This window comes from Apium graveolens, chromosome 9 (assembly GCF_009905375.1).
Source record: "Apium graveolens cultivar Ventura chromosome 9, ASM990537v1, whole genome shotgun sequence".
NCBI classification, from domain to species: Eukaryota; Viridiplantae; Streptophyta; class Magnoliopsida; order Apiales; family Apiaceae; genus Apium; species Apium graveolens.
The window spans coordinates 108,418,876-108,490,964 of record NC_133655.1 but is presented as its reverse complement, the minus strand read 5'-3'; the positions used below and the strand labels follow the sequence as shown (position 1 = coordinate 108,490,964).

Genomic DNA, 72,089 nt, shown 5'->3' with positions numbered 1-72,089 from the left:
TTGTGGTTCTACCACCAAACTCTGCCTAGTTTGATAACCCTTCTCCTAAGCACTTGTTCCTTTTCGATCTATAACCCTTTCTGGTTGCTCCATATAGGTTACATCTGGTTGCATGCCTATGCGCTCATGTGCCCCTATTTTTCTGGCATCCAAATTATACTTCCTTAACATTGATACGTGGAACACGTTATGAACTTGCTACAGGTTCGGGGGTAGGTCTAGCTCATATGCTAACTTCCCAATACGTCTTAATATCTCCAAGGGTCCAACACTTCGTGGGCTTAGCTTTCCTTTCTTTCCGAACCACATCCATCTTTTCCAAGGGAATACCTATAACATCACTAGGTCCCCTACTTCCTATTCCTTGTCCTTTCGTGTCAATTCAACATACTTCTCATGTCCATCTTGGGCTACTACCAGCCGTCTTCTGATTAGATCTATTATATCCCTGGTCCTTTGGACCACTGCTGGTCCGAGCATCTTGCGCTCTGTAACTTCATCCTAACATAAGGGAGATCAACATTGTCTTCCCTCAAGGATCTCATAAGGCGACATCTCGATAATGACATATGATCTATTGTCATAAGAAAACTCAATCCGCGTTAAGTGATCATTCTAAATTCTTTCAAATCTATTGCACAGACTCTCATCATAGCTTCTAGCATTATAGCTTTTGCTTCTCAATACTCCTTCTATTCTGGTTCGTAAGCGTTACTATCTTCCGTACAGAATACTATTCTAGATATACCTTTACTCGCTAGAGTTTTATAACCTTTTAATAACCACGTCAACCTTAGTATCACGAATGTGTTTCCATTCCGAATACGACCATAACTTTACTACTCCTTTTTCAGCTGTTTCTATTTTCCAAAGTTTGATCAATCATATAGAAGTAAAGGAATTTGTTGAGAGATCACTATGATCATGAACACTTGTTACATTGCATAGTTAGTACAGAAGGTGGCCAGCCTTTAGTACTTGAGAAGCAATTAAATAATAGATGGTATCCTACTAGGCTACTATCACACAGATAAATAGTCATTCGGCAATACCGCCCCTTCTGGAAGGGTTGTTCTTCTCAGTTTACATGAAATGAAAAGGAGAGAAAAGAACGAATTGAAGAGAATTGTATATATATATATAAAATATACTGCCACAAAATATCTGGCTTGGAATCTACCTCTGAACTATAGAGGTCTGTCATAGGAGAACAAAACATATACGCATATATATCAACATCAAGTATTATAGCATCGTATTTCACGTGTCTGAATATTTGCTATTCCGTCCATCATTCTATGGACCCATGCTCTTGCTCAAGCTTATAAACAATCACCTTTGAAACTCCCTCGACATCGAAAATCGAATCTGGGGTCTCATTCTAGACATCATCGTTAATAGAATCCTATGCTTGCACCGCAACCTTCCTCGTATAGTAATACGACTCTCTATTGATAAGAAGGAATAAGTATTCAATAGGTAGATAATCTACTTAATTAGTCTATCAATGATAACTTATACACCACCACGACCCGATTAGTGGTACTCAATCTCAACATCCATTCCAATACAACTCTCACGGTTGTAATCGACTCATTACTCGCAGAATCATTGCTGCATTACTATGGTCCATCGCTGACCTACTGTAGTCATTCATTTTTGATGAAATCTTAATAGCTAACCATACGGAGTCCATACATGTCGTATCAAATTCTTTTAAAGAGGCAACATAATCACCATTCCATGATTCATGAAGAACACCCCTGAACTTGGCGTACATATGACATGAAGTAGATAAATTTGCAGAAGAGTTTCAATCAAAGCAATGATAGCATGTTAATACCATTATTAACCATATGTCTTTATTGGGAGACATGAATCTCAAAGGTTATCTCAAGATAGTACCTTCTAAGATAGATAGCCCGCTCATGGCGATTACACAAATTAATCCTTTACCAAACTACTATTACAATTGGGTATTGCACAGTCATCAAAAGGAATGTCAATCTTCCAAACCATAAAATACAACCTTTACGGCTTCAACCATCATCACTGTATTCCTCTGGAACGAGCGCCGATAATTATCCTCTTACACTTAAAGTGTTGGCCACCTCTTTGGCCTTTCCAGATAGTAAAATTTCCTTACAATCAATGTCATTTTAACCACCTCCCACTAAATTTTCTACCTCATTTCAATCACTGCTTATATGAAAATGCTTCTCTTAAGTCCTGGTGAGAAAAAAAATATCACCATTTTTTCCATAAGTCATTGCCTTAGTCTTTAGATGTGAACATTGTCACGACTGACTCTCGATCATACTTAGGACGTCTCTTATCTTGGGTCCTTCTCGTTTTCACCAATCTCGACCTTCATTGGGTCGATCTATACTTTCTTATGGTTCAACACGTGCCCACCTGGCATTATTATAATTATGTCATATTTCCTTATCAAAATTTATATTCTTGAGAACTTTGAATATTACCTTTTTCCTTGTAAAACCTCTAAGGTTATCCTTAAATTCTTCATCCGGTACTCCCTAGGTACAGGGCGTATCAAGATACCATTTACTACTACTAGAACTATTGTCTATATAGTTCTGAAAACTTTCTCCACTGATCTTTAGAGGTTGTTGTTACCTTAATCCTTTTTAATTCATACTGCCAAAACTCATGTTGTCCCTATTAAGGGCAAAATGCCAACCTTTATGCATTCCCCTAGGATTCATTTTAAGTTACCGATGTTCTATCCTTAATTCCACCTTTAAAAAGGTACATGCATCCTTCCATGGATAAATCAAGTCATATATCCCTGATAAGGGTGTCTTATTCAATCATTCCCACCTCGATAGTATATGCCTAATTTCACAATAACATCTGTATTCAGAATGAGGTCAATCAATATGGCCTTCAAAAGATAACAACGGTTATCCGCTTTTCTTGCCTAATTTGGTAATAATAACAAGGATGTTCTGGAAGATATTGGTCGTGTTCAACGTCAACTGCTTCTTAATAATTCCTCATTTACTTTTGTTGTTTATCTCAACAGTCATCTCAATGTTGGGATATCCTTCATACCCGGCGTCTCCCTTTTTGGGTATCATGCCACCGGTCTTACACTTCACATTCTTGAAGGTCACTTCCTTCATCCAATTTTCCTAATTTCTTACTTCCTTGTCTCCTCAGTCTATCCGCGTCTCATTATTTATCCTTCGAACTATCTCAAGATTTCCTCGAATCCTCCCAACTTACAGGGGATAAAATATATGTATCTCTTATGCCTTCAACCATCAATTTTAACTCATGGTGAATCACCCTCATCCTGACGAATACATACTTTTCTATTTCTATTGCTACGAGTCTTTAGGGTTTCCTCATACCCAACTCCCTTATCATTCCTCAAACTCTATTGTCTTTATTTTCCTTTCCACTTCAGTTTCTTTTTATTTTATTTTCTATTACAATCATTTCATGAACCACTACTCGTTGATTTCAAACATCATGTCGTTCTGGGATTCTTGTCATCAGAACGAATCTTGACAAATTTTACAACTTAGCTTCATAATTCATCATACTCGTCTGCCTTTGTTCTGGCTCTAAAGCTTTTACATTATCTCTATAACCTTGGGAAGTACTTTCTTGAAAACAATTGGCTGAACTTTAATCAGTTTACTATAATCTCTTGCTCCGTGCCTTCCTTGGCCTTTCACCAGCGGGTGGCCTCTCTCTTAGGAGGGTAAGTGACAAAAATAGTCTTTTGTGACTCGTCAATCATTTAGAATCTCAAATGATTCCTATATTTCCTTTAGCCAGGCTCTCGCCTCTACTGGGTTTGCTTGTTCCTTGGAACTCTGAGAGCTTAGCGACTTAAAGGTCCTGAAAGAATTTCTCACCTCATTGTTTCCTCAGGGTGATGGTTGGGGATAATAGTCTAAGTTATGTCTAGAAAGGTCCATGAATTATCGTATAGGAGTACTGTCTCGGGTCTCCTTTCCTTACTCGACTTTTGTTTCCTTAATCTGGACGTTCCCTCCACCTCCCCATAATCGGGGTCATCCTACATGTTTTAAATCCTCATTTTCCACTTCATTATGTAATGGGTTCCTTCTATCTTGATGGTGACCTCCCTGACTATCACGTTCAGGGTTTGCTCTAAATCTTATTCCTCAAACTAGCTTTCATCTAAGATCTCATCTTTAAGCTCTTGAACATTTGGAACCCAAATTCTGTACGAACACCTCATTATTCCCTTATCATCTTTCTCGGTATTAATCTCTTCTCTGGTCATTGGTTCTCTGCCTCTATTCATCACTTTTTCTTGGCACAATATGATCTTCTCCAATAATTCGGGATATATTGCAATCTCAAACAGCTTTTCGGTACCGGCTCTGGTTACCTTCACTTCTATTTCCATTTTCTCAAAATCTCTTATCAACTCTCCCAAAGACATTTTCATCTTGAGTCTCTCTTTTATACTAAGGGCATTAGCCACCATTTTGGCTTTCCCTGGATGATAAAGAATCTCATAATCGTAATCCTTGATTAGCTCTAACCACCTCCTCTGGCGCATGTTGAGCTCTTTCTGCGTGGAAAAATACTTGAGCTCTTATGGTTTGTGTAAATCTCGCACTCCTATCTATACAAGTAGTGCCTTCAATCTTTAGGGCAAAACTATTGCCGTGAGCCCAAGATCATGGGTGGGGATATCGAATTTTATATTCCCTTAATTGTCTTGACGCGTACGCGATTACCTTGTTGTGCTGTATAAGAAGCACCCTAATTCCTTATGCGAAGCGTCACTACACATCACAAAATCTCCTTTTCCATCCGGCAACGCCATCATAGGGGCCGTCACCAATCTTTGCTTCAGTTCTTGAAAGTTTTTCTCGTATTTCTCTGTCTATTCGAACTTCTCAGTCTTATGAGTAAGCGCGTTAAAGGGGCTACTATCATTACGAACTTGAACGAACCTCCGGTAGTAACCGGCCAATCCTACCTCTGGTAGTCGCCCTAACCATAGTCATCAATTCCTCAGTGGTCCTTTATTCATTCTTGTCAGGATCCTCCACGGGATTCTTCTCAGCAATAATCCCTTCTAGGACAACATCCTCAACTGCTACATCCTCAATATGAACATCATCCGGTCCTGCGTTAGGACGCTCTATCGGATCCACAATCTGATCTCCAATAAGTAATAAAACATCATCACGTTGTTGCTCCTCAACCTCAGGGTTCGGAGTCCCGCTACCATATACGATAACGAACTACGCTTCTATCACGATATTTATAAGGGTTCCCATAAGGGTTTTAACTGTCAGTACTACGTTAGGTAGTCTGACTATGAACTTGGCAAGAGTTCTCATTATCTTAGTGAACTTATTATTTTAACGTCACATCATCTCTGAGGTTTATAACACTTAGCTCTGATACCATTTCTGTAACACCCCCAAATCCGGGGTCGGGGATCCGGGTTGTCACGAGTTCCATTTCCCTTAATAACACCCAAACTTAATAAACAATCAACTACTCTGTACTGTGACCCCACAATAAACACACACACCACAAGTTATAGTCTCAGAGATGAATATCCAAAAATAACACGAGTCATTTTATTCCACAATTATATGCCATTACACCTTAAAAGGGTTTCTGAATAAATTTACATTTCTTTGCCATTATTACAATTCATAAAGATACATAAGTCTGGTACATCAAAAGTTGAAAGCCTAGCCTATTGGTAGTTCCTACCTCAGCTACAACGACATCAACGCCTATAGGAAACTGCGGAAGATTTCCTATCCGCTCGCGAATTGAGAGCTTGGTCATGTTCATCTTGTCTATCTGATGTTGTGTGATGAAAGAAGAAAGCAAGGGTGAGCAACAAGCCCACCGAAATAATATATATAATAATTAACGATATATGAGCATCCTCATAGTACTCAAGAAAGTCTTAGTTAAGAAGAAATAAACCAAGTTGATATCTTAACGCGACCAAGTCGTAAAATATTCAGTATATATGTATATATACTTTTCAAAATCTTGGAAGTCCTCTTCCATGCATAATATACACAGAGTTCCAGTTGATAACTGTATAAAAATATCGTTGCAAGGTGATCTCATATATCTAACCTTGTCTCAATGTTTTTGTGAAAATCTTTGTCATGCATAAGATAATCATTAACCAGATATAAGTTGAAAAGATGAAGTTACAAGATACTCCAATATACTTATATCTTTTCCGAATATGACTTGAACTACCACCATTCAAGTTATAATTAGTTCATCCCATAGATGAAGCTACATGACAAAACTTGTATAGAATTAATCTTTGAAATGTCATCAAAATGAAATGAAGTTACGAGATACTTCATTTGATGAAAACGTCATTTTGAAAACTTGACCCTGCCAACACTTAACAATCGCCCAGCCGTAGCCTTTCTATCGAAGTGCTCTGGGTAGTGTTGCAGAAATATCCAATTGGATGATGAACTCATTACGGGAGTTTTCCGTTCCAGGAAGACCACTCACGATGATCAGTCGCAGTAGTGCAACCCCACCATTTTCTACATGTAGAGGAGAACCTGTCGGATTTACTTGTCAACCGAACACTAGACTCCTAAGGAATGGACCGTCTTAGCGGAACTTCCAGGCCATTTGGGCCAATATAATAAGGCTGGGCCGGCGCCACTCGACCGCTTACGCCACTCCTAGTTCAGACGAAATCCATGACTCTGAAACTTAAAGCTTGTCCCCCCTTTCCCCAAGTAGAAACTTGTTGATACGGCTCCACCAAGAAGTCGTATCTAGATGGAAAGGAAAACTCACCGATATTTCCCAGGCGGTGCCTGTTAATGGATTAACTTGTTCTAAGAATTTTACTTCCCGAGTGTTGGGTAAGTAATCAAAAACTCTTTTATCCAAATAGCAACCTTGTTGCGAATATAAAACACACCACAGAGCCAGATCCCTCAGGTTTTGAGCGAGTATTTAAATCCCCTTCGAAAGGAGGATCTTAAATATAAAAGTGAGTTTTGGGATCCGCCCTAACTTTTAAAATCATTTTGAAGACTCGAAAATATTTTAAAGAATGTTTAGAGTAACGCTGATTTAATAAAATAAATCAGTCCCGATATATTAGAAAATATCTGAATATTATTATTTAAATAATATTCCCATAAAAAATAATCCTTATAAAAATAATTGAAGTAGAAGTTTTAAAACTTATACTTAAATGACCAAAGATATACTTATACGAAAGTACTATCTTTATTTGTATAATCAAAAGTAAGTTTGATTATCGACACATTATTCTTTAATAAAATAAAGAATATTAATTAGTAAATAATCGGAGTCATAAGTCCTCGAATGAATATTCAAATAATATTCATTAAATAGAATAAACGGAGTCATAAGTCCTCGAATGAATATTAAAATAATATTCATTAAATAGAATAAACGGAGTCATAAGTCCTCGAATGAATATTCAAATAATATTCATTAATAAAAATAAAGTTATCGAATAAACCTTATTCGATTAATAGTTTTGAAAACTATATCTATATATATAAAAATATATATATATAATATACTCGGGAACATCGACTCCCGGTTTTAGAAAATGTTCACCTTTGGGTCCCCTGTACTAAGGGTATACACAACTACTGCTTATCTCTAGCATAGGTATTATGCAACTATAAGCATTGAAATCAACAGATAGATAACCAGATTACGAAACAGACATGCATATATATACCATATCAGCATGCTCCAATATATCGCAAGATTTGCTAATTAACCATCATGCATCTATCACAAGATAATGCATATACATATGTATACATCACAACAACAATATAACGGGTAGAAAACTTGCCTGAGCGACTGGGGGTGGTAAAAGTCCTGGGATGAGTCTGGTAACCTATAAACCACATATAAGTTGGAATTAAACCAAAGTCGCTTAAGAATCTATACTTTAACCAATTAGACTCTAACGCTCGCTTTGCGCTTAATGATTCTCTTAAGTCGCTCGAGTACCCTCGGCTCCACCATTTTTAATAAATTAACCATTAAGAGTTTTAAGGCGATTCTTTTGCGAGTTCCTTACCAACTGCCTAGTACACTGCACATAAATGTTTCATACTCCAATTAGTCATTTAAGGTCTTTAACCAATGTTTCAAAGTAAGGCGAGGGGTAATGGTTCGTTCGCGATACGCCGTTACTTAAAACGGTCGTTTCTCCTAAACCGTACATCGGATTCAAACGAACCACATATCAAAACGAAGCTCGTAACATGAACTATCTAATCATGGCAGTGGTCAAAACCTAACAGTGAGTTCTCGGATCCTGAGGTTAAGTACAAAACAGTCTAAAGTAAATCGGATATTACGACGGCTATGTTTACGCGATTACCAACTTTTATCCTACTCCAAATCAACCACCAATCAACCACAATTCAACCATTAAACCAAAATCCATACATACAATGCTACAACAGCCCCAACAACTCAATATTTCCAATTTAAACTACTTCCCAATCATGAACTAAAAGTTTACTTAGGTTCATTAACTAATTACCAAGATTTACCATTCCAAAAACATCACAAAACCAACCAATCTCTAAATACACAATAACCATGCCTCTCATGAACCATACCAAACATACTAACTCTAATTTATACAAAAGTAGGGCTAGGGTATGAGATTATACCTTCCTTGGTGAGTAAAAGTAACTAGGGAGCTTGGAATCACCCTTGAAAATCCTTACCAAAGCTATATCAAAACAAAAACACAAGATCAAAATTTCAAGTTCTTGAAAAACACTATTCACCAAGAACTTTGATGAATTGATTAGCTATGATAATCATGGAATCTTGAGCTTAAACTTATGGCTCATCTAAGTTATGAATTATAGAATCTAAAGAAACAAACCTCTTGAATTATGAAGGTGTGTAGCTTAAGTTTTGAAAAAATTCCCTTGCTTTCCATGGAAAAGCCGAGAGCTTTCTTGAAGAAAAAAGGAAGTCAAGTTGTGTTTTTGTGATTTGTTTTGCTTGCCTTGGTTGGTTGCTTTGTTTTGATTAATTACTTTTAACCATGGTGAATTTTGTGTGGTTTAGAATCAACCAACACTTCCTTCCCTTCTTTTCATGCTCATGTCATTATCCCACACTTGTCCTCTTCTTGTTGGTGAGATGACATCACCCTCCACTTACTCTTTGATTAACTCCTAATCACTTGGCTAATGATCGTTGATCTGTTATACGGTTCGCTTAACTTTCGTTCTCGTTTATCGCTTGAGGGATCATACCCGGGATCTTATTACTTGGGTTCCCTTAACCTTTCTCAATACATTATATTCCTTTTATGATCCTCTCTTATAATCCTCGAATTTAAATCCTTTTAATCATGTTACCTTATACTCAATTCTTTCGGTATCTGGTGGATTTTCGGGAAAAATCAAAGTGTTTGGATTTGGATTCTGACGATCTTTACATACACTTATATACCACATAGAGTGCTAATAATATCTCAGAAGATCAAAAAAAGAACCCCTACATAGTGTGGTATGAAAAGTTTTCTTATTCAGCATAATCAGCAAAACACTATTCATAAGGGTTTTAAAAATTCCAAAAATTGGGGTTATTACAAGTTTAATCACGGCACCGGTCATAACTGCACCTGATTGGAATGAGCCTTTTGAGATGATGACGCAAGTGACTATGCAGTTGGAGCAGTTCTTGGGCAGAGGAAGAACAACATATTTCATGTGGTCTACTATGCTAGTAAGACCCTAAATGGTGCCCAACTGAATTATACTACTACGGAGAAAGAGCTTTTGGCTATTGTCTATGGTTTTGAGAAATTTCGATCTTAACTACTTGGGACTAAGGTGACAGTTTTCACTGATCACGCCGCAATTTGATATCTCGTCTCAAAAAAGGACTCGAAGCCTAGATTAATTAGATGGGTTCTTTTGCTCCAAGAATTTGAACTAGAGATCAAGGACGGAAAAGGAACTGAAAATCAAGTTGTTGATTATCTTTTGCGTTTAGAAAATCCTAATGTTACTTCATTGGATAAGACATTGATAAATGAGTCTTTTCCCGACGAACAATTATTTGGAGTGCAAGAAGAAGAACCGTGGTTTGCAGACATTGTGAACTACCTTGTGAATAATATCATGCCTCCCAACTTATCTTATGCTCAAAGGAAGAAGTTTCTATATGAGGTGAAGTGGTATATGTGGGATGAGTCGTTTCTCTTTCGCCTAGGAGCTGACCAAATCATCAGGAGATGTATTCCTTACAATGAAACCGGGGGGATCTTGCGAGATTTCCACTCAATGACTTATGGAGGATATTATGATGGAGAAAAGACAGCAACTCGTGTTCTAAAGATGCTAATCAGTTTGTTTTGAAACGTGATCGATGTCAACCTGTCGGTAATATGTCTAAGAGGGATGAGATGCCTCTTAATGTGCTTCTCGAGGTTGAGGTCTTCGATGTTTAGGGAATTGACTTCATGGGGCCATTTGTCTCATCTTGTAACAATCAATATATCTTGTTGGCGGTTGATTACGTGTCGAAATGGGTTGAAGTTAAGGCATTGCCAATGAACGATGGGAAAGTGGTGCTTAATTTTCTTCACAAGCAGATATTCACAAGGTTTGGAACTCCAAGAGTCATAATCAGTGATGAGGGGTCGCATTTTTGCAATCGCAAGTTCATTGTTATGATGAAAAGGTATAATGTGAATCATCGTATTGCTACGGCTTATCATCCTCAGATGAATGGTCAGGCTGAGGTATCTAACAGAGAGATCAAGCGCATTTTGGAGAAAATGGTGTGTCCATCAAGGAAGGATTGATCTTTGAAGCTTGATGAAGCTGTTTGGGCGTATAGAACAATAAGACTCCATTGGGAATGTCTCCATTTCAGTTAGTATATGGGAAGGGGTGTCATTTACCTGTGAAGCTCGAGCATAAGGCATATTGGGCTTTAAAGAAGTTGAATCTGGACTTGGATGCGACTGGGAAGAAGAAGATGCTTCAATTGAATGAACTTGACGAGTTTCGACTTCAAGCTTATGAGAACAATAAAATGTATAAGGAGAAAGTCAAGAGGTGGCACGATAGGGGTCTAGTACTCAAGTCATTTGTGTCAAGGCAACAAGTTCTTTTATTCAACTCTCGTCTCTGTTTTTTCCTAGAAAATTGAAGTCAAGATGGTCAGGGCCGTTTATTGTCAAAACTGTGTTTCCACATGGAGCGGTGGAAATTTTTGAAAATGATCCGGCCTAAGCATTCAAGGTAAATCGTCAGAGGTTAAAGCATTATTATGGTCACACGGCAAACCGCGATGTGGTTAGTGCCGTTTTATCGTCCATTTGATCTCGAGATTCTACGTCGAGCTAGCGATATAAAAGAAGCACTTCTTGGGAGGCAACCCAAGTATGTTGTACATTAGTAGATAGAAGAAGCAAGAAGAAAAGAGAAAAACACAAAAAAATCAAAAAAAAAGAAAAAATTCAGGGCTAACTACAGAAGCTGGGCGAGCCCCGCGCCGTTTTTCCAGTAACCAAGCACGCCCGCGTTGTTCTAGCGCGCGCCCGCACCGGTTTTCCAGAGAGTGAGCGCGCCTGCGCTGTCCCAGTGGGCGGCCGCGCCGGGTCTTGTTTGAAAAAAATTATTTCAGCAGTTTATTAAGGTAAAATCGGGACTTTTATTCCAAAATCAATTCCAACCCGATTTTTACTCTTCCACATCCCATAATTCCTTCTCCTAATCAATTTTATTATTCCCACGATTCCCATAATCAATTCCCACTTCTATTCCTTATAGAATTCACACCTCTCCACCTATAAATACATACACTTACACACAACTTCTCCACCAATTCACAAACTGTCAAAAACAAATTCTCTCTAAACATCACCGATTCTTCATCTGCGGGTGGTGTGAGGCCCAGGTTTTCTAATCCTGAGGCTGAGGAGGAGTACATGAGGCTTCTCTCGAAGCCTATTGCTAAGGAGCGAGGTTTTCTGCCATCAGGGAAGGATGGTGAACTGTTAGAGATTATTCTCGAGATGGGATGGGTACCTTTCTGTGAGGCTCCCACTGCTGTGCCCATAAGTGTTGTGCGGGAGTTCTATGCAAATGCCAAGGCGGAGAAGAATGGGTTTACGGTGGTGAGAGGGAGGACTGTAGAGTACAGTGCTGATGATAAGGACACGTGGAACGATAAGACTCTGGAGGACATTGATTTGAATCTTATCGTTGTTACTCTCTGTATGCCTAAGACTCATTGGAAGTTCAAGCGGGGCACTACTGATTACTCCACATTCCCGGCGTCATGTATGAACAGGTTTGTACGGTCTTGGAACTCCTTTATTTGTGCTAACATCATGCCATCTTCGCATGTGCATGAGATTACTGTGGAGCGTGCTCTTCTGCTATGGGGTATTCTGCAGGGTGATTACATTGACTTGGGGATGGTGATACATCAGAAGATTTTAAGATTCTTGAGGGGAGGTACTACAGGTGCTATTCGGTATGCGTCAGTTGTGACAAAATTGTGCGTGGCAGTTGGTGTTCATTGGCTAGCAAATGAGCAGCTTCAGCTTCCCAGTGCTCCTATTGATAGTGCTACGCTGCAGAGCATGCAAGAGTGGTATGGAGGGAAGCCCGATCCTAAGGGGCTTTGTTATTCATATGCTCATTTGCCAGGTGGAGTGCCTATGGAGGCAGCTACAGCAGGAGGTTCTCAGCATGCCCGTAGAGCAGCTTGGAGAGCCCAATATGGAGAGGAAGCTGGTTCATCGCAGCAGCAGTAGCGGGAGGAGGTAGCAGGAGCAGAGATGGAAGCTGGTTTAAGTTCGACGCAGTATAGGCGTATCGCGAGGAGGATGGATGTGATGCACGACATTCACAGTCGGTTTGCACGAGATCTCACACAGGCACTTGGGACAGCTTTTAGAGCCACCGGTGTTGACATCCAGTGGCCAGTTTTTGGTGAGGATTCAGTGTATCCGCCTCCAGACACGCCTGACACTCCACCCGTTGAGGGTGAGGATTCTGATTCATAGTAGGTATGCATGATTCCTTACTATTACCTTCACTGAGGACAGTGAATATTTTAAGTTTGGGGGTAGTAGTTAAAGGAATATAGTTTGTGTGAGTCTCATATAGTTTGCATATTCATGATAGTTTTAATTTATATAGTTGCATATTTTTCCATGTAGTTTTTTTTTTATTTATTTATTCATTTTATTTTTGGTAGTTTTATGATATTTTGTTCATGTAGTTTCATGCATTTGCATTATAACATGATCCCTCAGATAATTTTCCGATTGATTTGTGATATTGATGCTAGTGTAGTGATGTCGTGTTTGGTGATATTAAGTTTTTTTTAGATTGATTTGCATGCTAGAGACACTTGTATTTCACTAAGTCTTATAGGTTGCTAGAGTGCTAGATCATAGTCATGATTTGTTTGATTATTGAGGTTTAATCGCTTGTTTATATTTGGAATTTAGGGTATTCTTTTAATAATAAAAGACATGGATATTTAAAAATTGGAGAAATTGGATTTCATTGCTAGTTGTGAATAAGGCTAGGTGTCAAATGGCTAGTAGTCGGCTCATATTTATATGAGTAGTCTAGGGTTGAGCGAGATGGAGCGAAATAAACTCGTTCAGAAATTTATAAAAAAATAAAAAAAAAAGAATAAGAGTTATGTATAATTGATCACGAGTGGGCTCTTTAGTACTCGAGTTATTAAGTTCTTAGGGGACTTTATGCCTAGTGACCTAAGGCTTCCATAGTCTGGAATTTGCTAACCTAACGCTCGCTACATAGGTACTATTGTATAAGTCTTTTGTGGACCTCGCTCATTGCACGATCAAATAAGCATACTTGTGTTGTGTTATTGTGAATAAAAGCATGAAATCTATAAAAACTCTGATATAAGAATTGAAGTGTTATACGTTATTTTGAGTCTAACTTTTATTCTATTTATAAACTTCTGATTGTTTTGATAAGTAGTGAGTCATGATGGTCGATCTAGTACCAATAGTATATCTGCAAGCATCTGCACACACGCACGTCTCTGGTTTGTAGGTTGATTTGAGAAATTTGATTGATCTTTATGCGAATAATTGCATTTGTTGAGGTGTTGCTTATTGGTTGGTTTAGTTATTCTATGGGGATCATTGCATTCATATTAGTTGTATTCATGCATTTTTATTTCTTGTTCTTTGAGTCTGTTTATGCTTGGGGACAAGCATCGATTCAAGTTTGGGGTTATGTTGAGTGGCATTTATGACACTTTATAATGCTCTAATAAGCTTTGGATTGGTACATTTGTACTCAAGTTGTTAAGTGTTTTAACGTGTTTTCTAGTGTTTTTGCATTTCAGGCATTATCTAGATAATCAGGTGAATTAGCATTATTTTGGTGCTAATATAGTGTCTAGGTGGTGTTGAAATAAAAGCTCGCGAAGACCGGCTCGAATCTGCAAGAAAAATGCAAGAAGTCAATTTTGGCAGAAGGCCAGCGCGCCCGTGCGAAGTTCAGGGAGCCAGCGCGCTCGCGCCGTGACGGGATAATAAAATCCTGATTCTATTGCAATTCTATTTTCTAGACTCCTGGGCTGTTTGGACTGCAATATATTGATAACTCAAGATCGTTTTTTTATAAGGAGACTTACCAGAGCACAAGGAGAAGACGACAAGAGACCTATAGCACAATTCAACAAAGGCGAAGATGATCTAATTTATTCTTGTGAATCTTTGTTTTGAGTTGTAATCTTGGATGCTCGTTTCTTGTTTTGTTGAACCTAAATTATTGTTTGTACTTGGTTTTATTTATTCGTTATAAAGACTACGTTTTATATACCATGCTTTCATCAGAACCCACGTTGATGATGCATCAGATTATGGGCTAATCGTTATCATGGGTTTCTAGCGGATTTATTTATGGATTTCTTTAGTTAATTTGATTGAAGTCTTAGTATGTGGTAATTGTATGATATCTTAGTATTGGTTGTGCGTATTCGTCTTATGAGCGTCGCGAACTTATAAAATAGTGTGTTAATTCTTAATGAAGCGAAATTGAATTTAAGGATTTAGAACTTGCCATGCTAGCATAGGTTCATGTATTTGCTATGCATGATTCGTAGGTAATTGTAACCATTTTACTTGCCCTATGTAATCAAGATAGATAACTTGTGCTTGAACCGTTATGTTGTCAAATTCTATAGACATATAGGGTCTCAATAGAATTGGTGTTTATTCAGCTTCTATCTCTTTTGTGGATGTCTGAGTATGGTACTCGCGCAACAAAAGTTGGCGTTTATCAGTTTCGTGTTATTTGATTAGTGTCATCACCATTGCATGCTAAGGGTAAGATCAATAAGGCTATTGGATGAAGTATTTAATGAAGTTAGAATCCCATGTTTGTCATAATTATTAATTCAATCAATCTTATTCTCGTAGTTATAAATATTAGTTTAATTCTTAGTTATAAACATCCTCAATTAGTTATAGTCTTAGCATTGAATAATAACCATACATTGTTGCTTAGGTGCATGAATTAATTAGTTAACCAATACAGTCTCTGTGGGAATGCACTAGAAAAGATTCTATACTACTTGCAAACTCGTATACAAGCGTGTATTATTAGCGCGTGTTTAGGAACTAAAAAAGAGTGCTTTGATGTTTAGTATGTGTTGATCAATTGGGTTTAGCTTTGTGTCACTTTAATCATTTGGTTTTTGGATGCAGATTAGATGGTTGTTTTGCTCCCCCTCAAGATCAGTTTTGGTCTCTCGGAAATTTGATATCTTAACAAAATATCTACTCTTGTTGATTTATTTTGATTGTGACTATTATCTAAAATGATGCTAGCATGGACGAGCTGCATAAGAGGGAGATGCACTGGTCTATGTCAAACTACATGATATTGTGTTTAGTTCAGTATGGTTAACTAGAAAGTGATCATGGTAACCTAGCACACCAACGAAAGGCCTTGGTCTTTGTTTAATTGTAAGCGTCACAAATCTCCAAGCTGGAGAGGTTCTGATATTATGCAGTCCACTTGTCTACTACATACTTGTATTATTTAGATAGGTTCCTTTATCCTCTGTGGTACTGATTGTGTTTCTTTAGTTCTCCCTTGCATGGTTTGATCACAGATAGCAAAAAATTATACTCATATATAATACAAACAAATTAGCAAAAAAAATGTCCATTTTTTTTCTAGTGTTCATTTCAAGCTTATTGGTAGTTGTCATGGGTGTTTTAGCAGGAGAATAGTTTGATAAGTCAAATTTTTATAAAAGATCATTTACATATTTTGTTTGACTTATAAAAATTTCTTCTTTCACTTGATAAACTTGTAAGCCAAAGAAATAGGTTAACTTGAAAGGAATATGTCCTAAGTCCAATCATATATGAGGATTTAGGAATAACTTTTCAATAATCTGTTTTGATTTCATTGATATTAATAAAAGACTTGTTTTGTTTTTATTACGGGCTTTATCTATTTAAGTGTTTAAATAAGATATACCATAGTTTAGAGTAAAGCTTTTTATGGATTATGATGAGATCATAATAGTGAGACCTAAAAAGATGATAACTCTAAACTTAAATAGTTCCAGGTCATAGGATTACTAACTGGTAATTAATAATCCACAAAGATCGGTACATACTATGCTTGCTTCATTATGAAGGATGTCTGTTCTCATAGACATTTGTGTGGTGACACTATAGCTAGTATGTAGGTGCTTATTATAGAATAAGTTCACTGAACATGACTCGCACAGCTGAACAACTGATGGAGTTCACTCACGTGTCAGCAGTTGTTCACATAGTGATAGTTGTACAAGTATCCTTAGACTTGAGGTCATCATAGTCATCTTGTGTACACTGAATTATGCTTTGGTTTAGTTCTTAGTCTCCAGGGACAATTATTAGGGCTCTACTGAGTATAGGAATTTGTACACGAAGATAGTGTATGATCAATAAAGGATCTACCCCTTCCAGTGAAGGAAGCGAATGTTCAAGGCTGATCCACTTATGCTAGTTCAGGAATCTCTGGCCAGAGTAAATGAAATTAGAAAGGAGTTTCTAATTTGCATAGAACTACGCATAGTAAATGGTAAGCAAGTGATTAAATTAGATAGACTTGACACGAGATCCATGCCTTGTATTTAATCGGGACATTGTAGGGTAGAAGGAGTTTAATGTACGGTAACTATTCACTGAATAGGTTCTTGGTATTCTAAGCAGTGAATTCATATTATCCGGATAGTCGCGATATGCTGAGAAGTATCCCTCACGATATAGAATAAATGTGATTAATTAATTAATCATATTTAATAAATTAGAGAATTTATATAAATAATGATAAAATAGTTTTATTATTATTTATTTCTACTACCGGCTTAATATTGAACCTACAGGGTCACACCATAAAAAGAGAATGATTTTATGGTGGAGGAATTAATTAATAATGGCTAATAATTATTTATTTGTGAAATAAATAATTAATTGGCAAATTTAATAATTGATTAAATGAGATTTAATTGATTATAAATTAATTAAGAAAAGTTCTTAATATTATTAATTAAGAATTTAATTTTTGGAAATTAAATCAAGAGAGAGAATTATTTCTAAAGTGTTTAGAAAAAGGATTAATAATTAAAAGGTGTTTTAATTATTAATGAGAATAATAAATGGGATAATAATAATAATAATATTTATGGGAAAATTTCAGCTGAAAATTTTGCCTATAAATACACTATTATAGACCCTATTTTTATTCGAACCCAAGAACCCCAAAAACCCAAAAAGTTTGGAAAACTCAATTCTCTCCACCTCCTTCCTCCTCCTTAACATCGTTTTCTTGGTGGATACCGGTGGAGTGCTTCACACTTGAGGAGCAACTGCTAAGGATCTCTGATCGTTGTCTCCGAATTATTTTAAAGGTTAGATTCGATCCCTCGAATTTTTATTCATGATCTGTATGCTTTTATTTGGATTTTATATGTGTAAAAGTGTTTTGTCATGCCTCCGCTGTGATTAAAATCCAACAATGGTATCTGAGCGTAGGTTGTATGCATATAGATCTGTGGTAAAAATTTCAGAATTTTATGTGCTTGTATGAATTAATTATGATTTTTACAAGTTATATCATGGATTAATTTTTTCTGATGAGAAATCGTTTCTCAGAGTAATTTTGAAGGTTGATCTGGGTTCTACAAGTGTTGTAGATCGTCTGGGTATTTTTTTCATATTTTTAGGATGTATAGATTTTTTATTATGAATTTTTAAAGTTCTTACAATTAAATTCGTAATTTAATAAGTATAAATATATGTATATATATATATAGTATATATATATATGTTTTTATTATGCATCTGCCTTTGCTGTTTGTCTGCTCCTTGTCTGTCTGCACGGAGAAAAAGCAGAGAATGTCAGTACGGCGGCACGTTGTTCGAGGAAAGAAAAGGCGGCTGCTGAGAAAGAAAAAAAAAGGGGGGGGTGTAATGCATTCCGGGAATGCGTTACACACCTGTGGTACATTCACGGAATGCGTTACACCTTTTAATTGGTTAAAAGGGTTGTAACGCATCACCAGAATGCGTTACAGGGCTTGTAACGCGTTCCTGTAATGCGTTACAACCCGACTGTTTACATTAAAATTGATTTTCTGGGAGTTTCGTAACTCCGTTTTAGGCGTGCAATATACCGTTGGATTCGTTTTTCCGAGACGGATCTAATTGAGTGATCAATTTTAGGTTATATAAAAGTTTTGAACTGTTTATATTTCCGAAAGTGTTTTAAGGTTGTTTTTAACTGTTTTAACTGCTTTTAAATGCTTCATGTGATACATAGAGATGTATAATGCTTAGACCAATATGCTAGATGATGTAATATGCCTACATTGATGTTTATTCATGTTAATATATGTGATATATGCTTAGTTTATCATGCGATGATAGATTTAGGTGAACTTGAATGAACATAAGGTGTTTGTTAGACAACCTAGTATAGTGAAATTGTTTCATAACCTTAATAACAATATTATGAATACAATCATGAGATTCTTGTGTTTGTGAAACACGTAATTGAATATGAATTTTCGATATGAGAGAAAGGATGATTCTGTCAACAACAGATTTCTATCTGTAAGAAAGGGTTATTAAGTGACGCCTCTTGACAATGCTCCACCCCATTTGGGAATCATCTGATTATTGATTATTGATTTGAAATATTTAATTTAAAAGGAAGAATTTCTTTATAATATGATTATGATTGTAACATAATATAATCCCTCTAAAATTAAATAATATCAAGTAGTAATTGGCCAATGATACAACGGGCTTGTGTCGGTCATAGCCTTCCAACATGATAGAAAGTAGTTCTTATTTTTGAATCATTGTCAGTTCGTGCTACAGCCGAGGGCTTTGATTTCGAAATAAGAAATACTTGTCTATTACATAGAGATGTGTACATTGAATAAGAATCTAAAGGTCGGTACGTGCTACAGCCGTGGGCCTTTGGGGACTGATTCAACTGTATGGAATGTTGGGTTAGACTTGACTTAGAATATTGAGTTTGTCGTGCCACAGCCGAGACTCAATTATTCAAGAGGCTAAAGTTTGATTAGGGAATAACATAAGATGTAATTGACAAGAGTTGTCTGCCTATTGAACATTACATGGCGGTTCGTGCTACAGCCAGGGTTGTGTAATGGAATGTAGGATCCCTATTCCCACTAGTATTATGAATGCTTAATTTTTCACGTAGGGGGTTGAATAAATTAGGTAAACTAGTGGGAGCCACTTATGAATAAAGACCCGATTCATATAGTGTTTTAAAATGAAATCGAATATTTGCTAAGTATTGTTATGTGTTTATCATTTACAGATTTACAATATACATTATGTCTTCTGCACTATCACTCAGGAGCATACTAGATGCTCACAAATTGACTGGTCCTAATTATGCTGACTGGCTTCGAAACTTGAGAATTGTTCTCAGGATTGAGAAGCTGGAATACGTGATTGACTCACCTAAGCCTACTGAACCTGCTAGTGATGCACATAATGATGAACATGTTGTGTATCGTAAGTGGATAGATGATGCAAATGTTGCCCAATGCATCATGCTAGCTTCCATGAACATTGAGCTACAGAAGCAACATGAGCATATGGATGCTCACACTATCCTCATGCATCTACAAGAGTTGTATGATGTGGCGGGGAGGACAGCTCGATATGAGATATCGAATGAGTTGTTCGGTTGTAGGATGTCTGAGGGATCATCTGTGAATGACCATGTACTTAAGATGATCAATTTGATTGAACGTCTTGGACAACTTGGTTTTGCCATGGATGGGGAGCTGAGTCAAGACTTGGTCTTGCAATCGCTTCTGAGTTCGTTCTCGCAGTTTGTTGTGAACTTTCACATGAATAAGTTGGATGCCAGCCTGCCTGAACTCCACAACATGTTGAAGACTGCGGAATCGAATTTTTCCTCTAAGAAGAGTTCTGTTCTTCTAATTGGTGAAGGTTCCAATCCTAAGAAAAGGAAGAGGAACTCTTCCAAGAAGAAGAAAGTAGGTGAGAAAACGCCGGTTCCACCAAAAGCTGAAGACCCCAAGAGCAAAGTTGTTTGCTTTCACTGTAACAAGGTGGGGCACTGGTAGAGGAACTGCAAGGTTTACCTTGCAGAATTGAAGAAGAAGAAGGGTAGTGAGACTGCCGCTTCTGATTCAGGTATGTTCATGATAGAAGTGAATATGTCATTAAATCAAATTTCTACTTGGGTATTAGATACCGCCTGTGGTTCTCAAATCTGCAATTTGTTGCAGGGACCAAGGAGAAGTAGGACTCTTGAGGAAGAGGAGGTGATTCTACTGATGGGAAATGGAGCAAGAGTTGCTGCTGAAGATGTAGAATCATTTCATTTACATATGCCTATGGGCAAGACTATTGTTTTAAATAATTGTTATTTTGTTCCCTCGATTGTGAGGAATATTATTCCCATGTTAGACTTGGCTGGATTTTCATTTATTATTGAGAATAATGAATGTTCTATTCTTAGAGATAATATTCTTTATGGACGTGGTGCTTTAAATAATGGTCTGTATATATGTGACATAATTTACTTCAGATTGAACAAACTAATAAAAGAAAAGGGATGATGAAAATCTCACTTTATAGTGGCACTACAGTCTCCACTTAGTAGACATGGAGAGAGGACTGCAAATTTGCTAGGAATGGTACACACAGATGTATGTGGACCAATGTCTAAGCAAGCCATGGGTGGATTTTCATACTTCATTACTTTCATAGATGATAGATCTGGATTCGGATATGTGTTTGATGAAACACAAGTCTGAGGCCTTTGAAAAGTTCAAAGAGTATAAGTATGAAGTGGAGAAACAAACCAAACATAGTATTATAATTCTTCGATTAGATCGAGGTGGTGAATACTTTAATGGAGTGTTTCTAGATTATCTCAAAGTAAATGGTATAGTCTCCCAGTGGACTCCTCCAGATTGGTATCTGAAAGGAGAAATTGAACTTTGTTAGACATAGTTCGGTCCATGATGAGCTATGCAAATCTTCCAGTATTCCTATAGGGTTATGCATTGGAAACCTCAGCATATTTACTGAATAAGGTGCCTTCCAAAATCTGTTCCTCAAACTTCATATGAGATATGGAAAGAAAGGAAACCGAGTCTTAAACACGTTAAGATTTGGCGATATCCAGCTTATGTCAAGTAAGTTGACCCAGATAAGCTGGAATATCGATCCGTAAAATGTAGTTTTGTGGGATATCCTAAAGAGACTTTAGGGTATTACTTTTACACCGTTCATCGGGTGTTTGTCTCCAGACATGCTACCTTCTTGGAAAAGGAGTTTATCCTTGAAGGAAACAGTGGGAGCAAAATTGAACTTGATGAAGTTCAAGAAGCACAAACTACTACGGATCAAGTGGAAACACCTGTTCTGACTAAACAACCTTTTGTGGAATAGCCCATTCATAGAACAGGGAGAGTGTCTCGCCAACCTGAGAGGAAATATGGCCTTGTCATTGAGAATGACAATGAGTTGTCGATCATTGATGATGACGACCCTGTGACCTATAATGAGGCTATGAGTAGTGTTGACTCAGAGAAATGGCATAGTGCCATGAAATCCAGAATGGAATCTATGTATACGGTATACAAAAGATAGATTATAGCAGATGGCCAGGTGGAGACCTTTAAGGCCAGGCTTGTGGCAAAAGGATTCAAACAAAGGCAATGGATTGACTTTGATGAAACCTTTTACCTGTAGCCCTGTTAAAATCAGTTCGGATTTTGCTTGCGATTGCTGCTTACTACGACTATGAGATATGGCATATAGCCAGATGGTTTTCTTTCCAAGAGAAATGAAAACCTAGTGTGTAAGCTGCTGCAAACCATATGTGGTTAAAGCAAGCTTCTCGAAAGATGGAACATTCGTTTTGATGAGACAATCAAAGAGTTTGATTTTATCAAAAACGAAGATGAACCATGCGTCTACAAAAGGGTTAGTGGGAGCGCGGTAACATTTCTTATATTGTATTGAATTAGAGTTGACACACATAACAACATAGCAGACCCACTCACAAAGCTACTTTATGAAAGTCACTTTGATCGTCATAAAGACAAGATGGGTATTAGATACCAGAGTGATTGGCTTTAGTACAAGTGGGAGATTGAAAGGAATATGTCCTAAGTCCAATCATGTATGAGGATTTAGGAATAACTTTTTAATAATCTATTTTGATTTCATTGATATTAATAAAAGACTTGTTTTGTTTTTATTACGGGCTTTATCTATTTAAGTATTTAAATAAGATATACCATAGTTTAGAGTAAAGCTTTTTATGGATTATAATGAGATCATAATAGTGAGACCTAAAAAGATGATAACTCTAAACTTAAATAGTTCCTGGTCATAGGATTACTAACTAGTAATTAATAATCCGCAAAGATCGGTACATACTATGCTTGCTTCATTATGAAGGATGTATGTTCTCATAGACATTTGTGTGGTGACATTATAGCTAGTATGTAGGTGCTTATTATAGAATAAGTTCACTGAACATGACTCGCACAGCTGAACAACTGATGGAGTTCACTCATGTGTCAACAGTTGTTCACATAGTGATAGTTGTAAAAGTATCCTTAGACTTAAGGTCATCATAGTCATCTTGTGTACACTGAACTATGCTTTGGTTTAGTTCTTAATCTCCAGGGACAATTATTAGGGCTCTACTGGGTATAGGAATTTGTACACGAAGATAGTGTATGATCAATAAAGGATCTACCCCTTCCAGTGAAGGAAGCGAATATTCAAGGCTGATCCACTTATGCTAGTTCAGGAATCTCTGGCCAGAGTAAATGAAATTAGAAAGAAGTTTCTAATTTGCATAGAACTACGCATAGTAAATGGTAAGCAAGTGATTAAATTAGATAGGCTTGACACGAGATCCATGCCTTGTATTTAATCGGGACATTGTAGGGTAGAAGGAGTTTATTGTACGGTAATTATTCACTGAATAGGTTCTTGGTATTCTAAGCAGTGAATTCATATTATCCGGATAGTCGTGATATGCTGAGAAGTATCCCTCACGATGTAGAATAAATGTGATTAATTAATTAATCATATTTAATAAATTAGAGAATTTATATAAATAATGATAAAATAGTTTTATTATTATTTATTTCTACTACCGGCTTAATATTGAACCTACAAGGTCACACCATAAAAAGAGAATGATTTTATGATGGAGGAATTAATTAATAATGGCTAATAATTATTTATTTGTGAAATAAATAATTAATTGAAAATTTTAATAATTGATTAAATGAGATTTAATTGATTATAAATTAATTAAGAAAAGTTCTTAATATTATGAATTAAGGATTTAATTTTTGGAAATTAAATCAAGAGAGAGAATTATTTCTAAAGTGTTTAGAAAAAGGATTAATAATTAAAAGGTGTTTTAATTATTAATGAGAATAATAAATGGGATAATAATAATAATATTTATGGGAAAATTTCAGCTGAAAATTTTGCCTATAAATACACTATTATAGACCCTATTTTTATTCGAACCCAAGAACCCCTAAAACCCAAAAAGTTTGGAAAACTCAATTCTCTCCACCTCCTTCATCCTCCTTAACATCGTTTTCTTGGTGGATACCGGTGGAGTGCTTCACACTTGAGGAGCAACTGCTAAGGATCTCTGATTGTTGTCTCCGAATTATTTTAAAGGTTAGATTCGATCCCTCAAATTTTTATTCATGATCTGTATGCTTTTATTTGGATTTTATATGTGTAAAAGTGTTTTTCCATGCCTCCGCTGCGATTAAAATCCAACATAACTAACCCATTATGCTCATTTCATACTTACTTTGCATTAGTTTACAAACTTTTTACAAAGCTTCTCATCAATAGATCCAAAAATTATGTCATCTCGCAAGCCAATGGGAAAACAGAAGTTGCAAATCGAATAATCCTGGATGGACTAAAGAAGAGGATCGAGAAGTCGAGGAATAACTGGGTGGATGAAATACTCCCGAAACTATGGGCATATAGGACTACCTGTAGAGTCACGACTGGAGCAACTCCCTTAATGTTAGCATATGGGGCAAAATCGGTTGTTTTTGTAGAAATAATACATTCCTCTCTCAGGATTCAAGCTTTCAATGCTGAGGAAAATGAGGAAGGGCAAAGGTTAGCCCCGGATCTAATCGACGAAGTACGAGATGAGGCACATGCGAAGATAGTGGAATATTAGAAAAAGGCTTCGTTCTATTACAACCTAAGGGTTAAGGAAAGGTTCTTCAAACAGGGTGACTTAGTCTTGAGGAAGGTGGAAGCTTCTGGTGTAGGGCAGAAAGGGAAACTTGCCCCAAATTGGGAAGGGCCATACAAGGTCAAGAGTGTTCAGGGTAGAGGAACCTATAAGCTTGAGACTATGGATGGTTTTGAAGTCCCGAGAACTTGGCATGCACAAAACCTGAATATTTACTATGTGTGAAGTGGTTGAGCACGATTCTCACTTGTCAAGATGATAAGTAGGTTGAAAAGCACCTTGAAGCTTTGCTTGCTTAGGATTTATATATTTTAGTTTTGTTTTGAGGTTTATTAAGACTTGTTCAAGGGATGAATCCCAGCAATTTGTGAAATTCAGAAAGTTTTCAAAATATGTTTGAATTCCAGTAACAAGACAAGTAAACTAAGTGCATGAGATGAAAACATAAAGTTCGATTAATAAAATAGGTTCAAATAAATAATACAAAGTATGATAAGATAAGTCTCAAAGACAATATAAAATAAATAAGCCACACAGGGCTAGAAAAGATCTAAGGAGCAGATGTGCCTTCAGCATCCATGTCATCATCTCCTCCGTTCTCGTTGGAAGTCTCAGTCGTCCTGGAGGAGGAAGAGCTATCATCCGCAGCTGGCCTGGAAGACGACTCGGGAGGAGGAAGAAGCGGGTCCTGAGGGATACGATCCGAGACAACCACTCGGGTACGAAACCTCTGCAGTAAAGCCTCATCATCAGGGCAGACATAGTCCGCCGGGTTAATATCAGGACATGCCTCGTTCCCGGTCCCAAGGGCCGTGTCCCAGCCAGTCCTAAAAAACCCGGGGAACACTGAATCATCCCTCACCCTCATGGACTGGATAAACTCCTCCGAGTCCAAGTAGTTGTCAATCGCCTTGTCCTTCTCGGCCCTAAGGACAACTAGCTCAGCATTGGACTCTCCAAGTTCCTCCTCCTTGCGCTTCAGCTTTCGCTCCAAAGCGGCATACTTCTTCTACTGCTTCCTGAGGGCATTATCAGCTTTGTCAGAAGCCATCTTCCATGTTTCATCTTTCCTCACAGCGCCTTGGAAGTAGGCGTTAGACTGAAATAAAATAATAAACGAAGATATTATAAGGCAAGAAAATGCTACAAGTAAAAAGAAAGAAAAATTTCAAGGAATGGTCATACCGAGGCCAGGGACTGAGCTCCCATGAGCTTATTCTCTCCAAGTCGTGAGTAGCTACCACATCGGTGAAGTCCTTGGGGTTACGCCATGGTAAGACCAATCCCATGCGTGCTTCATGGATCCAACCACGGTATCCCCTCGGCGGAATCCCCAAAGAGGCTGAAAGGCGCCCGTAGCAACAGAGACAGGAGCAGCAGCAGTGATAGGGGCACTGTGGGCTTCAGCTCCCTCATCAGGAACCTCCACCATGGGCTCCTTGTGCTTCCGTAGGAAGCTAGGCTCCATAGCCTTTCCTCGAGTATCCAGACCCGCAAGGCGAGCCTTCTTCATCCTTGCAGTCTCCTCAACGAGAGGCACACTATCCTCGTTGATTTCCTTAGCAGCTACAAAATAAGAGAAAAAACAAAATAAGTGGTGTCAATATTGCATGAAAGAAAGTAAAAACGAGAAGGGCAGAAAAATACCCTATTGAGAAACAGAGGATAGCCCCATGTGGATGAGGGAGAACTCCTCTAAAAGAGTCCAGCTGATAGTGGCACCATCATCCGAGTAAGCTCATCATAAATAATAGTTTTCTCGGGAGTTAGGTGAATGGATTTGAGGCTACCATCACTAACCTTCCCGAAAAAAGATCTGATGAGGGTGCCTCAGTCACCATTCTCCCACCTTAACCCGACAAAACTAGTCCTCCAATTTTGGTTATTGTCGGGAATGAGGCGTTGTTAAAAATGTGCTTACACTTGGGCCTTTGTTTAATGTAGACCCAACCACAAATACTCGAAGAACTGTTATAACATTAGAAAATCTTCCTAAAAATAGCTACATGTAAGGGAAAACTCCCCTAAGACAACAAACCAAGAAACATAAAATGTTCCTCCACGCGTTTGGAGGAAGCTGACAGGGGTTAATTAGCAAATCAGCTAGGAGGTGAGGAATGAAGGGATGAAAAGGAAACCTAAGCCCAGCATCAAGGGCATCTGTGTAAACAAAAAGAGTATCGGGTTTCCAGTGGCAAGTACGGTCACCACCAGAAACTGGAACTAGCCTAAGGGGAGGACGAACATTATAACGTGCATTTAACTTATCGTAATCTATAGTGTGCCATGTGTTACAGTGATTGAAAGAGTCAAGACGTGCAGTTGAGGGATATTCGTCCCCTCTAGTATTAATTATATCTAAAAAAGACATGTTAGAAGAGCGGATTTCGACATCCTTACGTCGTTTTGAAGCAGAGGCAATCTTGGCCGCTCTCTCGGAATTCTTATCAGCCATTGATGGAGGTTGAAGGAACCTTGAAACCTTGGAAGGGAGGAAAGGCTGGAAAAGGCTAAGGTTGCCGGAAAATTCCTAAGGAGAAGAGTGTTGAGAGAGGAGGAGGATAGAAGAGATTGAGTGAAGAGTGAAATGAGAAGTGTGAGGAAATCACACTCTCATCTCACCCTTATATAGCCAAAAAGAAGGTAAGTTGGGCCTTAAAAAGCCCATTTGGGCCCAAAAACAAGGAGACTCTAGAATGTTCTAGGGGATTCTTGGAAAAAATTAAGTGAAAAACTTAAATTTTTTGATTATTTTTGAAAATTCTGGGAGAATCCAGAAAAATCCTTAAAAAATCTAGAAAAATCTGGAATTTGGGCTCAGGGATAAGGCCCAATTCTAGAAAAATCTAGAAAACCCAAGTGTTTAGGGCCCAAGAAGCCCAGTGTCAAGGCCCACACCTGAGAGTTTTTAAAAAAAATCAACAAAAGGGCCCAAATACAAAAACCCAGGTAAAAAGGCCCAGGGATAAGGCCCAATATATTTAAATAGGGTTAAATCAGGCCCATGAGCCAAAGCCCAGTTGAAAAAATGGGCCCAAGGAAGCCCAAAATTAAGATAAAAGCCCAGAAAGTGGATGGGCCAATTATTATCATAATTATCCTGACCCAATTCGATCATAATTCCCATTGATTTTCTGATCGATTGCGTGAGGTCGAGAAAGACTTCGACTAAGGCAAGTAAAAAGGGTTAATTCGGTCAAAATCTTAACTCCTGACAGAAAGGGTCAGGATCCTGATCGAAAAATCTTAACCCTAAGGGAATTTATCGACCAAGAAGCAAGGCAAGATCCTGATTGAATGGATCCTGTCTGAAACAGCTTCGACCAGGGCTAACAAAAGAAGCTAATTCGGTCAAAACACATTGATCCTGGTCGAATAGGATTCCTGGTCGAACCAGGTATTAAAAAAAAGAAAAAAGAAAAGAAAAAGGGAAAATTTCCTTAAAACATTTTTCTGAAAATGTAAATATTTTCAGAGAATGAGGAATAAATCCAGAAAATCAAGGAAAATTCCTTAAAATATTTTCTGAAAATATAAATATTTTCAGAAAATGAGGAATAAATCCAAAAAATCAAGGAAAAATCCCAGAATTAAGGGCAAATTCCAGAAAATTAAGGAATAGTCCCAAAATTCAGGGAAAATTCCAGAAAATCAAGGAAAAATTCCTTAAAATATTTTCTAAAAATGTAAGTATTTTCAGAAAATGAGGAATAAATCCAGAAAATTAAGGAAAAATCCCAGAATTCAGGGAAAATTCCTGGAAATTAAGATAATTCCTAAATAATAGGGATTAAAGCAAATCGTTGTAAATGTGTAGGTCGCTCCATACTTTACGCAAAAACGATACCCTGTAAGGGAAACAATAGACTTAACTCTTACGAAATCTTTTGATAATTTCCCAAGAGTTGGGGGGCAAATGATTGGGAATAAATAAATCCTGATTATGTAATTAATATTGCATTAATTACACATGATTTGGGCTATAAGGCCCAATAAGAAGATGTATGATATTCAGACCAAAAAAGTTAACACATTGATCAGGCCTAATGGACCAGATCAGGCCTGATGGAACAAAGAAGGCCCAAAACCATGAATATTAATTAATTTCATAATTAATTTGTTAGGTCACACACACTGTAGAAGGGGGTTGAATATAGTGTTTACTACAATCAAATCGAATATAAGAACTCAAGTAACAAAACACAGATTTTATTTAACACAATAAACTCTGTTACAAAGAACTTTCCTCTCTCAGTGATGAACAAATTATCACGAGAGCTGCTAGGGTTATAATTAATAATAAACTCGATTATGATAACACATATAGTGCAAACCCTATGTCTGTGTTTATATACTACACAGTGAAAAGATAATCTTCTAATTGATATCGAATATAATTCTGCTTCCTAATATATATCAATCAGTTATCTTTTCTTCCAAGTATTATATTCCTTATAGAATTCTTCTCCATGCATATTTCTTCTTATGTTTGTCTTGATCTTCTTTCCTTTCAATCAGCCGTCTTCCTTATCTGAACGTCTCCTTAAGTCATGATATTATCTCCTGATAAATATCTCCTGATAACTTAAGTTCTGACAACTTAAGTTCTGATATCTTAAGTTCTGACTTCAGTATAAGTACTGATTTCCAGTTAAGTCCTAATTTGTCCTGTTAAGTAAGATCTGAAAACTAAACATAAAGCATATTAGACATGACATCACAAATATATCTAACAATCTCCCCCAACTGGCAAATTAGCATAATATACAAGTTTAACAGATATTTGATGATGTCAAAAACATTAAGTACAAATGCATGAGAATTTGACTAGATAACTACAACTTACAGTCCTCATAGCTTTACCATCCTCAAGGTCTGATAACAGCTTCAGTCTGTATACACTTCAGAATTTAAGCAGTTGTAGATCTTTGACTTGGCTTCAATTTCTGATCTCTTTGATGTCAGGAGTTGCTCTGAGATAGTTCTTCAACAAACATCTCTCAGCATATTCAAGTTCATTGATCATCCTCATTTTAGCATTCTTCAATTCAACTGTATATTCACCATGCAGCCCTGAGATCATTTATTTTAGCTTTCCTTATATCCTGATCTAGTCTGATGATATAGGCTTTATCAGACTCTGGATTGAATTCAAGTCCCTTAATACCAGAAAATGTAGTGATAATTTTAGCAGTATTAGGCTTCATTTCAACAATTTCTCCACTGTGAGATCCGTACTTAGGATAGTATGGGTTATCAGACTTTATAGAATAAAGCTTCTTCTGTCTCTGAATATTTGACTTTAAACACCCTGCAGCACCATCTGTTGATCTATTTTTAACTTGAAGCAGAAATAGAACATGTTCCAGTTCTTCAAAATACTTCAATGAAATTGCATTCTCCCTGATATGGAATACCCTCCTATCTGTCATAAAGTATAACATGATGTCTTCTTTCAAAAAAGAATGGTAAACCATTTATACAGATTCAAGTTGATTCAATCTCTCAGGAGTTGCTCCTATACCTGGTTCACTTAAGAAAGTTGGATCATTCGTAGTGTTATGTACTCTCTTCTCTTTAGAACTACCCAATCCTGATTTATCTCTTGCTTCCTTTCCTGTAATAACTCTTGCTTCAAAACCACTTGATATAGTCTTTAAAGGTTGAGTCTGTTGAGCTTTTGTGAATCCTGGTAGTAGCATCTTTGAAGGTTTTAAAATAAGCAATGTCAGAGGTTTTCTTTTCCTTATCTTCTGATATCAAGTCAACTTGAGCTATGTCAGAGGTTTCTTGCTTCACTATCATATCAGAACTTACTGCATCTTGACTCTGAACAACATGAGCCATGTCAGAGGTTGGTTGAGAAATCTTCTTTTTCATCAGAGTAAGACTAGCATCTTCATTAGATATTTCTTCCATATCCATGACTGGCACATATACCTTTACAGGTTCATCAACTTTTTCTTTGCCCTTGGATCTTGGATTTACCTCCACTTGTGATTTGGCTTTGATTGCCTCAGAATTTGTCCTTTCTTTTATCACAATGCCCTTAGGTTTTTGAAGTTTCTTTTCAACAACAGAAGCTTTAGACTTGGAGTTGACTTTTTCTACTTTAAGTCTAGCTTCTTCTTCCTTTATACTTTCAAAGTCCATGACATGATTTTCTTTAAGAAATAATCTCTTTGAAATCTCTTCATCAAGTTCCAGATGTTTAGAAGAACTTATCCTTTTACCGGTATCAGAATTTATTCTTTTCCCAGTATCAGAACTTGTTCTTTGACTTGTAGTTCCAGCTTTGCTTGATGAAAAACCTTTGCCTTGACCATGACCTCCACCCATTCCAAAGTTTCCCTGGTCATCATTTTTATCATCCTTACCCTTCAGTGCTTGAATAGATTTGCATTTGGACTTAATTACTTTCTCCCCTTTTTTGGCATCAGCAGGTAAAAGAAGAGAGACAAGCAATTCCACTGAGGATTGGATCTCATTGAGTTGAGTTTGCTGAGAAGCTTGATTCTTTAGAATTTCAGAAATTTGATCCTGTTACTTCTCCTGAGTCTTTTCAATATACTCAATTCTGTCAAAGGCTGGCTTGAAAAATCTGTTCTTTTCTAATTTTATATTCATATTTTGCTAGATCAAAGTTTCTTAAATTTTATTCACCTTGTCATGAGTTATGGAGTGTTGACCTTGAAGGTGCCTTGTACTCATTGCAGTAACTCTCAGTTGTGCCTTGAAATCATCATTTATCAGCATTTCATCAGCTTTGGCAAGGTGCTCAGCAAGAATTTTTTCAGTAGGAACAAAACTAACTGAGTTCCATTCCTTAGTCCACTCCTTTCCTCTAGGAGTTTCACCCCAAGGTACTGGTGCATCCTCCCTAAAAAACTTCTTGATCAAATCAGCTTTACATGGAGCTTGTTGAGGTGCATGTCCTGATGGACCAGCTGCATCAACATCTACATTATCAGCAGCTTCACCAGTAATTTCAGCATTATCAGTATCAGAACTTACAGAGCCTGCAGCATTAGCATCCTCTGATAAAATAACAGTATGTGAGGCTATAGAGGCTTCAACATCATCCTCTAAGTGCTGATCTGCAACTAAGTTCTGTTTAACAGCCAAATCTCTATGCCCACCTAAAGTCTGATTCTCATCATCCAGATTCAGAATTGGTGTGGTTGGAATATCTTCATTGAAATCAGCATCTAGAATTGGTGTTGTTGGTGGAGTGAGTTGAGTTGGTGGAGCTTCCAAGTACAGAACCTCCGGTATAATCAAGTTATGAATATCAATTTCAGCACTTGTACCTGGGTCTTTAGTATGTACTGGATTAATTATTGGAGACACAGGAGGTGTAGACACTGTCTCTGGAATATCCTCTTGTTCTTGAATAGGAGACTTGGGAGCTGATTCAGCAGTATGAAGTAATTCAATTACTATAGTTTCTGTTGGGATCAAAGATTCCTGACCCCCTTCCTTAGCTGCTGCTTCTAGAGTGTCTTCAGAGTGTGATGATACACTTACAGCCCTCTTGGCTCTTTGCTTCTTAAGTCTCTTTGCAGAATTAGAGACTTTGGGAGATTCATCATCATGATTTAGCTTTCTAAGCCTTTTGAGGGGCCTAGAACTCCCAGTTTCAGTATCTTTCTGAGAAAAAATCTTCTCAGCTTCTACAACAACAAGTTCTGATATTTGAACCTGTTCCTCATTGTCTGACTCATCTCTCAGAATAATTCTCCTTCTCTTCTGTTAAGACTGAGGTACTATATTAGTCCTCTTGGGTTTGGAAGATGAAGGCTTCACAGGGTGTGCTGATGGTTGAGGTTGAGATGACTGTGATGGTTTGAAATATGTCCTGATGGAGGGTTGAGTTGGTTGAGGTTGAGAAGTTTGAGGTTGGTGAGAGATGGTAGGTTCTGATGGCTGTTGTGTTGGCTGTGATGTGTTGGTGGGTTGGACATCAGGGTAAACAGATGTGTATGTTTGTGGATCAGCATTTACCAAGATCTGTTTTACTAACTGAGGAATTTGTAAGGGTCTCTGTACTTGTTTCTTAATGTCATCCTTTAACAAATCATTAATAGCCCTTTTTGCAAGCTTAAAGGGTGGAATTAAATTACTGGTAGGTTGAGGTTCATCAGCACAACAGAAAGTATATATAAGCTGACATAATCTAGCAAAGTACACTACATTCCTATCCTCTGTCATCCTATCCCCTATAAAACCTAGCACAACACTTGCAAAATCAAAATGAGTTTGATGAATAAGGGCATACCCGATTTGCTGACTCATGATGGGAATAACATCAAAGTTGGAGCATTTATTGGCGAATGCCTTAGTGATACAGTCAAAGAAAAAGCTCCATTCCTTTATGATATTTTCTCTTTTCAGTTGACCCAGCTTTCCCAAACTTTTCTCATAGCCCAAACTGGCCATGAGCTGCTGTAAGACAGGATCTTCCACTGTTGAGAATGTGCAACCTTCAGGTAATTGGAGAGCTTTACGAACTGCTCCAGAAGTAACCACATGCTCGACATCTCCTGATGTGAAAATGATGCTTGGAGTACCAGTAGCACCACCATCATCAAAAAGCCCAGTTCTTCAAAATGTCAGCACTTGTTGGCTTAAAATAGTTTAAGGTTGGGTCAAAGCATACCCAATCTCACTATGAGCTAATAAATCTTGCACAAAGTGCAAATCTGATGGAGCTTCAGCCTTATTCAAGATTGCAGCATAGTTATTTGGTACAAACTTGGCTCCATCACTAATTAAATCCTTGGGTGCCATCAGAAATAAGTGAGAAGTTAGAGTGCCTGTAAGGTGTTTGAGAAAATGTCTGTAAAGAAAACCGTCAGAAAATGTGAGAGAGAATAAGAAAAGAGAGAGAGTAGAATAAAAATGAAAGTAAAAGATTTGAAAATCTTTTATCTCTTTTACTTAGACACACCACGTGACAGTAGTTAATAAGAAGTGGAACAGACCTTTACACCTGTCAGGCATGCAGCAGTTAAGGCAAAAGTTAATGGGCACGGTAAATAAGTAATAATTACATTGCACGTTCAGTATTAAAAAAAATGTTCCCACTAAACAAATGATTATTACTGTTTTATCTCACATAAACCAATATTCTGTAAAAATATGACCGTTCAAGTAATGACCAAAAATAAACCAAGTAGATAAATAATGCCACATCAGCATCATAACTTGATTATTATCAGGATTTATAAGTCATCAGAATATGGCTCCTTAACTTGAAAAGTGAATGTTTATTCCTGTTATTCTTCACACAAATACTGATATGGGTACATCAGAACTTAATCATCAGAACTTCCATCAGAACTTGTCCTCAAAATTTATGCAACTGACACTAAAACTATTCATCTAAAACAACATTTATCACCACAGTAATTTTTCATCATTCATATGGAGTGTATGTGTGTGCATTAAGCTAAATATCAGACAAAGAGTAAAGTCTGATTCACTTCAGTACATCTTAGAAATAAGGCATAACTAAGAACTTTGCTTAAAATCTATCATTATTCTGAAGTCTACTATAGAATGAGTTCATGCATGAGTCCATCTCAACTATTTTGTGCTCATTTTATGCATCTTTTGAAATTCCTTTTTACAGTGGCTTCTCAGTGTAAGTGAGTCACAGCTGCTTATCAGAATTTATGCTATTATCAGAGTATTCCTCCAGTAATCAAAGAATGTGAAAAGTCACCAAGAAAATTTTATTTTGCTTTTCTAATGCATATTACTTAATACCAGCAATGCACTTGGGTCTTCCCTTCCACATTTTTACTCTAGATCTCAAAGGAGTACCTGATATTTATTTATTTTCTTTTTCTTTTTCTTTTGATAAGTGAGGTTTATCAGCACTTAGCACATCCATAAGATTTACCAACATCAGAACTTAACAGATAAGAAGCATTATTCTAGTTTTTGACTTAGTAATAAGATACACAAAGTAAACATAACTAAGCTCAGTATCAGAATATGCGTGTGTTAAAAGATTTCCACATAAACAATTACTTCATACATGGGATCATCAGTATGTTAAAGACTACTAGGGCAGTATCTAGTACAGTTATCCTCATTGGATTGAATAGTCATAGAAACATTCATATCACTATCAGAGTTTAAAAATTCACATCAGACAACAATCAGCACTTAGAAAATTTCAATTTAAGCACAGAATACACAAGGATAGTAATATCTGTAAATACTGATCATAAAGTCTGATGTATCAGAACATAAACTAAGCAAATTTAGAGAAAGAACCTGAAACCATTCCAAGTTCATTTACCAATATTGTAAAAGTAGCTTCACACAGTGGTTTTGTGAAGATATCTGCCAGTTGTTGATCTGTTGGAACAAAATACAATTCCACTGTACCTTCATCCACATGTTCCCTTATGAAGTGGTACCTAATGCTGATGTGCTTTGTTATTGAGTGTTGAACTGGATTACCTGTCATAGCAATAGCACTTTGATTATCACAGTAAATAGGGATTTTATAATATGTTAAACCATAATCCAGTAACTGATTCTTCATCCAAAGAATCTGTGCACAATAGCTTCCTGCAGCAATGTACTCTGCTTCTGCAGTTGATATGGAAATTAACTTATGTTTCTTGCTAAACCAAGAAACCAATCTGCCTCCAATAAATTGGCAGCTTCCACTTGTGCTTTTCCTGTCAATTTTGCATCCTGCAAAATCTGCATCTGAGTAACCTATTAGCTTAAAGTCTGATTCTCTAGGATACCACAATCCCAGATCAGCTGTACCCTTAAGGTACTTGAAAATTCTTTTCACAGGTGTTAAGTGAGGTTCTCTTGGATCTACTTGGAATCTTGCACAAAGACATGTAGCATACATGATATTAGGTCTACTTGCAGTTAGATAGAGTAGTGAGCCAATCATACCTCTGTAATCAGTAATATCTACTGATGTACCAGTATCCTTATCCAATTTTGTTGCAGTGGCCACAGGAGTGGATGCACTTGAACAGTCTTGCATTCCAAATTTCTTCAGCAAATTTCTGGTGTACTTGGATTGACAAATAAAGTTCCTTTTTCATTCTTCTTGACTTGAAGGCCCAGAAAATAGCTAAGTTCTCCCATCATACATATTTGATATCTTGACTGCATCAGCTTGGCAAACTTCTTACAAAGTCTGTCATTTGTAGAACCAAAAATGATATCATCAACATATATCTGCACCAAAAGTAAGTCCTTTCCATGGTTGAGATAGAAAAAGGTTTTCTCAATAGTCCCTCTGTTAAATCCACTTTCTAGAAGAAATTGAGCTAATGTCTCATACCATGCTCTTGGAGCTTGCTTAAGGCCATAAAGTGCTTTATCAAGTCTGTAGACACGATGAGGAAATTTTGAATCTACAAAACCTGAAGGTTGTTCAACATATACTTCTTCTTCTAATTCTCCATTAAGAAAAGCACTTTTTACATCCATTTGAAAGACTGTAAACTTTTTGTGAGCAGCATAAGCCAAAAATATCCTTATGGCTTCCAATCTAGCAACTGGTGCAAATGTTTCATCATAATCAATTCCCTCCTGTTGAGAGTATCCTTTTACAACCAGCCTTGCTTTATTCCTTATAATTATGCCATCACTATCAGTCTTGTTTCTTAACACCCACTTTGTACCAACAACAGATCTGTTCTTTGGTCTTGGCACTAGGGTCCAGACTTTATTTTTTTCAAATTCATTTAACTCTTCCTGCATTGCTTGCACACAATCAGCATCTTGAAGAGCTTCTTCCACTTTCTTTGGTTCAGTCTGAGAAAGAAAAGAGTGATAGAGAGATTCATTTGATGTTGTTGTTCTAGTTCTTATACCTGCTTCAGGATCTCCAATAATCAAGTCAGGTGTATGTGCTTTAGTCCACTTCTTTGCAGATGGAAGGTTATCTCTAGAACTGGATGCTCCCCCATGATCTATGCTATCTCCATCAACATTTTTTGATGCTCCCCCTGAAATTATGCTCTCTGAGTTGGATCCTTCAAAATTTGAGTTTCCAGAATTATCAGAACTTGAGTTTCCAGAATTATCAGAACTTGGCTCATCAGAACTTGAAGAGCATGTTCTAGATTCTGATGCTTCTTGAGATGTGGTTGGATCTTCTATATGCTCCCCCTACACAGGTGCATTTTCCTTTGGCATAGTCACCACAGTTTCAATAACATCAAAGTTTAACCCATCAGAGTTTGTAGTATCAGGATTTAGACTATCAGGATTTACAGAATCAGAATTTAAAACTTCATTCTCAAATCTCAGCTGATCATGATCATTGAAATCTTCAAGTCCAGTAATCTTCTTATCATCAAAAGAGACATTGATAGATTTCATGACAACCCTTGTTCTTAAATTATAGACTCTGAAGGCTTTTGTGGAAAGTGGATATCCAACAAAAATTCCTTCATCAGCTTTTAGATCAAATTTGGATAGTTGTTCAGGATGAGTCTTAAGAACAAAACACTTGCATCCAAATACATGAAAATACTTCAGATTTGGCTTACTTTTCTTCACCATCTCATATGGTGTCTTTCCATGCTTGTTGATAAGTGTTGCATTCTGAGTAAAATAAGCAATCTGCACAGCTTCAGCCCAAAAATAGGTTGGTAACTTTGCTTCATCAAGCATAGTTCGTGCAGCTTCAATAAGAGTTATATTCTTTCTTTCAACAACTCCATTTTGCTGTAGAGTTCCAGGAGCAGAAAATTCCTGCTTGATTCCATGGTCTTTGCAGAACTCTTCCATAATCAAATTCTTGAACTCAGTGTCATTATCACTTCTTATGATTTTCATAGAGTCTTTGACCAATTTATCCAGTTGTTTGACATGATCAATCAAGATAGATACAGTTTCACTTTTTTTGTGCAAGAAATACACCCATGTGTATCTGGTGAACTCATCCACTATGACCATAGCATATTTCTTCTTTGCAATAGACATGGCATTCACTGGACCAAATAGATCAATATGTAATAGGTGATAAGGCTCAAGAATTGAAGATTCAGTCTTGCTCTTGAATGAAGATTTTCTTTGTTTTTCCTTTTGACAGGAATCACAAAGGCCATCAGGAGCAAATACTGATTTTGGCAGTCCTCTCACAAGATCTTTCTTGATTAGTTTATTTATATTGTTGAAATTTAAATGAGAGAGTTTCTTGTGCCAATTCCAGCTTTCTTCAATTGATGCTCTACTTAACAGACAGATTGCAGAGCCATCAATACTTGTTGAAAGCTTGGCTTTATAAATTTTACCATGCATGTATCCTTTCAGAACAACTTTGCCTATAGATTTTCTTACAACTTCACAGTGTTCTTCAAAGAAATCCACATGATAACCTCTGTCACAGATTTGACTAACACTCAGCAAATTGTGTTAAGTCCTGAGACTAGAGCTACTTTTTCAATGATGACATTCCCAAAATTGATATTGCCATATCCCAGAGTTTTTCCCATGTTGCCATCTCCATAAGAAACACCTGGGCCAGCTTTCTCTATAAAGTCTGATAGCAGGGCTTTATTTCCAGTCATATGTCCTGAACATCCACTATCCAGAACTAGGATGTTTTTCCTGTTGCCCTGCAATCACAAAGACCACTAATGATTAGTTTTAAGGACCCAGACTTGCTTGGATCCTTTGGCCTTATTAAGTTTGTTAACATTTGCAGGGAATTTAGCATCAGAATTTATGTTAACAGTTTTCTTATCAGAATTTGCAATATCAGACTTTGCATCAGAACTTACACTAGAAGGAATAATGCTCACTTTCTTTAAAGAAGGTTTTATTTGATAATAATCATAGTACAAACTATGATATTCCTTACAAGTATAAATGGAATGCCATAAACTACCACAATGAAAACAAGGATTTTGTGGCCTATATCTAACAGACTGACTCTTAACTCCTGATTTTGAAGGTAAGGAGTTTATGTTCTTATTCTTCCTGCAAAAAGAAGCCATATGGTTAGAATTTCCACAGTTATAACATTTTTTTCTAGGAGCATTAGAATAGGCTTATAATCATTGCTTTTATTCATGCCTTCCTTTCCATTCCTATTTTTCCTAGGTGGCTTTACCTTGTTTATATTCTTAACATCTTTCAGCTTATGCTTAAGCTGCTTCTTTGTCATTAAGCCTATGTTAAGTTCAGTTGGCTTATCCTGTTTTGGTTTGTCAGAAGTTAATTTCTCTTTAACTTCTGATTTATCAGTATCAGACTTTACAGCTACAAACTTAACAGGATTTACCTTTGGCTTTTGTTTAACAACTATAGGCTCAATTTCTACAGTTTCTTTATCATTCTTACCATCTCCATAACCTAAGCCCTATTTCCAGTTTCTACTACTTAACAAATTCTGAGTTACTCTGACAGAGTTAGTCCAAGTCCTGATAATCTCTCTTTCCTTTTCTAACTCAGTTTTTAAAGATTCATTCATTTTAAGCACTTCATCTCTAACATAGAAAGCATCATCTCTATCTTTCTGAGTTTGATGGAACATAACTAACTCTTTTTCTAAATAATCATTCCTCTTTTTATAAGCAAGATTTTCAGAAGTTAATCTTTCACATGTTAAAGTTTGATCTCTATAACTAATGAACATGGTTTTAATCTTCTCAACTCAATAATATCATCAGTATGAAAAGCATAAGTTGTTTGAGGTACCTTTAACTCAGCAGCTTCAGAACTGCTATCAGCATTTGCCATCAAGGCATAGTTCACCTCACTTTCAGAATCTGAAGTGTTTGTCCAGCTTTTCTTCTTTGTGACAAGAGCCTTGCCTTTGTCACTCTTCACTTTCTTGCAATCAGGAGATATGTGGCCTTTCTCACCACAGTTATAGCATTTGACATTTGAGTAATCTCCTCTGTCAGACTTTCCTCCTTTGCCTTCAGATTTTTTGAAACCTTTCTTATCAGAACTTGCACCTTTCGTGGAAAATTTCTTTCCCCTTCTGAATTTCCTGTATGCAATCTTTGTGATTCTTTTCACCATAAGAGCACACAGCTTCATCATCTCTTCATCAGGGTCCATCTCAGATAGACTTTCAGTTTCTGAATCCTCATCACTATCAGGACTTGATGACTCAGTATCAGACTTTATGATGAGAGCCTTTTCTTTGCCTTTCTTTGAGATAGCCAGTTTAGGGGATTCCTCTTCAGCCTTAAGAGCAACTGTTCTTGACTTTCTCCCATGCCTCTTGCTTCTTTGATCCATCTCAAGTTCATGAGTCTTGAGCATACCATAAATTTCATCAAGAGTAGTTTCATCAAGAGTAGTTTCATCAAGAGCATAGTTGTCTCTTATAATTGTGGCCTTCAAATCCCAACTTTCAGGAAGAGCTAAAAAGAATTTGAGATTAGTATCTTCAAGATCATATTCCTTATCCACCAGTGACAGATCATTCAAGAGTTTGACAAATCTATCATATAAACCAGTTAATGACTCATCAGGTTTTGAGTCAAAGTGCTCATACTCTTGAATGAGTATAGTCCTCCTGTTCTTCTTAATTGAATCAGTTCCCTGGCATCTTGTCTCCAAGGCATCCCATATCTCCTTTGCAATCTTGCAGTTAATTACCCTGTTTGACATGACATTATCAATGGCACTGTGCAGCAAATTTATTACATTTGTATCCTTTGCAATAGATGAGATATCTTCAGTTGTATATTCACTTTTCTCCTTTGGTACAGTCTGTGCTGGCTGATCTGCAACTACAACAGAGAGCTTGTTGGCTTATGTGGTCCTTCATTGATTCTGTCAAGGTATTCAGGATCTGTAGCTTCCAGAAACATAGACATCCTCAACTTCCATATGGGATACTCAGAAGGTTTCAGTATGGGAACCCTTATAGTCTCATATCGATTATGGATTTGAGTCTTTGGAGTTTCTTCAGTTTTGGTGGGCTTTGTTGGAGTTTGTACTTCTTCAGACATGATTGTTTTTGGATATTTACTGTATGTATGTTAACATATTGCTCTGATACCACTTGTTAGGTCACACACACTGTAGAAAGGGGTTGAATACAGTGTTTACTACAATCAAATCGAATATAAGAACTCAAGTAACAAAACACAGATTTTATTTAACATAATAAACTCTATTACAAAGAACTGTCCTCTCTCAGTGATGAACAAATTATCACGAGAGCTGCTAGAGTTACAATTAATAATAAACTCGATTATGATAACACATATAGTGTAAACCCTATGTTTGTGTTTATATACTACACAGTTACAAGATAATCTTCTAATTGATATCAAATATAATTCTGCTTCCTAATATATATCAATCAGTTATCTTTTCTTCCAAGTATTCTATTCCTTATAGAATTATTCTCCATGCATATCTCTTCTTATGTTTGTCTTGATCTTCTTTCCTTTCAATCAGTCGTCTTCCTTATATGAACGTCTCCTTAAGTCCTGATATTATCTCCTGATAAATATCTCCTGATAACTTAAGTTCTGACAATTTAAGTTCTGATATCTTAAGTTCTGACTTCAGTATAAGTACTGATTTCCAGTTAAGTCCTGATTTGTCCTGTTAAGTAAGATCTAAAAACTAAATACAAATCATATTAGACATGACATCACAAATATATCTAACATAATTAAATAAGGGAGAAAACAGCTGTCAATATGAGTCCTAATAGGGACATAAATCCTTGTAGATTGGCCTCCAAGGAACCTGGTGGGATAAGGAATCAGCTTCCTACTTCTTAGGACTCCAAAGTCTATTCTAACTCTGAGACTTGCCTACCAAATCTCCAAACCCAAGTCCAATTCAAGGACTCCCAACATTTATATAAAGGGTCTCACCCCACAAATCAGAACTACATTTTTTGACTTGATCGTTGGCATACAGCAAGGTACGTAGGCATCTTGTAAGGCAGATTGAGTCACGAAACACAAGAGCAGTAAAATCGAGCCTCGAAGCTCACGTTCCCTAGTAATAAACACATCAATTAGTATACCTTAGTTTTTGATCCATAACAGTTATATAATATCATACGATATGATAATGATTTTGGTATATGAATATTACCGAATTTCAATCGATAACGCTAGAGAGTAGCGTTGTATATATGGGGAGTATATTTTAGACCGAGGATCGGTCAGTATAATTTTATGAAAATCCGGAATTATTCCGGAAGTGTTTTATTTAAGAATACAAACGCTATAGTAGAGCGTGATATATAAGTTATAAGACCGAGAGTCGGTCAGTTTTTATAAAGTATAAACTCGAGAATCATTCCGGAGATATTTTGGACCATTAAAAGTCCGTACTTATTTTATTCCAAGGGACTCGATGTCCACTTGCGAAATATTAAATACCTCGAACTTTTATTAAAACGATTTCCAAAGATCTTATTCCCTCAACTATATTTTATTGTTCGAATAATAAATATTATATATCTATTCATTTATTATGGGAGAAGTATACTCCAACGATTATTTATTTCAAACCCGATTAAACGTTAAGGATTATTAAATTACGTAGACATAAATTAGTTGAGGAATATTATTTTAAATATTCTTTTAAAGTAAATTCATTTGAGGTTTAATTATTTATCTATTAATATTTAATTATTTATTATTTATTAAAAGATTTATTTATGATTTAAAAATCATAAAACCTGATCTAAAATACTTCTGATTTTCGGAAAATCATTCGAATAATTTCAGATCGTCGGAGAATATTATCTCGACTTATTTTAAATATTTGAATATAGTTTCAAAAGGAACTCCCCATTATTTACTTGTCCGTTGACAACAGTCAACTCACATCCTTAGTACTTCCTCCGAAAACTTTCGGAAGTACATATATATATATATATATATGAGGTAAAGCTGCAACTATCAACAAGCAAAATGCTTGGGGAACTTCGATATAGTTCGATGATTCCAAGTATATGATAGGATTTCCTTAAGGACAAGGGAGGGGTAGGATCCAAGTACTTCGTGTATTGGATAGACTATCGGTACTGTAGGAGACGATACTATATGTACCTAAGGACCTCCGAAGTGTGTGTATACCCGAAATGAGGACACATAGCCCGTATGCGGCAAGGGTGATAACCGGGATACGAAGGTGTCATCCTTCTACTAGTAGAAAAAGTTACTATTATCGTATTACGACTGATCATCGTATGTGGTGGCTCCAACGAATGTCCTATTCTTCCAATTAGAATTGTGATGCAATACCGTAAACCAAGGATAGGTGCTGGGTTTACCATTAAGGTATTCGCAGGATAATAAGTCCACAAAAGAATTATTTTCGAAAGAAGGTGTGTATCACCGAGGAAAACTATTTTTGAATAAACATAATTATCGTATATGGAATTATACTTGAATATCTCAAATAGTCTTTTCATACTGTACATTATTATGGCTGAGCATTATTGCTCACTCTTGCTTTCTTTTAAATGTCACAACACAACATATAACCAGTATGACGGTGTGGGACTTGGTCGCTTGCAGTCATGGGGAGAATCCCTGACATTTTTGTCTCAGGTGGGTCAGAGTATCAGATAGGTATAAGATATTAGTCGTAATTATTGTAACATCATGTAGAGGTTCTGAATAATTATTTGAGATCCTGTAAAGTACATTTGAGTTTTAATAACAGATGATACTTGTTGTACGTCGTTTCTAAGGCTAAAACTTGTGAGTGTGTGAGATTGGGGGTCTGTAATATGAAATTATTGGATTATTGAGTTAATGCAGGTTACACTCGATTGAAGGATTGTGTGACGACCCAGATTCCTGACCCCGGATTTGTGGGCGTTACAGCTTGGAACAAACACGGAGGCACCAATAGATTGTGTGTTTTGGCCCGATATTTCTATAACATCATTATCACTAAATTCCTCACCAATATAATCTAATATGAGAGATTTTTTTCTTTTATTACTGATCAATGCTTCACGCATCTCTCTCATGATTTCAGTAGTTGTATTGGGGAACTTGCTTGCATTTCCATAATTAGCTGCCAAATGTTGCTTGAGTCTGTTGATTCTTTGTTTAACCTGTTTCCCGCAAAGAACACATTCAATACATTATTTATGTTCTGGATTAGGCCAATATTCATACTTCCAATTGGGATTAGCCGAGTTAGCCTTACGTTTAGAATAAATTTTTGGATCAATTGATTTGTTGGTCTTTCCAGATTCAGCCATTACATACACTACAAAAGAGTAAAAGAGTAAAAAGAAGAAAATAAGAAGAAGAAAGGAAGAAGTGAAGAATATATATATAGAAAAGAAGAAGAAGAAAGGAAGAAGAGAAGAATATATATATATATATTTATATATAAGAGAAAAGAAGAAATAAGAAAAATACCTTATAGATGGTCGCTCTTTGTTGATTAGAGTTAGTTGTTGAAGGCTGTAGAAAATGGGTCTTATAACATAAATCTGAAACTGGGCTGGACCGGGCCTAAAATAAAATGGGCTGAATTAGGTCAAATCGGCCCAGGTCAAAATAAGACCGCCTAGGCGGATTTTGGACCGATAATGCGTCGCCTAGCGGCCTAGACGACCTTAGGCATCGCCTACCCAGTTAAAAGGAAGACGGGTTTGACGTCTACCCGTTTTTCACCGCCTAGTCGCTTAGGTGACGCCTTAACAACCATCTAGCAAATTTTGCAATAAAATTGGTGACTTACAATTTAAAAATTTTTGGTGAAATTTATGTGGATGAAAGGTCCATAATTATCATTAATTAATTTGTTCTCCCTCTATCCCATTTATTTCCATAATTCACTTACATCCACTACTTTTTTGCATTACAACCACTTTATACATTAAATATTAACTAACTTATAACCCGTGCTATGCACGGGTTCCATTAATATTTTATATTTTTATTTATATTAAGATACTATGTAGTTGATGTAATTTTAAATAAATGTTCAATTTTTAATGTAGCTGGTGTGTTTCAAACATGAAAATTTTAAAATTTTTCGTACTATACCATGATCAAAATATTATATTATCATTTAATTTAAAAGATCTAACATGTGTGAATAATAAAAATAATAAAAAATGGATAACAAAACCAAGAGTTTGAATCAAATTACTCATAATTTAGGATAAATAGTATAGATAAATAATAGAAATGTATGTTGTTGGCGCTATTCGAATATAGGAACTTGGATAATGCATAGATAATAATATAAATATTTCCTTTTGGCGGGATTCGAACTTGACCATGCATGATTTTAATATTTAGACATAACGTTGTTGATAATCGTAATAGGAAAAAAAAGCTAAACAACCAAAAAATTGGGTATTTCAAATTATAACCTCCCGTATAACATACGGAGCAAAACAACCAAAAAATTGGGTATTCCAAATTATAACCTCCCCTCTGACGTAGCAAGTAGTAACCTATTTGGATATAACAATTTGATAGTTTTAACATTATTGTTTAAATAAAACTGATGCCAAAATATTGGTATAGAAAGCAAAAATTCCGGTTACAGTAGTAGTTTAGACGAAAAAAGTAAAAGGCAAACAATTGGGGAAACTTGAAACTACACACACACACTGACAGTGTGTAAGAGGCGGCTGACAAGAGAATGGAGTCGACACTGTTGAGTTCTTGCTCTTCCCCGCACTTACTCCCCGCCGCCAATTATTTTTCATCGTCAAACTCTCAACAATTCCTCCGCTGCCAAATTAAAAACACAACCACCACCACCACCACCACCAGCAGCTTCTCTATTCGCGCCGCCGCCTCGCCTAATTCTTCTGGTAATATTCCAACTATACCCTAATTCACCCACAAATACAATTCTAATTTCACTTATATTATAATTTATTTATTTAATGCAGTTGTAACTTTGCTTGATTACGGTGCTGGTAATGTTAGAAGTGTTCGTAATGCTATCCACTCCCTTGGTTTCTCTATCAAAGATGTATGTATTGTATGACCGTTAGAAAAATGAGGACAATTGCTCCGCATGTGTTCGGCTACATTTGTTTTTTTTTTAAACAAACTTGGAGACTTACATTATTATTGTAGGTGGAGTCGCCTAAAGATATACTAAATGCAGAACGCCTTGTGTTTCCCGGTGTTGGAGCATTTGCTGCAGCTATGGATTTTCTTAATCAAAATCAGTATGTTTTTTAAACACTTCCACCCTTGTTTCTTTTTTCTTTGTTTTTTTACTGAAGAATTGTCTTTGTTTGCTATTGTTGCACATGCTTTATGATATATGCCATTGATAACAGGTTTATTTGTTTGCCATCTTTCAGTTATACGATCTTTTAAGGACTTCAAATCCTATTTTATAGTATCGAGTAGCTGTGTTAAAATGTGAAGCTTTACATCTTATGCTATTCGATTTAGTCCTACTTGCAACTCCTTAGATATCTTTTACTGTATAGAGACAGGTCAGGGAAGAAGTTACAACATTTGATTCAATCAAATTTGAATAAGGTTTTTCTTTTGAAGTGTTCTAGTAGGTTGATACAAATTTAAAAGGGACAAAAAGTAGGGTTCGGCTTCCCCTTTCCATACAACCTAAATTCAACTTAATTGATATATACATTTACAAAGATATTTATATATTTTATTTTTCTGTATGTGTATATATTTGATCATGTTTATTTGTTCTGTGAAAAAAATGCAAATCCTTGATATTATGAAGAAGAATATAACTTACAATCTTGGACGTCTCAATTTGTGCTGTACTTGAGGTATATAACCCAAATCTAATGTGTGTTGTTGGTATATTTGAAGAACTATACTAATGTAACTAAAAGTAAGCCTCGCTTTTATTAAAGTTTACCACTGTTTTTATAGGATGACCGAAGCACTTTGCTCCTACATTGAAAATAATCGGCCCTTCTTAGGGATTTGTCTCGGGTTGCAGTTACTCTTTGAGTCAAGTGAGGAGAAAGGAACAGGTAAATTTCCATGCTTATTATGTTATAGATGAATTATTCTATTGCGTCAAGTTTCTTTGGTGTTTGTCCCAACATTTCCGTTGTTGATGTAGTTTATAGGCAATCTCATGGGGTGTTAAATATATTAGCCGGGTTAGAACTCCGCTGCTCTGTGATTTGGGCATTTAGTTGGGAGGAATGCTGAACAGAAACGTCATGTTCCTGTTGCTTTTACATTTTGATAGGCATTTATAGCAGTTCACTAAGTTGAAAATACGATTTAATGGATTGTCTCCTACTGTGTGATAATATCAGTCATCACATAACCTAGATTTTTTTTTATCAGAATTTTGTATCATAGGTTTGTATTCTTAATGTTACCCCATGTTTTCAGTGAAAGGTCTTGGTTTGATTCCTGGCGTGGTTGGACGTTTTGACTCATCTAGTGGCTGCAGGGTGCCTCATATCGGGTGGAATGCTTTGCAAATTGTCAAAGATGCTGGCATTTTAAATGATATTGGAGATCGTCATGTATATTTTGTTCACTCTTATCGTGCGATGCCGGTATGTTTAAATATTTGTTCGTGATATTCTTCCATGACACAGTTTCCCAATCCTTTTAATGTTGACTGTTAAGCTTTAAAGTCTCCAATCCAAGTTTGTTTACATTCTATAGTCCGAAGATAATAAAGATTGGATTGCATCTACTTGCCACTATGGTGACAATTTTATAGCTTCTATTAGAAGGGGGAATGTGCATGCTGTTCAGTTTCACCCAGAGAAGAGCGGAGGAAAGTTATTCTAATTTTTGCCTTATATTCACTATTATATATTTACTCGAGGAACTATTTGAACATAAAAATGGTATATTGAAGGGTGCACTTGGCTATAGTAAAAAACAAATGTAGAATTTCATCTGCGAATTCCTGGGGGCCTATATGTGAACTAATCTAATGTTTGCATTTGTGATTTAAATATAATAAATTTTTCCTCTATGCAACAGATGCCGGACTTTCAATTTTAAAAAGGTTCCTTTATCCTGAATCTAGCATGACAAAGGTATGATTGCACCTTGTAACTGCAGACAATTTTTTTAATTTTTCATTTAAAACCATGTAATAACAATATTTTACTTCATATGAAGACAGAAGCTAGCTAAAAGGAAGGCTTCAAAACTTGCAAAGAGGGTATGTAACTCTTTTTCATGCGAAGCCATCAACTTTATAGCAGCTCTACAAATGGCTTGTTGCTTTCTCAGGTGATTGCATGTCTTGATGTGAGGGCAAATGATAATGGTGATCTTGTTGTCACAAAAGGAGATCAGTATGATGTAAGAGAAAACACGAAGGAGAATGAGGTAAAAATTATGTTTTTTTCCTATATTAATTTCAGTTTGTTGTGGTATTGCTTCTCATATTACCCGTTCTTTTAGGTGCGAAACCTTGGGAAGCCAGTCGAACTAGCTGGACAGTATTATAAAGATGGAGCTGACGAGGTATTCCTCTATTTATAGTCAAATTAGTTTCAATACTTGAATCAGCTGATACATCAGATTCGAGCTTCACACTTCATTTCAGGTTAGTTTTTTGAATATCACCGGCTTCCGTGACTTTCCTCTTGGGGATCTGCCAATGTTGCAGGTAAGTCATCATTAAATTAAGCATTTCCCTTTTGTTGCATCTTTCTTATGCTTGTTTGAGTATCATGATATTATGTTGTCTGTTAGGTACTAAGGCGCACATCGGAAAATGTTTTTGTACCATTAACTGTTGGTGGGGGAATTAGAGATTTTACCGATGGAAATGGCAGGTACTACTTAATTTCCTACAATGCGAAGCATTACTTAATTTCTTATATCAGCTATCCGCACAGAATTTGTTTTGAGAAAGGCCCTAAGTTGTAACTCTTGTACACTAATACAGTGATACTTACATAACCGTACTACTGGGTGGATATTATGCCTAACAAACTCTTTCTTTAGGCACTATTCTAGTTTAGAAGTTGCCTCTGAGTATTTTAGATCTGGTGCGGATAAGATATCTATTGGGAGTGATGCTGTTTACGCTGCAGAAGAGTATTTGAAGACTGGAGTAAGAGTCACCTTTTATAATAATGTATTTATTGAGAAAGTCCATGTTTGTAGTTCGTATTATCTCAACTACTCTGTAGGTGAAAACTGGAAAGAGCAGCTTGGAACAAATCTCCAGGGTGTATGGAAATCAAGTGAGTTCTTTCACTATGATACAATTCTAAATAGAACTGTGACATCTCAACCCTTTAATTTATATATTGTGATGTTCTGTGCATGTTTTTGTTCCCTCCACTCCCACCCAATTCTTCTTTCGATATTCATGACCAGTCGTGCTTGTTCTGAAGCAGCTGGTTTGCAATTTGCATGTTTTAGTATGGATCTTCAATTAAACATAAGATGTAGAATCTTAGTTGGTTGATATGCAATGTTGCAGGCCGTGGTTGTAAGCATTGATCCTCGTAGGGTGTATTTGGTGCATCATAATGATGCAGAATTTAAGGCCGTCAGAGTGAAAAATCCAGGTAACTGGCACATGGTTCGTTTTGAGTCTTTTGACGTAAAGTTTGTGTGGTCTTTTTATATTTACACAAAACAGTTACAAGTTAAGTAAAAAGTTCATAGTTCAGAAGCACAAGAAACCGATGGTAGGATTCAGAATTTCCACGCTTAGCATCTTGTTTAGTTAGTTAACAACTAACTTGGAGAGAATATTCCATTCAAAACCTCACCGACTGATCAGGTCCTCGAATTCTAGCAAGCATAGGCCTGATAACCACTGAAAGTTTTGACAGATGAGACATCTTTTTGGGCTATACTCCGGCTTCTTTTCTGAGTAAAATATGATAGAATATAATGACAAGGTCTGGTTTAGAAATATATATATTTCACGTGTGTTGCTTATTGCAGACTGAACAGAACAGGTTGATGATGTGCTTATATCATATTTCTGCGCCCTAGGAGTAGCACAAAAAGAACGATTAGCATTATGGACCCAATGATAAACCACTAAAACCTTAAGATGATTGACCTAGAGATTGAAACTATTATATGTCAAAGACGAAAATGATTCAAACTGCAGCTACATAATTGTTTCAGGTCCAAATGGTGAAGAGTATGCATGGTACCAGTGCACGGTAAGTTATTCTATCTCTTACCGTTTCTAGCAGAAAGGTAAGTTGTAAACAGCTGTAAGATTGCATCAGATTTACGCTAGTAGATGAATTCATGAATGACTGACAATTATTAACCTTACTGATTTTGAGTAATTTAATTTATGTTTGATGAGAGATAAGGGGGAAGTAGATATCTGAAGGTCAGCAAATTAAAATTTTTTACACAAAGCACACTTCAACCATGACCTAATTGAAGATGTGAATTGTTACAGTATTCGTTGCGTTGCAATATAAGTTGTTATTAGATTTAAAGCAGTAAATATCAGACATTTTAGTTGCACCATCTACTTTCTCTGTCTTCTATCTTGTTCAAAACCTAAATTGGCGGTGTTGGCTGTGATTAAGGTGAATGGTGGCAGGGAGGGTCGCCCAATTGGTGCTTATGAGCTTGCAAAAGCTGTTGAGGATTTGGGAGCTGGAGAAATATTGCTAAACTGCATCGACTGTGATGGTAATAAGTCTGTTGTTTTTAGACATGAGTTGAAGCATTTTACCTTCATCATTCTAAAACCTAAACCATGAGAGAATCAAGTTTGATTTGAATGTCAGTGTACTAGTGTAGTGAAGTGTATTTTTAGGTAACAGTATGATATCTACTTGTTTATTTTACATATGAGACAACCCTGCTGCTTAATCTTGTCTGAATTGGTTTTGCATGCCATGTCCAAAATTCCCAAGCTTAAATGCAGAGTATGAATGTATAATAGTTAAAAATCTTGCCTTTTAGTCTGGTTTTCCAGTACACAATGGTCTTGTGAACGTCAAGTATAATTAGGTTTTTAATGAGAAAGATAATGACTAATGCTTTCAGCTTACAACCTGTTTATATAGGTCAAGGGAAAGGCTTTGATATAGATCTTGTAGAGCTGATCTCGGATGCAGTAAATATTCCTGTGGTTGCAAGTAGTGGTGCCGGAGCTGTAGAACACTTTTCTGAGGTTTTTAACAAAACAAATGCTTCAGCTGCTCTTGCTGCTGGTATTTTTCATCGAAAGGAGGTAAGAATATGGAAGTGATGAATTGATTCTTCTCAGTAGGTCAAGCGGCGGTACAATGTGTCTAGATTAAAAATATAATTCCGGATTTATGTTAAACTGCATGGAATGCCGTGATAAATCAAATGATGATATCTATTGCCATATTTCAGATTAAAAGTGTTGCCTCGCAAGCGTGTTTTTCAAAATTTAATTAATTTATGGATGTGTTTCTTTTAATTTACAGGTGCCTGTACAGGCTGTTAAGGAACACCTGTTAAAAGAAGGGATTGAAGTACGAATATAGTCATGTTTAAAGGACAGCCATAATTTTAGAAAAACTCTACCAAGACACCTGGAGAATGAAGTTTGTATTTCATCTTGTTTTGATGGAGTACAAATCTGATCAACATACCCCGAGGAAATTGAGATTTTGAAGACTCGTTTCCATCTGAATTTTGATCAATACACACTTAATTGTTGTAACGATGTTATCAGATGTGTAATTTCATTTTCATAATATTGCATGTGAGCGTACAAGTTACATCGCATCGGAGGTACAGCTCAATATCATGGATTGCTTCAAATTTTGGTATCAAAAGCCACTGCTTACTGTTATACTGTTAATTGTTTCCTTGTTATATGATATATAAAGTTGGTATTTTATCTTGTTATGGATATAACAGGGATCAAACATATTACACAGTTTTCTATGAATATAACAGTAACTAATTAGACAATTTTTCCATATAGTAGTCAACATGACAGGGAAATAATCAACTCATTAGACAATTTTTCTATATAGTAGTCAACATTACAGGGAAATAACTGATAAACTTATACATATCCTTCTTAAGAAAATAATTGCTTTTGCAAAGGATTCTATAACTTTTATATTATGTTCTGCCTTCAAATCAAGAACAGGGTAACTGTTTGATCAAACAACAATTGAATGATATAATTTGTCTTATATATATGTTGTAAAAAGATCGCCAGTATTGGACTTCTCTTAATATTTTGACTCTGTAAACAGCAGTTATTTTCAAAATTATTATATTCTAATTCACTGTATTTGCCAGGCAGAATTATGTGATCAAGTCAAGTCCATCATAACTGGGTTTGGCCAGTCATATATCTAAAAGCAACCTCCTTGGATCCGCAACCACGTCCTTGATACGTCTGAGGAAATATACAGCCTCCCTCCCATCAATCAGCCTATGATCATATGTCAGGGCTATGTACATCATAGGCCTCGCAATAATGTTACCTCCGACAACCATTGGACGGTTTACTATAGAGTGCATGCCGAGGATTGCGGACTGTCATTGTAAAAAATATACAATAGAGTAAGTAATAATATAACTGAAGGGTAAACTTGAATATATCACAGCCGTCAAAGAAAGTGGGGAGGGTGGGACTGGGGAAAAAGAAAGGAGTTAACCCGAGGGGGATTGATGATGGGTGTACTCAAAAGGCTTCCATAAACACCACCATTTGATATCGTAAATGAACCCCCAGCCATGTCGTCTATTGATATAGATCCAGCCGTCGACTTTTTGGCAAGATTATTTATCTCCTTCTCTATCTCAGCAAAGTTCATCTTATCAGCATTTCCAACAACTGGAACAACAAGACCCTGATAAAAATATACATATATTATATATTACTTAAAAATGATAAATAAATGTCAAAAATAGGTATTTCCGCATACATATAGATTAAAATATGTACGTCAGAAGACAGGAATACTGAATACATGTAGAGATTTACCCCAATCTGTCATACAAGTTGGAATAATTTTTGCTCAGTAAAGATTTTCGTTCTTCATATTTATATATATTTAAATTCTGCAAATTGTATGTTGAACAAAAGTAAGCTTGCCTTTGGAGTACCAACAGCTATACTGATATCAACATAGTCCCTGTATATGATATCATCTCCGTCAATAACTGCATTGATAACAGGCTGATTTTGGAGTCCGCTCCCAGCTGCCTAAAATCGAAAAGAGAAACTAGATAAGAGAGAATCACTTATTCTTGATCAAACTAGAATCTAATATCAACATACTTTGACAAATCCCGACATGAAACCAAGCTTCACTCCATGCTTCTTAAAAAATGCATCTTTGTAATCCGAACGGAGTTTCATCAAATTAGTCCTGCAATAAATAACACATTAAAAGCAAAAGTTCTCAGCAACAGCAGTGACCCACATAAATTAATAACCTGATTTCCATTAGCATTTGTTAGTTTAAGTAATTGGTGAAGCATAATTCTCCTTAAGAGGCGTTGTAATTGAAGCTCGCTACATTTAGTTGTTGCTTATGGGGTGAGAATGTGAGATTACCCACCTCTCCATTTCCAAGTTCAGCCATGTGCCATCAGGATGGTATGTTGACGAATCATTCACAAGATAATTCACATAATTCACTATATAAGAACAGTGATTCAAATTGAAAATTATTGTAATAAATTATAATACAAACCATTGAAACCATTAGCCCATTAAATATGTATAAACGTAAGGTAATATGTAAATATTCAAGATAGGTGATTACTTCTGATTTATGATTCATTTTTAGTAGCTTTAGATAATTTTGTATACGCAATTAATGCAAAGTAAACTTGTTAGAAATATACAATAGATAAGTAACTTCTGATTTCTCTGAACATTGTTACTGCTTGTGCGAACACACGTTCACATATGTAAATTACTATTTTACTGACGAGAAGCATTGGAAATATAAAGAGAGGATGTTTTGTAAGAGATGGTAAATATTTGAAAAAAAAGAATAACCTAATCAAGCTAAGAATAACCTTATGGAGTGACTAATGAACATTAAAAAAATTATACCTTATCCAAATTTATTTTATAATTGAATATAATTTCGAATAAAAACCCTGAATTCCTAATTAACTATTTAATAAATTGATAGTAACTCATCTTTTACTTATATGTGAACACCTTTAGTTAATATTAAGATCGAATTACCGATATATAAATTTAAAATTCTAAACTATTCTAAGATATAATATAAATAATTTCTTCTAATTTTTAATTAAACAGTGTTTACTTATAAATAAAAGCCTAAATTTACAAATATAATCCACAAAAATACGAAAATCATATATTATTAATTAAAAAAATAATATTAAAATCATTTAAAAAAATCTGGCGCCCGGCCCGATCCGTGGGTCTCAACGGGCCTAGTTATTTTGAATTAAATCCGGCCCAACCCGATTTAAAAAATCACAACCCGTCCCCGTGTCAAAAAAACAAGATTTTATAAAAGGCCGGACCGAATCCAACCCGATCCAATTTTTGTGCATCTCTAGTGTGGACTGTAGTAAATTTTTGAGGTAAATTTGACTGTGTTTCAGGAGTTCTATGTCTGTAGTCAACATATGTACTTGTTGTAGTCAACCAACATGATTAAAATTAGTCGAAGACAGTTTAACAGGTTCTCCAAGTGGATCTCGAAATGGGAAACCTAGGTCGCATAGATTTTTATCATCCAAAAACTACGTGATTTTGATTCTCGGTAAAGGAATACGCTGACGCATTATATAGGGAATGGAAGCGGGTGTCTTATGTGTCACCGCTAATAACCCCTACATTCTCAGTTCGGGATTCATCATAACCACCACGTTCAGGCGGCTTTTTCAACGAATAATCACCCTAGTAGACAGTTTGTTGTGTCTCAACTTCTTCCTTATAGATTTTAAATTTATCTATAGCTTCGTCTTTGCTTTTCAATAAATATACATAGCAGTATTGTGTACAATCATCAATGAATGTAATAAAATACTTGTTTCCTCCTCTTGTTGGAGCGAATTTTAAATCACATATGTCGCTATGTATTAGGTCTAGCACTTTGGTGTTCCTTTCCACACGTTTAAATGATGATCTCGTTAATTTTGCCTCAACACAAGTCTCACACTTATGTTTTGGATCGATAGTAAGTTTAGGTATGTATTCTTTTGCACTTAAACGTCGTAAAGTGTCATAATTTACATGTCCTAATCTAGCATGCCATAAATTAGGAGACTCAAGCAAGTAAGCAGAAGAATTCTTCATTTCATTATCGTCCTTAACGGACATTACATTGAGCTTAAAAAGCCCATCAGTTAAATAACCCTTGCCTACAAACATACCACTCTTAGACAAAATAACTTTATCTGACTCTATTACAATGCGAAAGCCATGCTTATTCAACAGAGAACCAGACACAAGGTTCTTGCGAATATCAGGCACATAAAGTACATTCTTCAAAGTCAGATTCTTCCCAGAGGTCATCTTCAGGATCACCATGCCTTCACCCTCAATGGTAGAAGTTGCTGAATTCCCCATGTAGAGTTTCTCACCAGCATCGGAAGCTTTGAGGCTAGAGAAAACCGCCTTGTCTGAGCAAACATGCCTAGTAGCACCAGTATCAATCCACCATTCACGTGGATTAGAACCGACCAGGTTCACTTCAGAGACCGTAGCACAGAGGTCTATGTCACCCATCTCCTTGGAGATATTCTCTACCATGTTTGCTTCTTTCTTCTTGTTGGGCTTCTTGGGCTTCTTGCAGTCAGAAGACCTATGACCAACTTTATCACAGTTGTAGCACTTCCCTTGAAATTTCGACTTCGAAATCCCTCCCTTGGGTGCCAGCTTTGCCCCTTTACCAGAATTAGCCTTCTTGGGCTTGGAGCTTTGAGCATGCTCCACCATGTTTGCCTTCTCAGTGGCAACGTTAACTTTCTTCTCGGACCCTCTGTTGTCTTCTTCAATACGAAGTCTAACAATAAGATCCTCCATAGACATCTCCTTTCGCTTGTGCTTAAGGTAGTTCTTGAAATCTTTTCATCCAGGTGGAAGCTTTTCAATAACAGCAGCAACTTGGAAAGACTCACTTATGACCATTCCCTCAGCATGAATGTCATGAATGATCACCTGCCTGACTGACCACAGTCTTAGAGTCTGCCATCTTATAATCAAGAAAGCGGCCAACAATCCACTTCTTTGCCCCAGCGTCCTCGGTTTTATACTTATGGTCAAGTGACTCCCATAAGACCTTAGCTGTTGGCTTTGCGCTGTATACGTTATACAACGAGTCAGACAAACAATTTAACACATAGTTCCGACAGATGTAGTCGGAGTGCTTCCAAGCATCAGCAGCATACATAGTCTGCATGTTACTCTCAGCAGTGAGCAACGGTGGTTCTTCCTTAAGGAAGCGATCCATATGCAACGTGGTCAGATAAAAGTGCATCTTTTGTTGCCAACGTTTGAAGTTCGTTCCGTTGAACTTCTCAGGTTTTTCAGCATGTGCAGCAGGCACAGTTGGCATAACAGGTGCAGCAGGCACCACGGGTGGAACAGATGGTACGTGCGTCTGTACTACAGGTGTATGCACACCAGTAGGCACCGCAGGTATGATCGGAGGAGTGAATCCTGCCGATATCTGTCCAAGAGGAACACTAAACTGTCCAATGACAGTGTGTCCCACAGGCACATGTCCCGAAGGCATATGTCCCGAAGGCACATGTCCAACAGGCGTTTGACCCCCATCAGATCGTACGATCCGTGCGTTAGGGTTAATCGGCTGCTGGTGAACCCCATCAGATCCAGTGATCTGTGCGTTGGGATCAGCCGTCATGTTCATCGAATCGTTCACAGTTTGGTTCTCCATCGATCTGTTACTCAACAAAACAAGCAGATACAGATGTATCAGTCACAGATGTATATAAAATAAATTAGCTTTAAGATTGTGAAAACAATCTGCGATTAATACAAATAATCAAACAAGTGTGTGCGTGAGTAAACGAAATCAAACGGAGGAAGAAAAGATATAAACAGAAGAGAGATCCTCGAGTCCAGTTGAAACTGTCTCCTTAAAACTATTTCGCCTCTCACCGTATGTGCGAGTCGATAGCCTCCCAGGATAAAACGAGGTAGCGGCGGCGTTACGGATAACGAGCACCTTCAGCGAGCTTGAACGGGCACGAAACTATCACCGAGAGAGAGAGATTTGTGTTTAGAGACGAATATGTTTTTGGTGTGTCTAACCCTAACGCCTTAGAGGTGTTTATATAGGTGTAGATAGACTTGTGCGCTACTCTTTTCCATAATTAAATATCATTAATTATGGAATCGGTGTAATACTTGCAAGCTACTCTATTCCATAAATAATCTGAAACAGAATCAGATTGAATATATCAAGACATACACCATATCAATTAATCTGAAACAAAATCAAATTAATTTATGCCATAATATTTGAGCCAAATTCTAATGGAAAATAATAATTTCCATTATTAAGAGAATATCATCATATCTCACATATCTTTTAGTCATAATGCTCAAAAATATGACTTACCAATATGAGACTTATACCCATATTTTCCAACAGTAGTCAACCAACATGATTAAAATTAGTCGAAGACAGTTTAACAGGTTCTCCAAGTGGATCTCGAAATGGGAAACCTAGGTCGCACAGATTTTTATCATCCAAAAACTACGTGATTTTGATTCTCGGTAAAGGAATACGCTGACGCATTATATAGGGAATGGAAGCGGGTGTCTTATGTGTCACCGCTAATAACCCCTACATTCTCAGTTCGGGATTCATCATAACCACCACGTTCAGGCGGCTTTTTCAACGAATAATCACCCTAGTAGACTTTGGTTTAAACGAAGAATCTCAAAATTTGTTTTTGTGAGATTTCTCCGTCTAAGTGTACAAGTACAGATACCAATTTGACATTGATTTCAATATGAATTTGATTAACTCATAAGATTTGACTTTTGATCATGTCTGTGTTCGCCATGTATTAAATTATGAGAGTAATGATTTATAAAAATGAAAAAATAAGAAATATTTATATATTAGTGTGTGTAGCCATGTTAGGTGCATGTGCAGTACCAGTACCTACCTAACCACACAGGTCATCACCGTAACCCAAACTTGAAGCTAATTTATGTACTAGAATATAATATTATTTTTATTTTTGATTAACGAATAAAAAATCGTAATTGAAGTGATGAACGAAAAAAGGTTAAAATCTGATAATTCAAAAGACCCTACATTAATTCAAGAAAAGGCAGTGGTGGTGGAAATCAAGACATTGCTGTTGCCAACTCTCCTCAGTTTCTACACCCATCAGCCTCATCCGCAAAGATATTTTATATAGAATATATACATACAAACAGATAGAAAGTGAGTTGTAGTTTTTATATTACTCCTCCTAGTTGCTGAGTAAAAAGAGCAAACTTTAAGATTTTGATCTCGGGTTCAAACTTGAAGATTCATTACTTTTTGATGCAGTAACTTGAGCTGAGATATTTGATGGGTCATCTGAGAAATTGATTGGTGTTTTTAAAGTAGGGTGAGCAAGACAATGTCTTGGAAAAACAAAGCAGTGGAGTCTAATTCAAGAAATGCTGTTATGTCCCGGAAATTGAGTTTCATTCTATGTATTGCTTGTTTTTGTGTTGGAATGCTCTTCACCGACAGGTATTTTCTTTCTTTTCTACCTCCTCATCAACGTTTTTTATCTGATTTCTGATATGTCCATTTGTCTATTTTTATCAATCTTGCTACTTGTCACTTAAATCTTATCCTTCTCCTGGAAACTTGATTCTAAGATGTTTGTATTTCTGGTAAAGAAAAACCAAATTTCTGTACACTTAAAAGTTGTATTAATTTTGTTGAATTGAATTGTAAGGTTTGGTATTGTGCATTTGTTGTATTGTAAGATCGATTGAGATTTAGTAAGGATTTTAGATGGCCTAGTGGTAAATGCAAGGCCTCCCTCCGTGGTCCATGAAAAGGTCATGGATTTGAACACAAGTTTTGGTTTTCGTAATAGGGTTGGATGATGATTGTTGAATCTTTTTATTATTTGATTGTGAAAGAAGTAGTTGTTATGGCTTCCATTTTGGGATAGAAAGATGGTTGTGGCATCTATTCACTATTTCAGTGTTAAAAAGGGGAAAAGTTCTAGCTTCTGCTTTGGGACCGAGATTGAGCAAAATTCAATAATTATGTTCCTATGATCATTATGATATCACTCAGGATAAGCTGTAGAGTTATATATTGTTTTTTTCTTTAACTTTCTAGCACAATTGTTATTTGGAAAAAATATGACATTTTCTCTCCATCTATATTGCTTTATACATTAACAGTAGTAGGAGTACTCCCTGGCGAGTAAACACATTAGTTCCCATGAAATAGCTTAAACATGACATAATAACTTTACTCCTTAAACTAAAAAATAATATGCATAACATTGTGCTCCTGTTCGGTTGGTGGAAAATATTTGTCAGCTTTTATTTTTTTATTAAAATATCTTGTAGAATCAATGCATGCAGGAAAATCTGAAATTTTGGTAATATCTTCCCGCTTTTGTTTGATATCTGGAAAATAAAATATTTTCTAATGGAGAAATTTCTTCTGAAAAATGTTATGAATATCTGGAAAATGATTCTCTTTTCAAAAGAGGAAAACATTTTCCAAATAAATTATTTTTCACAAATTTTCATAATTTTTTATGACAGTCAAATGACTGTTAAAAATTTCCTGGAAATCATTTTCTGGACAGACACTTTTCCTGAATTCAATTCGGGCTGAGGTTTTCTCAAAGAATACATTTTTAGGGAATTTTTTCGATCAGAGTTATGTTTTGGTAAACAACGGTGCTTTAGCTAAACTTAAACTGCTGCACAAAAAGAGGGTGCACTCATTTTATGATATTTGGGCTGCATTTATAAATTTTATGCCCTTTTGCTCAAGTACCAAAATTCTTTGTCATGATATAGTTGTAGATGCTTAGATGAGATACAGTCAGGCAACAAGAATCTAAACTTTGAAATATATACCATATTTCCATTGAAAGAAGGGATCTGGGATAAATAATGGCTAAATGCCATAACAATTTCTGTTGAAGTAGTTGCAGATTGTCCATATCAAAGAGAAGGTGTGAGTTTGGAGCTACCGAGAGTTAAAAAACTGGAAGATGGATATGACATAATTGCACATATTGAACTGGGTGTGGTAGATGTGTTAGTTGTGTTACAGAGGAAGTCCCATGGCCTAGGTAGTTACCTTAATTGCACTTTGGATGGAAGCTCACCTAGAGTCCCCGATATGGTAATATACGTACACAGGGCACCGGGCGGAGTGAGAACTCTAGACCTTATCTAGCACTAGGGGAAGCTTTGTTACTGCTGGACCACTCTTGATTTTCAATTCATACACCAATGCCTCCATTGAGGTTGAATCCACCAGCCTCTTGTTCCCAAGAGAAGAGGGGGATCCACAAGACGACAATGCTAGGGATGTAGCACTAATTAGATATGACATGTAAAATTGGACGTAACTGATAAAAAGTTTATACTCCCTAGAGAAAGGCCAAGTAGCAGGTAAGTATTCAACAGATTACTGAGGAGACCATAGGGAAAATATGTCAACGTATTAGTTTGATTTAAATTAAGGATTGAAATGACTGTTTCTATGAAGAAGAGGTATGTCTCTACCAGGTTTGCAAGATGTATTTTCTGTTTTTTGCATATCACTAGGAAACACAGTCAAAATCTAGGGTGGGTTGCACACAAATTTTCAAGTTAGGGAAAACTGAGTCAGATGGTGACAGTACAAGTTGTTAGCGACGTAAACACTGAGCTTGTTTCCTTTCAATTTATATGAATGGAAACACAAGCCTCTCTCAAACCGCGTCTTAGAGGATTCTGATATATATTGCTTACACAATTTATTGCAATTAAATTATAAATAAAGAATTTCAACTTACATATCGACTTCATTGAATGTAGTCAACAATGCAAATGTGTTCTGAGAATCTTTCAAACGTGAAGCAACTCGTTTTCTCAGCCTCGTCATAGGAACCTGTTATCATAGCACATAATATGCTAAGGGTACCTAGAAAAATATGCACGCGTGTCTTATAGCAACCTAATAGACCCCCCTCCTTTTTGCAATAACTCTTCCAATCACTTGCGCAGAGCATAGAGTATAACAACAAAAAAAGAAATGACTCACTCGTCTCTCTCTTTCTTTTGGAGGAAGCTGGGGATCTGAAGGGGAGGTATTAGGAGGAGGCAGTGGAGTTGTTGCCTTGGGCTTCTCCGGTGGAGGAGGGGGTGAAGTTGCTGCCTCGAGTTTCTTCGCTTTTGTAGCAGCTCCCGCATTAGGACCCTCCTCTATTTTATGTTCAGTGAAAGAAGGCTGAGAAGAAGCTCCATCAGATGTTTTCTTAGATGAAGCAACACGTTCACCTGATTTCGATATAACAGCAATCTTGGTACCTGGTTCTACAGTATCCCCTTCCTTGGCGACAAACTGTAGGTATGGGTATGGGTTCAGATCCACAAATTCGAGTGGTGCAAGAAAAAAACGGATAATCAATTATTCCAGCCCCAGCCTGGTTAGGGTTTACCTTTTGGATAACACCAGCTTCAGGACTAGCAACATCAATAGTCACCTGATGGAAAGTAAAAAATCGAAGTGGTAATACTCTTAAAAGAAACTTCAGTTTTACAGGATTCCCACCTCTGAATGATACCTTATCTGTCTCAACTTGCGCAATCGGCTCATCAACATCTACTTTATCACCAGGCTCTGCTCCAAATAGAATAGGGGCAAAACCATAGACTGAAACATCATTTGACAATTAGACTTTATTAGAACTTTACTAGTTGAAGAAGAAGACTTACGTTTCAGAAATGTTGCCAGTGTGCCATCACTTATTGATTCACCCATGAATGGAACAACAGCATCAACCAGATCACCTTCATCACGAAAATATATGTTTACAAGATGACAAAGTTGACAGCCACATAAAGTTTTACAGAAATGAAGTTACAGTAACAGAACAATCAGAGAGATACCAAGTGAAATAGCATATTGGAACCTATACCACATGCATGTTGTAAATGTCTCAAGGTACAGAACAATGAATGAGATACCATGTGAATTAGCATACTGGAAAAGCTATACCACAAGCATGTTTAATATCTTTATCAATTTTAAACACCATCAAACTTACAAGAATATCAGCCGATCAATGTAAAGTTGTAAACTATATACTAGTAGTACATTTGGCACTCGCTCACAATTGTATTTACCACTATAACAGGTGCCTTAGTCTGGTCAACAGACAGACAGAATAACCACAAACTAACCCAAGCTGAGGAAGGCTGTAAAAAAGGTATGTAAACTAGCAGAATGTATTTATTACAATTTATAGGAGAAGAGGACATTCAAGTTTCCTGTAATATCTAGTATTAACATAATAGGCACAGCAAGTAGATCAGTACAAATTTAGATTGGCACCGTGAAAATATTTACGTGCACGAGAAAATTGTGACAAGGTACCAAAAATATAGAAAGAATTAGATATAGTATCAGATATATCACACCGGTGTCAGAAGAAAATCTCATCCTTGATGTTTGTATATTGAATGGCTGAAGACTTCCCACCACTTCCCTGCACAATAAAATACGAGGAATTTTAAAATGGCCTCTTTCACTTTGTCCTTCTCAAATGATAAAGACATGGATTTATATTACATTAATTTGTGAAGATTTGTTGAACCAAGGATATACATATAGGAACATGTCCTCATAGATATCTGTTGTCCATTTTCTAATTATCTGTCCTACACTTTGGTATCGGTCAACACATTGCAGGTATATTTTTTACTCTATCTCATCATAGGCATTCATGATTCAAGCTTTTTCTTCTAAATATAAAATCTTATTATAGACTCCATTCCTTGACTGTTTAACTACCTTTGGAAATGGTCAAGTGCTTCAATAGCACAAATCATCACGAGATAATTATAATTGAACTGTAGATGTGGTATAGCTCATATTCCACTAATTTGATTCAGGAGATCTAAGAGTGCAAGTTACCAACTCCATTGTCAGCTTAGAGATTGCTCTAGTGTTTATATACAACAGGCCAATACTTCATTCTCACTTCTATTTCACATTGTACGTACTTTTTTCTTTAAAGCTAATAATAATGCCAGCATTACAAGTTTAAAATCTTTCCAAATGCTAAATTATAGAGATATAACTAAGGCAACGTAGTTATCTTAGTTGAGATATATCATTCTCTACATGTTTAAGTTCCACGGAGTCGTACTAGATAGCTCTCTCCAAGTTCCAAGTAGATTACATTGGCAAGTAAATTCCAATGTATATTGCAACATAGATTACAAACAAAAGCCAATATAGATAACCGCGGATATGTATTATTAATGTTCAATTTTCTTGATAAATATACCACAATGACTATAGGCACTCTCATACTAACCTTGTTGGCCTCAAAATAAATGTGCTGTGGCCTATGTCAATGAGAAACATTTAAAACGATTATGAAGATAATCTAGGCAAAGCTACATATCTTTGTAGCGGCATTAAGCATTCTCCCATCAAAGAACAAATCAGGCCAAAAGATACCGCTCTTTCTGAGGTGACAGATATAGCGAGCGTTGCTAAGCCTTCTGGGCAGAGATAATGCCTGAACATATGAGTAACTACTAACTCATTAGAAACTTTATAAGTAAATTTTTAACCAATATCTCGAATGTGTATACTGGCGTCTTTGTATAGACTAAACTACAAAAAAATAATGTACATGTAGGGCCAACATATGATATCTGATTTGTGCCGTGACATGGGCAATTCCTGGGGATTACAATTGTTTCACAATGAATACAAGGATTCAAACAACTCGCAAATAAATCTAACATACAGAAAGTAAGTCACTACAGTTTACAACTACTGCAGCTGTGACACTAATGAATCATAATTCAGTTGATGAACCTAAAACTAATTCCGGCTAGCTCAACTCGGGACACACATATTGGACAAAATAAGAAAGTAATCTACAAATATAGATACGTAAAAACTAAGCAAATGAAAACTGAAAATGAATATGTACCAACCTCTTCTCCTAAAGCATTGTTACACACTCTAGTAGTGGACAGTGCAGGACGATCTGAATTTCGAAAAACCTACACCAATTCACCAAACAGCAGCAAGGATATGAATATGAGGACTTCAAAACCGACATACATCACACAGAGATTTATATAGGATTTTGAGTCAGTCGGATGAAAACATTAATTTCTAATTTTTAGGGTCCAGGGCACAATAAATGGAGGCTTTCTTAGAGGCAGTTTAACCCAAGTGGCCAGCTCTACGAGACTAGAGCCTAAGTTAGGTTACTCCCTTGGTTTATCCGTCCAAAATGTAAACAAATGCCAATTTATATAGGTGGATTAAATAATAAAAAAATTCGAATCGAATGAATGTGTAATATAATGGGAATGTACCAATAATAATGCAGAGGGGGAGCTACCGGAAGCGAGTTTTCGCCTAATAACAGCAAACATGGTTGGCTTGATCTAAACGTACAACAAAATCACAAGGTTATATTGTAGATAACACATAATGAAAGTATAAACAATTTAAGATGGTGGAGAAATGGAGATAGAAAATAAATGCATCGCTCAGACCCGACTGACTCGTTTATAAAATTAGGGCTCTTAATTTAACACAAGATCTCCGGATCTCTTTTTATTTATTTTATTTATTCCCAGTTTCGTGTATTATGATGTAAGGACTTTTTATAAATTTACATCTTTTTGTTAAAATTTTAATATGAATTTAATTTCTAAATTTGTTTATTTAATTTTTTTTAAATGACATAATTTAATGATAAATATATTAATCAATGTTAATGACATTTTTACGAAGAGGTAGCTGAAAAAATATTGTTACGCATTCAGTCATATATTTTTATCGATATTTCTACGTGTGATCATGATTTTTTTTAATTAGAAGTTAAGTTAGTTTAGATGAATAGTGTACAAACTATGTTTATTCTGATATTAACTTCTTTGTTGTGCAAGACATGCCAGTACAATCATAAGACTAAGTCAAATTGACAATCCTAAGTAAGTTGTATTGTAATCTAAGTTTGCATTGTGTATTTTAATACTTAGGTCTGTAAAAATGTTCAAGGGCGGACTGAAGTCTTTTTCAGTAGACAGTATCAAGCCTAAGGATTCTATCCGGAAAAATATCAAGAAGATCATGCCTCAGAAGAACTTTAAAGAAATTTGGAGTTAAATAAATCTGTTTTGAAAAAAATATTCTAAGTCAAGAACTCTACAAGTCACATATTAAGTGTTATTGAAGAGTCATTCGAGAACTCTAGAATGACTTATCGAGAAGTCAGAAAAAGGCTACTAGAGAACTCACAGATATCGACAAGCCAAATTGCAGACATGAAGATTGGAGATATCGACAAGTCATTTCTTCAACAAAGAACTCTGAGATATCGACAATAATGTCACTAGAGAACTCTGAGATATCGACAATAATGTCACTAGAGAACTCTGAGATATCGACAAATCAAAATATCACTAGAGAACTCTGAGATATCGACAAGTAAAAAATATCAATAGAGAATTCAGAGTTATCGATAAGTCAAAGTGAAGACATGAAGATGAGAGATCTCGACAAGCCAAATTCTCTTATAGAGAACTCAGAGACTTCGATAAGTCAAAACAACTGTAGAGTGATTAGAGATCTCGATAAGCCAATATACTTATCGAGATGTCAAGTTCTCTATATATCAAACTGGAGATCTCGAGATAAAACTCAAAGTACAAAATGCAGACTAGTTCAATATCCAAGATTATCAATCAACAAACAATCTAATCAGTTGGATTGACAAGTCTACAAAAGCAGCTTGAAGAGTGCAAGATCAAAGGCCAAGATTAACTGGAAAAGTAAAGTCACAGGCGTGCAAGATTAACAAAGATACACTAAGCCAGAAATAGAAAGATATGATTATCTAAAATAGGGTTTAGTACATGTTATTGCATGCTGTGTAATAACCAATGTTTACTGTTCTATAAAGTAAACACTGGATGCTTTGTTAGCCGTAACAATTTAGATCAGAAAAATCTTGTATTCTCTCAAGGAAGAAGCTAAGCTCTTTATCAACAAAGAGCCTAGAATTTTTTTAGCAAAATATTCTTAATTTTAATATAAAATTAAGTGAGTTTTGAAAGATTTGTGTTTACTATTTTATCTGTCTAAATTCAGTACTAACACAATTAACTACAAGATTTTAATTTACTTTGTTCATTACCATAAACACTTCAAGAAAAGCAGAAAAATATAAAAAACACATTCACCCCCCCTCTCTGTGTGTGATTCATTATCTAACAAGTGGTATTAGAGCCAAATCTGAAAGTAAACAGATTCAAGATCTTGGAAGAATGAATACACAGAAAATCAGTAGCATCAAAATCCCTACTTTTGATAAGACTAACTACACTCTATGGAAGAAGAAAATGTTGCTGTTTATCAGGATGGCCAATCCACCATATATTCAGATTCTCAAGAATGGGCCCTTCACTCCTATGGTAAGAGTTGAGGAATCTACAGATGGAGATATGGTCATTTCAACTTATTATGCTCCTAAAGATCCTTCAGAATACACTGAGCCTGAGAAAGAAAAAGTTTCCCTAGATAGTGGCTTGCAGTTAATCTTGATTGAGTCATTTGACAATGTAATGTACAATAACATTGTCAACTGTGACACTGCTAAGCAAATCTGGGAGAAGATTAAAATACTCTGTGAAGGAACAGAGGAAGTTAGGTCAAATCAAAGAAGGATACTGATTTCACAATATGAGGATTTCATGGCTAAGACAAAGGAAAGTATTACTGATGTATTTGAAAGGTTTAACAAGCTGATTAATGACTTATAGCTGCATGATAAATATTATGAAGCTGAAGAAGTGAACCTGAAGTTTTTACTCACACTCCCTGACCATTTGGAATAGAAAATTTCAGCAATCAGAGAAGGGAGAAACTTGAGCAGAATAACTCTGGAAGTTCTATATGGAATCTTAAAAACATATGAATTAGAAATGAGTCAAAGGAAATCATTAATATAACGACCCGTGTATTTTTGAATTATTTAAATATGTGATTATTATGGAAATTATTAAATAAAATATGTGTATTGGTTTTGACCGCTATGTGTTGTTTGATTATTATCTAGGTGTGATTTATGATGTACCGGGTTGTCCGCTTGATTAATTAAGGAATCGTATTGAATTGTCTCACTTTTAAAGTGGATTTAATACAAATTTATTTGTATAAATATTTGAAGTGTCTCTAAAATTGTTTTTATGATTTTATAATTACAATAATAATTTTTAGGATTTTATAAAATTGAGAAATCAATATTTTATTGATTATTTATCTTTAAAGGATTTTCTGATTTCTTTTACTCGTAAAATCCGTATTTAATTCCAGAGTTTCTCAAAAATCACAAAATTCATATTTTTCTAAGTTTATAATATTCTGAGAATTTTAAAATTATTTTGGAAATTTTCGGGATTAATTTCACCCGCGCGTTATTTCGTTTAATTGTTAAAAAGCGGGTATAAAGTGCACTTCGAAAATTGTTCTAAAATTTTGAAAATTATGTTTTTATAAACTTTGAGATATTTGTAATATTTTAAAATTATTTTCGTAATTTTCTGAATTTGTTTTAAGAGCAGCTCGGTTCGTTAATTGTGAAATGCGGGTACGAGTTGCGTTTCAAAAATACTTTTAAAATTATGAAAAATTTATTTTTAATAACTTTGAATTATTTGTGATATTTTAGAATTAATTGGAATTTTTTCGGGATTATTTTATTCATGCATTAGTTCGTTAAATTGCCAAACGTGATCAGTTAAGGCTGTCAGAAAAGGGTAAAAAGGACACGTGGCAGTTAATTCGGGGGTGTGGCAATTTTATTTGCTACGCGTTAGTTGCTGAGGGATTTTTCAGTTCAAAAAAAAAGAAGAAGAGAAGTCCCCTGTTTATTTTTTCCACCCCGTCTCAATCCTTCACTCTAAACTGCTCACTCTCTCTCACTCTTAATCCATTTCAATCTCTTGCATAGTTTCTCCCTTCTGCTTCCTCGATTAATCTCCCGTAATCAACTCCTCAGTTCCTGCCTTCGGTTTTCTTTGTTCTTCCCCCCTGTTTTGCCCGTTGTACCCTGTTGTTTCCGGTGAGTAGCCGCCTGTGATTTTGTTTTCCGGCGACTGTTGCCGCCTCGAGTCTTTATTCGGCTTGTGTCCTGTTCATAGCTATATTCAGTGTGTTGTATGTGTGTGCTTCGTGAATGTGTGTATAACTGTGTGTGTGTGTTGGTGTTTGTGTGTGTGTGATTGCTTCCCGGCCATCCCTGTGTTTTTTCGATGGCTTTGCTGTGGTTCTGTGGTGGCGCGTGTTGCCCCTGCCCTGTTTCGTTGACTGCGTTTGGTTCGATTGATTTGGATTAATTTGTATTATTTTATTAATTACAGGGAATTATGAATACAATTCGTGATGTAAATAATTCCGTGTAATTGGCTTTAATCGAATAAATCGGTGTAATTTATTTGGAAACCCGTATTATATCGGGCACCAAATAAATTGTACCGCCGTCGGCGATGAGCCTCGGCGAGCCGACGGTGGACTGTGATGTTTATTCTGAGTTCTAATATTTTAAAATAAATAAATTAGTTCGTGAAATTATCTTTGAAACGAGAATTTGATTTTACATTAAAGTCGAGTACGTAATTTAGTTGACGAATTGTGATTGAATTTGATTGTTGTTGGTTTGACGTCGATTGATGTTTTGACGGGTAGTCCGATAAATAAATGAGACGTTGCCCTATTTCCGGAAAATTTACCTACGAAAATACGGGAGCGTATCCAAAGATTATCGGGATGTCGAATGGTTATATAGATTTCTATGTGTTCTATATGAAGCTTGATTGCACGATGTGATGAAATAATTTGCTAAAATACATAACCCTGATTTTGTAAAATTACAAGTATACGTATTTTCAGAAAACGAACACCAAACCGATTTCTCGAGAATGTGAACCCTGACTGTTAGGTGTGTTGTTATATTATAATAATCCATATAAGTACGAGTCGGGATTGTTATTGTTTAGGTAGGATTGGTATTAAGGATATGTCAAGCATACCTGGACTTCTAACATAGGGCATTTTAAACCTGTAGGTTCTAGTCATGGCAACCGAAAGTGGACGTTAGACTAGAAATGACCTAGTAGTCAGCGGACGAGCTCAGTATAATTTCAACAGAAAAACCTGAGTGTCGAAGTCGAATCTAATGTGGTCTAGTGGTTGGACGTTAAAGCCTGAGCGGCAGAGTCGGCTCAGAGTTGATCAGTAATAGTTGTAAAGCCCTATAAGGCAAGTACTTCTGAACTTTTCTTCAAGATCTATCGCAAATATTTTCGAACTGTTTCCTAATATGTTTCTATTATTCAAAATAACTTCTGTTTTATATTGCAAGTATTTTAAGCTATTTAACCTTGAACCCTGATTTTTCTTGATCTTGAGCCATAAGCCTTATTCTTTGTAAATTATCCTTTGTTGATTTTCAGATACCCAACCACCCAAATATGATACTGCTCCCCAAATGTTTAACTACCAAACATCAAACACTGGAAGAAAATTGCTTGAAAACACAGAAACTTTTATACCCCAACCATTCCTTATAACATCAAAAAACTATACCTTGAAAAATCATTACTGATCTAATACCTGATGCTTTTACAAACTAAAAATTGTTTCTTATACATACCTTGTTATACCCTTGTGATACTCATGAACTGCATTATGCTTTTGTACAAGTGCTTTATCAATATTGATTATGATCTTGCCTATTGAATTATATTGTTTATTACACTGAATTGTTTTAGGATTGGATAGTTTTCTAAATGTGGACCAGATTCGTGGTCAATAATAGGCCAATGTGTGCCTTGGATCCAGTAATTAGAGCAGTGTTGTGTGCTTTGCTCGGGGTTATTGCGTGACTGATCAGCAGCCTAACCTTGGTTTTTACAATTTAAAATGAATATCCAATTCAAATGATTAGTTAAAAAGAAACTTGATTCCTCTGAATCATTTCATTTGATTATTACTTAACCTCAGTTATCCCTATTAAGACTTGTTGAGCTAGTTAGCTCACCCTTGCGATTCTTTTATATATTTTACAGTTGAAAAGAATATGGATGATAGTGAAGTTCCTCAGTCCAAAGTGCGGGCTAAGGTTCCAGTTGAGTTGGTTCGAGCTAGCAGAAGCTTCATGCGGTAAAAAGATAGTCAGATTGTAAGAATGATTTTATTATCAGTTTAAGTTAAATTAGTTGGGATTTGGTACGTTGTAATAAAGGTTAAGATTGTGGCTTGTTTTCATACTTTCACCTGCTGCGATCCGTGGTTATGTGAAGCAGGGTCATTGTAAATATTATTTTCTATACAGGTTTATATATTGTGTATGTGTTGTGGACCCCAAACTTCTGACCCGGGTTTGGAGGGCGCCACAGGTTGGTATCAGAGCTACAGGTTATAAGTCACTGAAACAAGCCTAGATTGTCGGGATTGGGTAGAGGGTTAGGATTAGGAATAAGAAATAGAAAGATAAGACATTGTAAGGTTGAGTGTGATTGTATAGAGGGTCTCCGACACGGTTCGTGTTGTGATTCGAGATTCTTAACTTGCGACGTGATTTCCAGACAACGGCAATGACAGATCCTGATTTCCCTGTATCATCGGATCGTTTGGAGTTTTCCGTTCGAGGATCGTCATCTTCTACCAGATTTAATTTGCACCTTGTTCTTCCATCAGTATTAATGGTACTACCTTCCGTTATGACAGTTGCACCTCTTCAAGCTATTCTACGCTATTCTACCACCTTTTGATACGAGAGTACCTATTCAAGAACCTCAATCTGTTTAATTTTGTTTTACTGGACATTTGGTTGTGAGTGTATCTCTTTAGTTTACCCTATACCTTGTTCTATACCCCAGTTTAAAATTTGTAATATGAAGCAATTGTACCTATGAGGATGGATTCGGGAATTGTAGTTATTGATGAGTACTTGAGATATAAATAAAGGTGAGAAGAATTCTAGAAGGAAGATTCAGGTGCTCCGAAGGATAGTTATTACCATATTAAAAGAAGCCGTTAGAGATTAGGCCACCCATGACTAGCTAGTGGAATGAATTAGATAAGTATTGAAAAGAGGGTTAGAGGAGATTATGGTTCTCGAGCTTTCTTGAAGATAATTAATGGTGTTATGACAATGTGATATATTTACAGCAACAAGGTGATGTGACATCAGCCGATTTGTTGACTATTGGATAGTCTGTTCTACTTAACTACTGCAACGATAATGTCGGGAGTATTACCAGTATGCAAGCTTTGATGTGAAGCTACGAATAAGATAACATGCAATGATAATTGAATTTTTCGTTAATTAAGAAAGGCAAATGGACCCAATAAAAGAGAGAGGATAGATTGAAATAAATGGATCTTTATGTGATTGTTTCTTTAATTTGGTACCTTGTAATAAGAAGGAAGGACAACAACCAACTCATATAGTAAGGACAACCAGGTTTGTGATTTTCAAAATTTTTAAACAAGTTTTCGAAAAAGATTTTTCCTTATAAAATTTTTAAAAGCCTTTTTGAATAAAATAAGTTTTAAACATTGGTTGTCAAGTTACTACTTGAATTTTTGTTTGTTAAAAGACCCGGATTACCTGGAAGGATATTTATTTTAGACTTGGTATTGTTAATTCAGAGAATAAAGTGGTCCGCGATTATGAAGAAGCTGATTATTCCTAGGCATAAATATTGTTTGATAAGATTAATAACAGAATCGACGTACGAAGTAACTATTCATCCAATTACTAGGACTATCAGAGTTCAAAGAATTCATTGATTTAACAAAAGTCGGGGCATGATCGAAGAAGATTGGGAAGATTTCCAGATCTTTCCAAAAGAAGAATATTATTAACAAAAGGATCGTTATGTTGAATGATTCGTGGTTATTCTAAATTAAAAAGAGGAAACTCGAAGTTATCTGGTGGGAACGCCATTATGATCGAATTGTTAAAGTATTATACGTGTAGGTGCGATGTCAAAGACGCAAGACTTAACAAGTAAGAATCTATCATAATGCTTAATGTGCGAAGGTATTTTAGCGTACCCTCTAAAGTTATTATA

General features: G+C 36.1%; 2 protein-coding genes across 3 annotated transcripts; one reads left to right on the top strand and one right to left on the bottom strand.

Moving 5' to 3' along the window:
• Positions 1-45,352: 45,352 nt before the first annotated feature.
• Positions 45,353-51,584, top strand: LOC141683897 (imidazole glycerol phosphate synthase hisHF, chloroplastic). The gene is made up of 19 exons (XM_074488689.1): positions 45,353-45,651; positions 45,733-45,815; positions 45,923-46,017; positions 46,706-46,809; positions 47,183-47,352; positions 47,465-47,579; positions 47,792-47,847; positions 47,937-47,975; positions 48,047-48,145; positions 48,221-48,283; positions 48,366-48,428; positions 48,515-48,597; positions 48,770-48,878; positions 48,958-49,011; positions 49,254-49,341; positions 49,916-49,953; positions 50,338-50,443; positions 50,824-50,990; positions 51,214-51,584. The coding sequence occupies exons 1-19, from the start codon at positions 45,477-45,479 to the stop codon at positions 51,271-51,273; spliced, it is 1,767 nt and encodes a 588-aa protein (XP_074344790.1). The 5' UTR covers positions 45,353-45,476; the 3' UTR covers positions 51,274-51,584.
• A 335-nt stretch (positions 51,585-51,919) lies between these two features.
• Positions 51,920-64,210, bottom strand: LOC141684199 (dihydrolipoyllysine-residue succinyltransferase component of 2-oxoglutarate dehydrogenase complex 2, mitochondrial-like). 2 transcript variants are annotated; one of them, XM_074489045.1, is made up of 12 exons: positions 63,927-64,210; positions 63,293-63,499; positions 62,391-62,458; positions 61,686-61,760; positions 61,535-61,590; positions 61,409-61,453; positions 61,012-61,311; positions 60,764-60,858; positions 53,034-53,124; positions 52,848-52,958; positions 52,408-52,602; positions 51,920-52,285 (listed from the first exon to the last, which is right to left on the bottom strand). In XM_074489045.1, exons 2-12 carry the CDS (start codon positions 63,340-63,342, stop codon positions 52,094-52,096), a joined length of 1,278 nt encoding a protein of 425 aa, XP_074345146.1. In that variant the 5' UTR covers positions 63,343-63,499; positions 63,927-64,210; the 3' UTR covers positions 51,920-52,093. The 2 variants fall into 2 exon arrangements, 1 of the variants encoding a protein (XP_074345146.1); XR_012560578.1 differs by lacking the exons at positions 51,920-52,285; positions 52,408-52,602; positions 52,848-52,958; ... (1 more) ...; positions 60,764-60,858; positions 63,293-63,499 and having other exon boundaries at positions 61,175-61,760.
• Positions 64,211-72,089: the final 7,879 nt, after the last annotated feature.

Coding starts and splice junctions, on each gene's coding strand:
- LOC141683897 (XM_074488689.1), top strand. CDS start 45,477: ATGGAGTCGACACTGTTGAGTTCTTGCTCTTCCCCGCACTTACTCCCC. Junction 46,018..46,705: donor GATTTTCTTAATCAAAATCA/GTATGTTTTTTA, acceptor CTGTTTTTATAG/GATGACCGAAGCACTTTGCT. Junction 48,146..48,220: donor AAAACACGAAGGAGAATGAG/GTAAAAATTATG, acceptor CCGTTCTTTTAG/GTGCGAAACCTTGGGAAGCC.
- LOC141684199 (XM_074489045.1), bottom strand. CDS start 63,342: ATGTTTCTCATTGACATAGGCCACAGCACATTTATTTTGAGGCCAACA. Junction 62,459..63,292: donor TTTATTTTGAGGCCAACAAG/GTTAGTATGAGA, acceptor TTTATTGTGCAG/GGAAGTGGTGGGAAGTCTTC. Junction 53,125..60,763: donor ACATTCAATGAAGTCGATAT/GTAAGTTGAAAT, acceptor TATTTATTGCAG/GACTAATTTGATGAAACTCC.